A 60,948-nucleotide genomic window follows, 5' to 3' on the forward strand; every position below is an offset into this window, starting at 1 on the left:
CTTCAGCCCCAGTATCTTCCCACCCCCGTACCCCGGATACCGAGGTCACCATCACACCGGCGACTGTGGTTTCCCGCTTCCCACTTAAAAGCCAGCGTGCACATCGCGCGCCCCGCTCCCACCGCCACAAAGGAGCTCCGCGCAGCCGTGCCCACGGCACCTGGAGCCCTGGAGCCCGGGACCTCGGGGGCCGCTGCGGCGACGCGAGGGGGCCGAGGGCGCAGGGCTCGCCGCTCCGCTGACCGGTGCGTCCGGGCTCGCGCGGCGCCCAACCCCGGTGCGGGATGGCGAGCCCCAGGGGACTGCGGGCCGGGCGGGAGGAGGGTCGCGGGCAGCCGGGTAAGTAAGCGCCTGCTGCGCGCATTCTGGGGTCAGTGTGTCAGCGGGCGTTGTCCCGCCACGTCGCCGTCCTGCTGCCCCGCGGGACGACCTGGCTGCCCTGGCTTCGGGAGCGTGCCTGGGAACCGGCAGGGCGGGGGCCGCGCTCCAGCCTCACCTCCTCGCGCCTCGGCCTCGGCCGCCGCCATCTTGTGGAACATTCATTCAAACTGGCGCGGTCTGACGGAATAGCTCAGCTGGCCCGACGCCCCGCCCTCGCCCGGGACTCGGGGGCCGGGACTGGGGCCCTGGAACCCGCGAGGCGTCCTGACGTCACACAGGCCGACCCCGGCCGCCGCGGTCTGCGCGCCTGCGCCCCACGGCCCGGGTGAGGCGGGGCGGGGCGAACCCCGAGCCGGGTAGGCGCGGCCGAGCCCTACCTCTTAGACCCGATTAGTTCCTAGGTTGGGGAACACACCCGCCAGCCCTTCCCACGCCGCGCTTTTGAGGCACTTTATATAGGCACTGCGTGCACGGTACACGTCCGGAACGTGCAGCGCAACTTTACGGTGGGAAGAAGGCTCACGTCGGTACTTAACACATCTGAGCCCATTTCCTTCCTTCCTGCAGGAGCACGAGGTCTCAAAATTGGTCGCATGTTAGGATCATCAGGAGAGGTTTTGTCTGCTTAGTCCACTCGCAGAGATTCTGATTAATTAGTGTAGCACGAGGCCAGGGCAGTGTGCATCTATTTGAAAGTTCCCTAGATGATTCTAATGTGCAGCACATTTTGAACACCTGATTTGATCAGATCTGCTCACATATGAATCATCTGAGGAGGTTGGTTTTAATGCAAATTCAAATTCAGTAGGTCTGGAATGGGACCTGAGCTGCTGCATTTCTGTCAAGCTCTATCTGATGCTGCTGGGGGAGCCTGGGTGTGCCACACTATGGTAGCAAGACTGCAGGATGACTCCAGGAACTCCAAACTGGTCCCACACCCTCTACCCCATTCCTACCCTGATCCTATCCATTCTTCACACCGCACCCATAGTGATTATTCTAAATAAAGCAAAAATCTTAGAAGAGAAAAATTCGCAGACAGCCATCTGACAGCTACCAAGGATTTTTAAAGATCCATGTGAAAAATTAGTTTTCAAAACGTGATATTTAAAAAATGGAAATAAATGAAGAACACTAAAGACATGCTCATTCTATTATGAAATACTTCTCAGGTGCTTAGCCACCTGAGAAGATGTTTATTGTTTTTAATATTAATGTTTAAAATTTTTTTTTGTTCTAGTTATTCATGACAGATGCATTTTGATACAACATACATAAAGGGAATATAACTTCTCATTCTTCTGGTTGTACATGATGTAGAGTTACACGGGTCGTGTAATCATACATGCACATAGGATAATAATGTCCTATTTATTCTACTATTATACCTACCCCATATCCCCTTCCCTTCTTTCACTCCCCTCTGTCTAATCCAAAGTACCTTCACCACCACTACTTATTGTGAATTAGCATCCACATATCAGAGAAAACATTCAGCCTTTTCAACTTTGTACCAAAAAAGTGTAGGGAAAGATAACAAAATATAATATCCTGATGAATTGATTTGGTTTAATTGCTCATTTTTACAAATTTAACTGTTTTTCTTCTTCCTTTTCCTTTTTTTTTTTTTTTCGGTACCAGGGATTGAACTCAGGGGTACTTGACCACTGAGCCGCATTCCCAGCATTATTTTTTATTTTATGTAGAGACAAGTTGTCACTAAGTTGCTTAGCACCTTGCTGTTGCTGGGGCTGGCTCTGAACTCAGGATCCTCCTGCCTAAACTTCCAGAGCCCATGGGATTACAGACAAACAGCACCATGCCTGGCTATTTAACTGTTTTGTATGAGTATCTCATTACCTTGGTAAGAAGGAATAAAAGGCCCTATAAGCCCCATACAAGGACTTTTCTAGATACTTCTATAGACCCTCTAAGACTTGGATGAAGCCTCCTCTCCTTCCCAAGGCCTTCTTTCCCTCTGCCCTCCCCAGTTGTTCTCAGTGCCCCTCCTGTGATCTCATAGCAGACCATGAGTATGCATCACTATTCAACCTCTTTCTTAGTCCTCCTTTTTTCCACAGAATTCTCTGCTGTCCCCTTTTCAGCTAGCCTTCCTCTACCCAACCCAAACATTAGGCACTCCCAGGACTTGGCTGTGGGACCACATTTCTCTTAATGGTGACATAGAAATCTTACACTGGCTGGTTGAAACATCATTTTTATGCTTCAGATTCCCAACTTTTGGTCTCTAGCGCTGAGCTCTGCCCTCACTTCCAGACTTGAATATCCACAATGCTTAATGGTCATGTCCACTCAGGTGTGACATAAATTTCAAATTGAATACATTCCATTTGAAATTATTTTTACTGCCATAGCTCATTATTTTTACTCCAGGCTCCACAGGCTTTCTCATAGCAATTCATTGGCACCACTGTTATTCAGGTATTGTTAAGAGAATCTAGGTGTCATCTTGATTCACTCCCTCCTCACTCTCCAAATCACAGTTGTACCTTGACTTATGATCAGGTTATATAGCTCAATAAACCCATTTATATTGAAAACGTATTAAGTAAAAAATGCATTCAATACACTTAACCTACCAAACACCATGATTTAGCAACACAGTACACGGTAATTTACGCTCATGATCTTGTGGCTCACTGGGAGCTGTTAGGTCCCGCTGTTGCCAGAGTCCTGAAAAGTATTATATACCTATCACTAGCTTAGAAAAAGATCAAAATTCGAAATTTGAAGTAGGATAGGGTTTCTACTGAATAAGTATCACTTTCACACTATTGTAAAGGTGAAAACTTGTCATTAGAACCATCATAAGTCAGGAAGTGTCTATAATCCTATTAGCTGGTTGAGTCAATGCTATCTCCACAGAAGTCCTGAGCAGAAGTCCTCTAAAAGCCAAACTGGCTTCAGTTCCACTATGCTCCCCTCCCAATCCACTTTACATCCAGTGAAAGTGATCTGAAACAAAGTAGAACAGCCCTTTCTTACTTTACAGACTTCCCAATACAACTAGAATAAAACTCAAACCTACCGGTGGCCTCAGGGCTTCCTGTGATTGGAACTGGTTCTCTAACCTTACTTTGTTCCACTCTCCCCTTAGTTTCTCTGGGACACCCCTTTACACACATACACACTCATTCAGAAATCTTTGTGTGGGCTGGGGATGGGCTGGAGATGTGGCTCAAGTGGTAGCGCGCTTGTGCAGCCCGGGATTGATCCTCAGCACCACATACAAAACAAAGATATTGTGTCCGCCGAATACTAAAAAATAAATATTAAAAAAAATCCTCTCTCTCTCTTGAAATAAATAAATATTAAAAAATTCTCTCTCAAAAATCTTTCTTTGTGCATCTCCTGTTCTATGCACCTGCTTGGTTCTGGGAATGTAGCAGTGGACATAAAAGATAAACACTGGGGCTGGGGTTGTGACTCAGTGGTAGCATGCTTGCCTAGCATGCATGGGGCACTGGGTTCGATCCTCAGCACCACATAAATGTAAAATATTGTGTCTACCTAAAACTAAAAAATAAATATTAAAAAAAAAGGTAAACACGGTCTTTATGGAGCCTGTTTCCTAGTGGGAGGGGCAGATAATAAACAAGTAAATAAATAATTTAAGTCATCCCAAAATTACTTTCTAGTTTAAGGTATACTTTTCTCCCCTTCTTCACATGGCTATCTTATCACTTGGGTTTCAGTCACTTCTCCAGAAAGGCCTCCTATGTTCACCCTATTTGACATAGCATTTCATCTCTTCTTTAGATACTTAAGAGCACTTATCAAAATCTGTAATTATCTTGTCTGTATTTTTTATTTGTTCTTTATAAATTTTAGTAAAAATTTACAGAATTAGGTTGGGGGTGTACTCTAGAGGTACAACAAATTGCCTAGTAAGTGTGAAGCCCTTGTTCCATATCCAACACCAAAAAAAATACAGAATGAATATATTGTATTATTTTGTAAATCAAGTTTTGTTTCCCTAGTCCTGAATCTTCTTAATTCCAGGACAGAGTAGGTATTTTCTCTTTTAATATTCACCACTGTGTCTACTATCTAGTAAAACCATTTTTAAAGGTATGGTAGGAAGATCCAGGAGACTCAAGAGCTCAAAAATAATCACCGCCACATAACAATAAACCACAGACACAATGTTGGTTCTGTGTGATTTTTTTAATATATTTTTTTAGTTGTCAATGACCTTTGTTTACAAAATGCTGAGAATCTAATCCAGTGTGTCACACATGCTAGACAAGCACTCTATCACTAAGCCACAACCCCAGCCTGCCTGTGTGATTGTTTTAACTTATTGACATTGTAACCATCTTCATTTGTGTAAGTACTCTATGATGTTCACACAATGATAAAATTGCCAAAGAATTTCTGAGAATGTGACATTATGAAAACAGTCATGTGTCAGAGTGACACATGACTGTTTTCATAATAATACCAACATGTTATCTGACTTGTTTATTTTCCTTCTCTCATAAGTATACAGTGGAGTTTTCCAGAATTTACACAAATTGGAATTTGCAAAATACTGATGGAAGAAAGCAGATATCAGATTATAGCTATCTTCTATTAAACCAGACATTAAATAAAGAGATTTGAAAAAATATAGACCATCACTGTTGCCACTACTTTTTAGACAGGTATTTTTCATTAAACTATTATTCATGTTAGCAGTTAAGGAAGGCAGGGGCTACTATGAATCGAACCTAGGGGCTCTTTACTACATACAACCCCAGGGTCTAAGTTGCTGTGGCTGGCCATGAACTTGAGATCCTCTGGTCTCAGTCTCTTGAGTGGTAAGAATCACAGGTGTGCTGCCATCACCCAGGCAAGAGTTGACGTTTTTATTTAAACAATGGGTTTAAATTTCTATATGGCAGATAAGTGTATATAGTTATGTAACTATACATATGTATATGTTTATAAAATCTTTTTCCATATCTCTCGGTGTATTATAAATAAAAGTTAAAAAACTCAGAATCTCAGTAAATTTTATTTTTTTATTTATTTTTTTGAGATGAGGTCTTTCTATATTGCCCAGGCTGGTCCCAAACTCGGGGCCACAAGCGGTTCTCCCTCTCAGTCACCCAAGTAGCTGGGACTATATGTGCAAGCCACAATATGCCTGATCTCAAAAACATTTAAGTGTAAAAGTTCTGGGACCAAAATGTTTGAAACTCTTCGTAAATCCCAGCTATAAAGGAATAGAGAAGGAAATCAAAAGCAACTGAGAGTCACATACCGATGTCTTCAAGAGAAAAGTGCCAAATTACCTTGCTATCCCAATTTCTTTTTCATAAAAACCACTTTAAAACATGATTTCAGGTGATCCATACTCTTTCAAATTAGTAAATGATCTGAGATCAGATTAAAACAGTACAATGAACAATGGATTAAAAATGTGAATTTAAGCAAAGTAATGCATTTAATATACTTAAAATAGTAGTCAAGAAAAATTAAGTTTAAAATATCAGTGTGTGAATATTAATTCAAAATTCACCATTTATTTACTATGAGACATTGAATAATTCGTTAAATCGATACCAGATCTAGAAAACAAATAACATTCCCCATATTACTCTCTACATATTATGAAGCTATGGCAAGATCAAAATTTTAAATGAGATTATTAAAGCAAGTAAATCATAGTATATGCAGTGTGTAAATGTTACCATGGTAACTCATTGTCATTTTAGATGTCTGTAGAACTTGTTTTGTTCTCTGTTACTTTATTAGGAATTCTTACATATGTAAAAGCTGACAGCTCATAATGGAACATTTTGTGGCCTTCTTTTATGGAGTGAACATTTGTGTTCCCTATCTCAAAATCAAATGTTGAAATCCAGACCCATATGTGTTGGCATTAGGAAGCAGGCCTTTGAGAGGTGTTTTGGTCATGCTGACTAGAGTCCTCATGAATGGGGTTAGCATTATAAGAGACCGTGGGAATTCTCTTGCCTTCTGTCCTTCATGTTTGGGTATGAGATGTCAGTGGTTTGCAACCAAAAAAGAAACCTTCCCAGAACCCGAAGATGCCAGCACCCTAATCTCAGACTTCCATACTCCAGAATGTGAGAAATAATTTTCTGCTGTGCATAGGCCACCCAGTCTAGGGTTATGCTATGGATTATAGCAGCTCATATCACAACAGCTCCCAACAACTTCACCATTATAGTTAGTCATTTCATTTTTATAGTTGGTTCTCTCCTCCAGACATCAGACATGCAAACAGGTAACACTTTAATTAGACATAAACTTTTGCTGACAAGTATTCAAGTATTTAAATATACATGACAAAGCAGATATAAGTGGGAAATTCATGGGTGGTGGAATACAAGATGCTTTGCGTTCTAGTTTTTAATATTAATTTTGTAATAAATACATATCAATACATTTTTACAGAGAGAAAAGTTAAAGCTATTTTCACCTTAAATTTTTTTTTAAACCCATTAGAAAATTTAGTTGGCATATCTTTCACAAATTCAGAATAAAAAATTATCACCTGAGGTTCAAGGAAATTTGAAAGTATTTCATAATGCGTCAGAATACTTATTGATAACAATTAGAAAGTTGACATGTCTGGAGGGAAAATAAACCATGCAAAGTGACAAGTCAAGACAGAAGCAGTGGTATTCCTGTCCTTTTCTATTGTATGCCTAAGCCATAAAATATGCAAAAGATGCACTGACTGACTTGAAGGATATATTAAGATGAGATATCAAAAAGGTGATATTAATATTTTAATTTCAGAAGAAAAAGATGTTTGTTGGAGGGGGAAAAATTAACAAATTTTAACAAAGAAAGATAAAAAACCCTCCCCATATTTCTCTCTATCAAAGCTACAATATTTGGTCTTTAGCCTTCTAGACTTCTTTTCTATGTATGTACGCACATGTGGTATGCATGTACACACACACTGCACACTGATACACAACTGTTGAGTTTACTTTTTTAACAAAAGTGATGTCGTGCAAGGCCCTGGATTTGATATTCAGTACTGTTAAAAACAAAAAAACACCACCACAACAAAACAGCCTCAACTTTATTACTTATTGGTGCTGGAGACTGAACTCAAGATCTCATGAGCTGAACCAATGTACTATGTGCCCAGATTGGGATCTTAACTTTGCATGTTTCTTGAATTTTTTCAATTAATATAAAGGACTTTTAATTATTCTCTTAATTATCTATCAAAAATCAATAAAACCCTTTTAAATTTGGAAGTTATAGAAGTATAAAAATTTTTAAAACATCATGCAAATTTCCAATAAAATTTCCTTCAGCCAACTTAGTTTAATTATAAAAAGCATCATGATCAAAAATCCTCTATTTACCACTAATACTGGCTGATCTTACATGAAAAATAAAACAAAAAGACTGCAACATATTTTAATTTAATAAACACGACATATGTTTATTGGAAAAGTATTTTAATAAAAACATTGCTTATACACAAAACCAAGTAATATTGATATTCTAGTTCTAAAAAAGGCTTGGGTTATCTAAAACACTAAGATGCAACCTCAATAGTGATCGCTTCACATTTTCCAGTCTCTTGATCTGTGCATGTCACATGTAAAGATCCATCCCTAAACAAACAAAAAATGAATAACATTTTAAAAGCTCATTTAATAAAAACAGAAAGTCCTTAAGAAGTTACTTGAGGACTTGGAGTAAATAAGACTTAATTTAAATTTTTAAAAGAGGATTATTAAGAATAAACACAATTTTAGTGTCTTCAGCTAAATTTAATTAGTAATTTCTTTCCTAGAGCTTTACTATAGCAATAATGGAACATACTTATCCATTCATAGGGCAAAGAATGTCAAGATATAAACCTTAGAAAATTACATTGAAAATTGATAAAAAATTATATCTCCAATTACCACAGATTAAATATTTAGACTGACTACACTTAAAGAATTCATAAAATATTCATAATGCAGACCAATGTCTTGAGATAAGCTCTTCTCTGTAAAATACAGTAAGTTTTCAAGGTGAAAAATGTGATTAACTGACAAAAATCTTTCTAAGTTTTTAATAAATGATTTGCCTAGAATGACAATGGTTGAAAAAAATCAATAAACTCACAAAAGGGGTCAAGTTTCAAAATGAATTGTCTTAACATTAGAAGGAGTCTAATTTTGTACCTTTTCATAGTAAGAACAGCTAATATATCACGTAATCCATTCTCTTTTTTATCTAAATCCTGGAGTACAACCTGTTTATACAAAAATAAGACAAAGATGATTCAAAACTTTGACATGTTAATGAATTGATGCACCAATTATTACAAAGAACATATTTTATTTTTACTGAAACAAACCTTTTAAAATAGGGCAGTTTCCAATTCTCCTAACATTTAAACAGAATTCAAAGAATAATAGTTAAGCTTTATTACTGGAAGTGTATACTTAGGATGGAGAACATATAAAACACCTAATGTATTTGTCCCTCTTTAGTATCTAGATTAAAATGACTGCTTATAAGAAGTAGTTTATCTCAGAAAATACAGAGTACTATTTTTAAATTTTTTTTTAGTTGTAGATGGACACAATATCTTTATTTACTTTTTATGCGGTGCTGAGGATTGAACCCAGTGCCCCATGCTTGCAAGGCAAGTGCTCTGCCACTGAGCTACTTGTCAGACTTTGTCAAGATCAAGTATAATGACCAAAGTAAGTCACTACACCTTGTTTTACTCATTTGTAAAAAGAAAAGATTAGAACAGATGGAAATACTGAAAGATTATCTTCCAAGATCAGTGTTACTGACCAACACTTCTCCATCTAGCATCTTTAAGTTAGATAGTGACAGCAGCTGTGGAGTCTCCAGTTGGTTTTAAAGGAAAGGTTAGGAGTGAAAGAGGGCCCCTAAGGGGGATACTAAAAGTATCATCAGAGATTAGAGACCTAGTGCATAGGAAATTGCTTCTATCTACACAGCAGAATTATCAGAAGAGCTTTGAAAACTTTACCAGCAGATGTCAAATTGGTAAGTCTGAGGTGCAGCCCAGGTATGCTATACATACTTTTTCCATTATTTATTTAGTACCAGGAAGTGAACCCAGGAGGGCTTACCACTCAGAAACATCCCCAACTCTTTCATTTTAAGACAGGGTTTCACTAAGTTGCTGAGATTACAAGAGGGGTGCCCTTTGTAATCATAGGACGTAGGACACCTAACACTTGTTTATGAGCAAGCAAAAAAGTGTTCTTTTCCTCTTCTAGTACCTAATACCAAGGTGAGCCAAGAGCATGAACAAAGAAGCAGTAAAAATACAAACTGCATTTTGTTTTTATTTTTCCAAACTCTTTCAAATTAAAATCACTATTTCTTCCTTCATCTAAAAATGAATTAAGTACAAGTAACTCATTCATAAACAAGGGTTAGATATCCTATGTAATTTTTGTATTAATTGAGATATTAAACTGAATCTAATCCAGAAGGAAAAGCTGAACAGTTGCATGTGACTAAGTCACAGTCTAATTTTATGTATTCACCTGGGCAAACTTGAATTCCTCTTTTGCACAGTTCTTCCCCTCAGACTCATAGAGTTCAAGGCATACAGAAGATATATCTCCAGGGGCTTGTAATGTGTGTTGTCTTCGAGCTGGCAAAGGAGTCCCTGATGGAAAGAGTACCGTGAATCTGTTGGTTCCTGACTCATCCACTCCCTGTAAGCAGGAAAATAAGATTCATACCTTTTGATATTTAGATGACAAAAACTTCTATTATAAATAAAATACATATTCTTTGTTGAAAATGTGGAAACTAGGAAAAGATGAGAAAAATATAAATTAATTCCATCCCACTTTGTTTTAAAAATACATTGAAATATTAGACGCTTGGGGCTGGGGTTGTGGCTCAGCGGTAGAGAATGTGCCTAGCATGCCCTGGGTTCAATCCCCAGCACCACATAAAAATAAATAAATAAATAAGATAAAGGCATTATGTCCAACTACAATAGAAAAATAAATATTAAAAAAAGAAATATTAGAAGCTTATGATTTTTTCACTTTCCAAAGAAATCAACCTGCTAGATAAATATTAAACTAAAAGAATATAAGAAACTTATTAAAAATAAAACTATAAACTTAAAATCTTTACCAGAATAACAAAGTTTTATTGTAAAATCATGGTGTATATGAAAACTTATGTTGATTAATTTGTGTGAATGCACAGAAAAGCTACACATACCTTAACTAAAATATCTTTGGCCGAACACTCTATCATTAGAGAGTCCTCCATTAATACATTTTCTTTCCCAATAAGGATTCCTGCTTCTATAGCTGCACCAATAGGGATGACCTCATCAGGAGGGATAGAATTGAGAAGGTCAACAGCTGGGAAAAGATCTTTAATCAGTTGCTGTAGCCTTGGCATTCGAGAAGCCCCTCCACAAAGGACAATCTAGAAAAAGAAAATAATTTTTAATTCTTTACTTTTACAAGAATGATTGTTTCTCAAAATCAAATGTAATGGGCTGAGCCATCATAACCATACATAATTAAAAAACCATACATTTAACATATTGTCATGCTTAATATATAAATATCTAAATCTAACATTTCATATATAATTAACATATTCTTTACTCAAAAAAATTTTAAATGATGAAATCCAAATGCATAAAATACAGTTCAGCAATATATATGTGGTTCATGATTAATACTCTGCACTTGAGGCTTAACAACAAATAGTCACTTAAATAAGATATGTTAATATTTTGTACTGTTCCAACATCTTTTAAAGAAATGTATGAATAAATACGACATCATTCTTGTGACAAAATAGTGCCATGCTATCTGACTTCACCATGGAAAAATATTGTCTTAAGGAAAAAAAGAGATGTTTTGTATTTTTACAAAACTATATTTTAAGCTCTTAGTCCTATCTGATTAGATTTCTTATTTCTGAAGAACTTAATGTAAAACTGCTCCTTATAAATCACCTACATTCCCCACTCATTCAGCACTTATGACTCCATGGGATTCGGAATACTGAATGAATGAATGAATACCCAGGCAGGGAAATCATCAATAAACACTTCTTATTTTATAGTCTTAACGGTCTCAAAGTCCAATGCGTGGCAGAGAAGAACAACTAATGAGAACTAGGACTCAGTAATGTGTCATGTGAAATAAGGGTTACCACATTGATCTTCAGGTGAGGGATGAGTAACATCATCCGAAGCATTTAAAAAAAAAAAAAAAAAAGTATGTTTGCCTTGGCCAGAAATCACAAAAGGTCTATTTTGTAGGCTTAAAAAAAAAAAAAAAAAAAAGTCCTTTCTAAAATTTTAGGACCCCAGGTAAATACCATGAGAATAAAAAAATATGGCTTTGCAAATTTCTCAAATTCAACATCCAAAAGCTATATTAATAAAACGTTAGCTCTATAATTTTTTTTTTAAATAACCCAGGAAATTTTTGGGTTTTGGTTTTTTTTTTTGGGGGGGGATGAAAAGTGTGATACTCTTAATGTTAACAGTAACCAATACGTTTTAATTTAAATAAATTATTTAAGCATTTAGTCTACAATATGAGATTTCTGAAAATTTAAATTTTAATAGAAAAACATGAATTTCAAATATAGTTAACTATTCTTATCAAAGGCTTTTCAAATACAATTTCTGCAATATTTCATAAAATAAAACCAAGGTTTAAAAAAAAAACCCCAGGTATAGTGGCACATCCCTATACTCCCAGCGGCTTAGGAGACAGGAGGATCACAAGTTCAGAGTCAGCATCAGCAACTTAGCAAGGCTCTAAGCAACTGAGCAAGACCCTGTCTCAAAATAAAAAATAAGGGCTAGAGTTGCAGCTCAATGGTACAGTGCTTGCCTGACACACATGTGAGGCCCTGGGTTTGATACTCAGCACCACATAATAATAAATAAATAAAATAAAGGTGTCATATCCATCTACAACAACAAAAAATAAAATATAAAAAAATTAAAAGGGCTAGGGGTGTGGCTCAGTGGTTAAACACTCCTGGGTTCAATCCCCAGTACCAAAAAAAAAAAAAAAAAAAAAAAATTCAAACCACCTGTATTACTCTGCTCAAGCTGCCTTTAACAGCATACCATAGACTGGATGGCTTAAACAACAGACATTTCATAGTACAAGATCAAGGCAAGGTAGGTTTCATTTTGAGTATTTCACTTGGCTTGTTTGTGGCCACCATGACTTCTTTTTTGTTTCCCAAGGGAGAGAGGAAGGAAGAGAAAGAACCAGCTTTCTGGTTGTCCCTTCATATAAGGACAAAGAATTTTATTGGAATAGGGCCCTCACCATGACCACATATGACCTTAGCTACTTCTTTAAAGGTACCATCTCCAATAGGAGATGAGCTGAGGACTATGGCTTCAACATATGAGTTTTGGGGTGGGGTGGGCAGGACTTAACTAATTGGAAATTTTAAAACTGGAAGATAAAAAACAAGGAGATAAAAAACATAGTACTGCACATTTATAATTCCATGAACTTGGGAGGCTGAGGCAGTGGGATCACAAGTTTGAGGCCAGCTTCAGCAACTCAGTGAAGTCCTAAGCTACTTAGTGAAACCTATCTCAAAATAAAAAGAGATGGGGATGTAGCTCAGTGGTAAAACAGCCCTGGTTTTAAGCCCTGGTACCTAAAAAAAAAAAAAAAAAAAAAAAAAAAAAAAGGAAAATAACAATTATCAGGGGTTATTCTGGTTATTCTTAAAGAAAATGCACATGAAAGACATCACTAGCTCAAGTATTTTATAGGCCTCAGGCATGAAAGTGAATTCAGTTTTTGGGTGTAGGAAGAAAAAAACTGCCAGGAACTACCAACTCAACTGGGTATAAAAGGGTAAAAATATAATTCCCTGATAATGAAGGTCATGTTTTAAATTTCAAGTTAAAAAATGCAAAATGGGTCAAAAAAGAAAAGTAAAAGTGTGGATGTTTTGGCTTAGAGGTATTGAGTAAAAAAAAAAAAATCATATATTATAATATTTTGTCCTTCTGAGTAAGTTCAAGCACTTGAGTCAAAATGGATTAAACCCCCTATTTCTTTGAGGGTCTCATGACTTTTTTTCCAAAGACAGAGAGCAAAAAGAGGGAAGTACAGTCTCTGCATATAGTATCGTAACCTTAGAAGAGGCTGAACACTGATGCACACATCATAATACATGTGTAGAAGAAAGAGGGGGAGAGAAAACATTAGAAAAGGACCAAGCCCAGGTTACAGTCTCCTTGAAGCTCAGCCATATGTCTCTGACTGTCCATATATGTCAGACTTGGGATCAACTGTTGAGTAGATGGATCAAAAAAAGCCACTGATAGCTCTTCATCCAGGGGTGAGGCCATGCACAAGAGCTGAGCAATTCCAGCACTTTCTTAGAATAGAGCAATTAAAAAGCAGAGCCCCCCCCCCCCACACACACAGGACAACTATTCTTTGAACCATATGTTAAAAGGGGCCATTTTGTTCAGACAATAAGGATAAGATAGAGACTTCTGAAATGGGTTATCTAAATCTTTTTGCTAACTTAGCATAAATTTTGTGAAAATTAGAAATCATCACAGAAATTTAAATAACAAAATAATTCATCACATAGCTTTAAGACAAATGGGAAGAAAACCATGTATTATGGTGTCCAAAAATACATTTGTAAAAACTCTATACCTATTTCATATTAAAATTCTTTTAAAAATAGGAAAAAAGGAAATGTCCTTCCCACCCACCCTCCAGCCCCTACTGGGAATAGAACTCCAAGGTACTTTACCCCTAAGCTACTTCCCCACACCCTTTTATTTTTTTGAGACAGGTTCTCAATAAATTGTTGAGACTGGCCATGGACTTTTGATACTCCTCCCTTGGCCTGGCTGGCATTACAGGCATGTATCACCATGCTCACCAGGAAATTCTATCTTCATTAGATAAAGAAAATCTATTTCAAAGTAGTTACCAGGAATCATATTTGCTGGTAAAAGATTAATAACATGCCCCTAATAAAAAGAACAAAAGGAGTATGTCCAGTATCAACAAAAGTACTTACATTCTGATCAAAGTGATTAAATATAAAACAGAAATAAAGTCAACAAAATGAAGAGAGATTCAGCCTTTCCTGACACCCCTAGCCTACCACATGTTCCTGCTGCCCTTATAATGGCAGCTTCTCAAGAGAGACTCCAATACTCATTATCTCCACAGAATACCTTCTATTCTATAGTAAACTCACATTAGGAAGGCATTTATCTGCACAGCTCTACTACAACTGCTCTTATAGTCAGCCATCCCACATTACCAAGCCCAATAATCAACCACCAGGTCTCACCTGCCTGCACAGAACAGTTGCTCTTTCCCTCCCTTACTTGCTGATTTTCTTCTTCCCTAGCAGACTAGTCCTAAATCCCCTGTGCTGATCCTCTTCTGTCTATTAACTAATCTCAGGCCTGGGGCTCTGTCTTGGGGTCTCTCCTCTAATGTGGTTCTGCGTGCTCTGCAGGTGATATCATTCTGCTTGGTGGCTCTAAGTAGCATGTGCTGACGAACACATACCTCAAGCCCAGACCTCTTTCCCTAAAGGCAGACTACAATGTACTCTTCAAGCTATTGCCCAAGTTCTTCTGATGTTGTGCTCCCTACTTCCTTGCCAGGTTCAGCAATCCCCACTCTCCCTGTTCAGTTATTCTCTTCCACCCACACGACCTCCTGCTGCTCCTTAAACACACCACACATGCTCCCAACCTGTTGTTCCTCTGCCTGGGACACTGGCAGACATTCACATGGTTTGTTCTGGGAATCTGACCTGAAATAATACACTTTGTCACTAGGTAGAGCCTTATCCTGCTTTATCTTTTTTTGTAATACTTATCAAAACTGGAGGCATTATTTTCTCAGCTGTTTATTTATTAACTTTATATCCTAAGTAGAATATCAGTTCTAAAAGGGCAATGACTTTGTACATTTACTACTGTATCCCAGGTGTCCAGAACCTGTCTAGCATAAAATAAGTATGCTCAATAATTACTTGTGGGTTAATTAGTAAATAAATTTGAATGTATGCCCAGAAAATCCAGAAGGGTCCATTAAAAATCATCAATCCAAAGAGTTCACAAAATGGCAAAATGGAAGATAAAGAAAAATAGAGAATTTAAAAATGAAAATAATAATTAATAATGAAGGTTCACATCCACTCAAAAAGTAAACAGCTTTTTTGGTGAGCAATTTGATAACAAATATTAAAAGTCTTAACATCTGGAATTTTACGCTAAATTTTATTTCAAGGAAATTAGAATGATCACAAAGTCGCAAAGACTGCCATTTATAAAATATAAAACTAAAATAACCTACATAGCTAATATAAAGAATTAGTTTTTAAACTATGGTAACATCAATGCAACAAAATCCTATGGAGCTATTAAAATTGCAGTTGTAGAATCTGGGAGCTTTGTCATAAAATGCAGGGATTAACCATATCCATTTTTTTTTTTTTTTTTTGAGAGAGAGAGAGAGAGAGAGAGAGAGAGAGAGAGAGAGAGAATTTTATTTATTTATTTTTTTAGTTTTCGGCGGACACAACATCTTTGTTTGTATGTGGTGCTGAGGATCGAACCTGGGCTGCACGCATGCCAGGCGAGCGCGCTACCGCTTGAGCCACATCCCCAGCCCCTAACCACATCCATTTTTCTATGCACCCTTCAATAAGCCTACTAATCTGACAGTAAGAAGGTATAAAAGTAAGAAAGAGCTTGAGTTAGAGATTTCAACAAATTTTGGAAGCTGGAAGGGAAGAGGTAATTATTTTAAAGCAGATGAAGTTGAAAATAACCTGAGAGAAGCAGGGTGGTTCAACTCAGCATTCCAGAGTGGACTGGTGCTCAGAAGTATCCACCAAAACCAAGGGCAGAGCACAGAATCAAACACAGGGCTGGGGTTGTTTTCACATGGAGTGACTGGACCCCTAAGACCTCTCCCTTGACTCAGATAGGTGGCTACAGCACATTATTCCATAGTTATGGGAACTTAGAAACAAATGTAGAGCAGCTAGCAGGGGAGTCACAAGGTGCTGAAAACATGGGGAAGAAGGGAAAATGCATATTCAAGAGAATATTCAACCCTGATGCTCTCTGTCCTCAGGCCAGAAATCAAACCCATTCTTCTGAAGCAAGAGAACAGAGGATTCCTTCTGGAAAAAATAATTGTTCCTAAGACTACATCTATAAATACTAAAACTAGCCGGCAATAGGCACAAGCATTAAGAACACAACTTCTAGAGGCAGACTGCCTGAATTTCAGTCCTGACATGCTAGCCTTATAGCTGTGAGCTAACTGCTTAGCCTCTGGAGAAACCTTAGTTTCCTCATCTGAAAATGCAGATAACTAGTTCCTACATCCTGGTGCTTTTGTGAAGATTAAATGTTTTAGTGCATGTGAAGCCCAATCACTCATTACCCTTTGCTGTAAGAGGATTATCCATCCCTGCCTATTATCTGACTTTGTAGGTAGGGGATACTTCCCTGCCTGGCTGTCAGGCCTAGCCATGATATTGAATATGAACACACTGTCATCCATATCTAAAGAAAAGCTTTAAAAATAATGTGTGTTTTTAAGTGTTGTCCCTCCTGCCCTTTCCCATGAGAATTGCATGTCCCAGATAGCTGCTCCTATATCCTAGAGCTGAGATTGAGCAGCAAAGGGAACAGAACCATGGCAGCAGACTTCCAGCCACCTACCAAACGCAACCTAAGTGAGGAAAAAAAAAAAAAAAAAAAAGTTTGCTCTAGAAAACCACAAAAATTGAGGGCTGTTTAGTTATTATAGAAAAGTAAACAAACTAAAGGCACAATTTCATGTTTTTAAATTCTCAAAAGCCTGTTTTTAGAAATACCCAGAGAGGGAATCTTTAACAATGTTCTTAGTCCTAGGAAGACAACTGACACTAATTGATCAGTATGCCCCACACTGTACTATAAATGATATTGTTTATTACTTGTAATAATCTTATTTAATAAGTTATACTACTTACTTCTAAAGTATTACTACTCTCTTATAAGAAATAAAGGCCTCAGGAAATAAAGTGATTTGCCTAGTCCAGAACTATCAGAACTGGAGGACTCCGGTTCAGGCAGGTGATGTCTAAGGCCACATCTTCTCCACTGCTGTCTTATACTATTATTCTCATGCTTCTCTCCTGTCACCCATCATTAGCCTTTAAGCAACTAGTACAATACTTGGGATATTATAAGTGTCAAAACAGTCCCCAAAACTTATTGAACTGATTTGCAGAAACCAGTTAGAAATTTCCATCATATAGAATACACCAAAAAAGCTAAAAATATAAAAACTTTCAAACTATAGATAAGTTAAAATAGCATTATTGTTTATCATACAGTAAAACAAAGCAGCTGAAGAAATCAGAGTAATAGATCAATAGATTTAAAATGACAAATGAAATTTCTGTATTTCAAATATTCTTTTCCATAACAGTCAAAATTAAACAGTAAGGAACATGTCTCAAAAGAAAATTATAATAAATGATAGTTAAAACTCTTGACTATATAAAATATCCACCCAATGTTTTTAAAAGTATTATGATTTAAATTAAATTAGATTAAGATAAAATGAATTTTATACACAAGGAGATACAAAATCAAATAAACATTTAAAAACTAATCTAGCAATTAGCCGGGAGCAGTAGTGTACACCTGTAATCCCAGAGGCTCAGGAGGCTGAGGCAGGAGGATTTCAAGTTCAAAGCCAGCCTCAGCAAAAGTGAGGCACTAAGCAACTCAGTGAGACCCTGTCTCTAAATAAAATACAAAATGGGGCTGGGGATGTGGCTCAGTGGCCGAGAGCCCCTAAATTCAATACCTGGTACCCAAAATAATAATAATAATAATAATCTAGTAATTAACAAAATAGATACTTTTTTATTTCAACAAGCAACTGGAAATTTATCTTTAAATGATAAAGTTTAGTGTCAGCAAGGTTACAGAGTTGCATGAATAGTTAATTCAAGTCTCTTAGAAAGTAATTTGAGGTAAAAATGGTCTTAAACTATTTATACTTTTGACCCAGTAATTTTACTGTAAGAATCTACTGGAAGAGATAATATCAAATATGGTACAGGCCTATGTCCAAAGGCATCATTCTGTCACAGGGGAGGAAAAGTCACAACCTATGTGTCCACAAAACAACAGTAAGAAAATTCATGGTGCCTTTCCTTTCTTAGGATATTAACAAGTTATTTCAAAATGTGTTTATGAGAATTATACAGTCATATGGAGAAAGAAACTGACTGTATTATTGTACGTACAAAATTTGAACTATTATTATTAGAAAAAACAAAAAAAACCATGGCTAGCAAACAAACTTATGCATACAAATTCAAAATATTTTGTAATATAATATGGGTTGGATTTTGGTATTTTCTGAATTTTCTTATATGAATAATTGTTACTTTAATAATGAAATTATTAAAAAATATTTTAAGTTTATAAAAAATTATCAATGGAGAGAAATAATTTGGGGGAAAAAATAAAACTAAACAATCTGAACGCTTTTGAAAATATCAAAATTCTTTCCTAAGCAAATAAACAGATGTGGTATGGTGTATAATTTAAGGGCAGGCTCAGGAATGATAAATCTTAGCTCTACTACTTACTAACTGCATCAGCAAGTCACTCAATTTCTGTACTTCAGTGCCTCCACTTATAAAATGGGGATATATAACAGAGCCTTCCTCACAGAGTTGTTGATAAGTAGTCAACAAGTTAATGTATGTAAAGTACTTAAAAACAGTGCCAGGCACATAGCATGCTTTCAAAAAAAAGTATACTAGAAAGGAATTATTCCTTTCTGGGAAACTGGAAGGGGAAAAATATATACATATATACAGATAAATAGATATAGATATATATAATCTATCTCCACAATTAGAGATCACGAGTCATTAATCAAAGTTCAACAAAGCTTACTTATTCATTAATAAAAACTCTGAAAGTACAAGCATAAAAATACTTTTCTGTACCAAGAGCTATTTTCTAAATTTCAAATCTGAAACTATTCCTAAAATAAAAGAAAATATAAATGCATTACCTTGTTGATATCATCTGCTGTAAATCCACTTTGATCTAAGAGTTCTCGTATTGCTTCTATACATTTATTAAAAAGAGGAGAACAAAGAAGCTCAAATCTTGCTCTGTACATGAGTACATATGTGAACACACACATAGAGAAGAAAAACACAAAAAATAAAGGCTTAGTGTAATTAAACTTACTTTTTTGTGAAGAACAATGCCAAAATTTAATGTGATAGCTTTGGAATGATAGGTTTACAATCAGAGTAGGGTATTTATTAAACAGTGCAATGTCATGGGTGTGTGTGTATTTAAGTTATTCATCTAGATGTTTATAAAAATATTTAATGTCAAATCCAGGTGGGAAGCTCTCATGCCTATGGTCTATTTATAAGCTTTCAAAAAAAAAAAAAATCTAAGAATAAATACCCAAATTGGAGCATTCACAACAATAAGCCTATTGACCCTAATCAAATCATCATTAGGAAATTTTTGCTACTTTTGTATGTTAAAGCATTAAAATTATTTCTTATTATTTTTCATTATACTCTCAGTTGTACCTCAGTCCTTATGCACTAAGAAGTTTGAATACTAGTGTATAATAAAATTTTTAAAAAGATTCATGTTCATGAAAATATACTCCATAATCTCATACTGAACTTCTTAATTGTAGATGAATGATTTTAAAACTCATGTTATGTACAGATATTAAACATACTCTAAGAACTTAATTTACTTAATGAAAAGTTATAAATTCCCTCTTCTTAATTAATTGCTGATATTAATAAGCAAACACATACTGAGTACTTTGACAAACTTAATTTCAGGGCATCCTGAAAATAGATAATCTACCCACAAAGAAGTATCTATTCAATTTAATTAACATTGTCTCTGTATTTTGGGGCATGGCTTAAAATGTGTTTTTACCTTAGAACAGTGCTGCCCAACAGACATTCAGCTAATCACTAGCCACATAGCACTACTAAGTACTCGAACTGTAGCTAGTGGCACCAAAGAACTGCATTTTTAATGTTATTCTTTTCCTGATTAAATTAAATAGCCATGGGTGGTTAGTGGCTATTGTATTAGGCAGCACTAAAACTCAATTAGGAAAAAGAGATAGAAAAAGAAGGTAAACAGGGGCTGGGGATGTGGCTCAAGCAGTAGAGCGCTCGCCTGGCATGCGTGCGGCCCGGGTTCGATCCTCAGCACCACATACAAACAAAGATGTTGTGTCCGCCAAGAACTAAAAAATAAATAAATAAATAAACCTCTCTGTGTCTCTCTCTCTCTCTCTCTTTAAAAAAAAAAGAAAAAAGAAAAAAAGAAAAAGAAGGTAAACAAACATAGTGAGTAGAATCCTAAAAATTATACAATGCAGCAACACTTCAAGGCTTTACTGTTTGAAAGTCACCTGCCAAATTCTGGGGAGATTTCAATAGGCTAACTAAAGATGGTTATTATTACTATTAATAAACACTCAATATGAAAGACTGGGGCAATGTCCAAAGTACAATGCAATCACTTATAGGCAATGTCTTAGATTATGTAAAAGATATGGCTATTAAAAACTGTTTTATATACACTAAATCTATCTCACTAAGTATCATAAAAGCTATTAAAATGCAAAATACTAGGGCTAGGGGTGTAGTTTAGTGGTAGAGTTCTTGCCTAGGATGTGTGAGGCCCTAGGTTCAATCACCAGTACGGAGTGAAAAATAAAAGATGTAAAATACTAATGATGGGCAGAGTAAACAAAAACAAGAGAGACATCAATCTTTACTACTGTGTTAACAGTTGAAGAGCTAAATTTTAGACTCAAAGTGCCTGGATTGAATCCCAGGCCCATCACTTCCTAACTGTATCACCTTGGGCAAGTAATGAAACCTGTTTCTGCTTTCCCATGTGTAAAATGAGAAAGATAACAGTATCTATCTCTTAGGGCTGATATGAGGATTCAACTAGTTAATCCAAATATTTAAAATACAGCTTGCTATACAATGCTAACTATTAAGTAATATTGAAACAGGAGACGCTCCACATAGAGTTGGGATATGGCTCAGTGGTCAAGTGCCCCTGAGTTCAATCCTGAGTACCAAAAAAATAAAAAAATAAAAAGAAATTCAAATTTCAAATTCCACATTAACTTTCTTTAAAAGATCTAGGATTCCTTTTCTACACAGTGCTAATTGTAACTTAAAATAACTTGGCAAGCAATCAAAGCTGATGTAATTACATTGGGAACAGCTATTTAGTCTGACAAAAATTGAACCCCAAAAGTAAGGACAGTAAAGTTCCCCTCTCATAGATGGCTAATAAACCTCAACAAACAAAAAAGTTTAAGGTGAGAAAATCATACCCACATAAGATGCTCTTGGAATGATTTATTAAAGTTTTTTGAACTTCAGTTTTACCTAGACACATTGCAATCAAAATCTTGACCTTCATATAAGGAGTCAAGGAAACAATTGGCACTTCCTAAAGTTGACAAAGAATGTTTTGCGACTTCAGCGCTGTTCATCAGTTTCATCATGGTTCGGGCATTTCCCCTCACATCATGTTTGAAGGACCTAAATTAAAAACATAGCCTTTGAAATTTAAAATTACTGGGTCATTTAGAATTTAATGAAATTAAAACCTAATATTTGCTCTTAGAGCAATAATAAATTTATGAGTCAATATTACATACCAGATGTTAGTATTTGGCTTCTAATCCCTCTAAACTTTCCTAGGGATATTTTTTGCAATTAAGAGAAGGGTCCATTTGAGAAATAACCAATTTACTTAATATTTTGAATTAGTGTATTATGTAACCACAATAATAGACAGTAATTTGAAGAATGTAGAATAGATATCCTTTTGCAGGTGAGACAGATAGAGGTTGAAGATTTATGTAATTGGGTCTGCCTCCTATCTCACCCTTTACAATCACAACATAACCACTGTTTTAATTGCATATAACTATCTTTTAAGCATTTAAAGAACCCCAAAACTTAAATATGCTTCTTGAAAGAAATTTGACACAGAAAATATGTAAAATTAAAGTTCCCCTATCTCCAATGTTCATTAATTTTTAAAACTGTTTGATCAATTGCTTTGTTAAAATGATAAAGCAGTGTAGATCTTCATTAAACAAGTGAGAAATTACCTTTTTTTCAACCAATGAGTGTGGTGAACTAGTGAAAATGCTATTTCAACTATAGTTTTGTTTTTTCCTTAGATTGTCAATGTCTAATACAATATAATAAAAGTATAATACATAAACATATAATAAACATGTAATATATTTAACTTTTGATATGTCCAAATAGGATCAACACTTTAAATGGAGTTATTACATATAGTAATAAGACTCAAATATTCTTTGTGGTAGATTCGTTAAAATAAATACTCCAAAAGATATTAACTCACTGGGATATGATGATAACAACACAATAAAGTCATCACCAGACCCAAACATTTCAGTGGCTATTGGTTCCTTTGCACTGAGTGAGAAATTCCAGTACCCTACACTAGGCAGCTTGGCCTTTTCATCCCAGGACATTGTAACTTTTCACTACCAAAAGGATGGGAATCTTGGGGTTGGGGTTTTGTAGCTCAGTGGTAGAGTGCCTGCCTGGCATGTGTGAGGTGCTGGGTTCGATCCTCAGCACCACATAAAAATAAATAAATAAAATAAGGTATTCCATCTACAACTAAAAAAAAAAGAATGGGAATCTTCTTGAATCTTCAGGCTGGATCCTCCCTGACCCCACTATCTCCTGCCAAGTCAAATGTACATAAGTTAGTACCCATCTTTCCTATTGGTAGTACCCATGCACTGAAAAAACCCATCTTCATTTGCAGCATAGTAATTTAAAGCAAATTAAGGAAAAAATTTTTTATACTTGAATAGCAGCCTCAATCAAAATGTATTATCTAGACCATTAAAACTCACCTTTGGAACTCAGAAGCTAGATACTGTGCTAAGGTTTCTGTGAAATGTGCACCACCGATGTTATCATCAGTGTTTGTCGAAAGAACCCGATACATTCCACTGTTAACTTCCATGACACTGAGAGATAAGGATGTTCCTCCAAGCTTAAATACCAAAATATTGCTTCAAGAGAAAGATAAAGTGAGTAGGCTATCAGAGAATCACAACATTCTAAAGCCAGGTGGGATGGTAGAAGTCACTTAACTTAATCCCTCTAAATTGCAAATGAAGAAACTGAAAATCTCAGAGGGAATAAGTTGTCTACAGTCCCTTAGATATAATCCAACTTTAACTTAGTGCTTCTGAATTCAGGCCAATGTTTTATATAATCATGCTAGTAAAACTATATTTTTCTGAGTAATCATAGTCCAAAACACTACTTTTCAAAATAAATCAAGAATTATAATAAATTTTAAGAGAACTGAATATAGAAATTCTATGTATTATGCAAGTTACTACAACACAGTCTATACAGATTAAAACATATACAAAACCAGAAGTTAATTTCTTATGTATCAAAATTCACACTTATTGATATTTCTATCTTCATCTAGTTTGCCTAAAAATAATTTCCTAATGATTTATACATATTAGTTTCTTCAACATGAGAAACTGAATGAGGTGAAACCATTAAGGAAAGTTAACACAATATATTATATCAATTAATTTCTCTAAAGTTTTGTGATCATCACACCTATTAAGACAAATGTTGACAACTAAATTGTAGTAAGTATATATTTACTATTTCACCATCAAAAGAATGGCAAATCTTCTCAGATCTTCAGGCTAGATTTCTCCCTATCTCTTGCCAACACAACCATACATAAAATATAATCACTTCTTCTAAGCATGTCTAATAATTGGAATTCATAGTAAAATGAACAATGTCATAGCTTCCATTGGAACTGGGCTGGACCTGTAATTTTCCAATATTCCTCCAATAGAGAGAAGTGCAGAAAAGATCAATCTCCCCTCCTGTTATGTCCTTTCCCTGCTTTCCCAATTATCTCTTTCTCAATAACTTGAAAAACTCTAGGTGGGAGGTGTATTCTCTCTCTCCATAAAGGTGAGGAATCACTGCATTATATAACAATCCCTATTTACATTATTTCTATAATCTAAAAAATTCTCAAAACTGAGAAAACTTATTACTGCAAATATGGTCTTTACCTTTTTCCAGTAGGGGAGTCTTGTCCGATTCCATAAGCAAGAAGAGCTGCAGATGGCTCATGTATTAAACGCAAAACATTAAATCCAGCAGCTCCAGCTGCTTCTCTGTGAACAATTTGCTTTCAATGAGTTTAATATCACAATGTTTAATCCTACACCTTTAGAAAAGCTCTGATAAAAAAGTATGCAATAGGGGCTGGGGTTGTGGCTCAGTGGTAGAGTGCTCGCCTCGCACGTGTGAGACCCTGGGTTTGATCCTCAGCACCACATAAAATAAATAAACAAAGTAAAGATGTTGTGCCCATGTATAACTAAAAAAAAATTTTTTTTAAAAAGTATGCAATAGCAAGGAAGATTTCACAAGTAGACATGAAGCAGACATGAAGTGCAAGAAAAGTAGAACATCTGAAATGGAAAGGACTCTTTCAAGAGTTCACTTTCTATTCAAAGTTACAGTGACAGTGTTCACAGTTCATTTTCTTTTTTTTTTAATATTGAGATTGAGAAAGCTTTTTTTTTTTAAAGAGAGAAAGAGAGAGAGAATTTTTTAATATTTATTTTTTAGTTTTCGGCGGACACAACATCTTTGTTTGTATGTGGTGCTGAGGATCGAACCCGGGCCGCACGCATGCCAGGCGAGTACACTACCACTTGAGCCACATCCCCAGCCCCCAGAGTTCATTTTCTTGACAAAGAAAATATTATGGGTTTATACAAAGTAAGAAAAATAAAGAACTCAAAATGTCCATGCTGGGCTGTGGTTATAACTCAGTGGTAGAGCACTTGCCTATAAATCAAGAATTATAATAAATTTTAAGACAACTGAATATAGAAATTCTATGTATTATGCAAGTTACTACAACACAGTCTATATAGATTAAAGCACATACAAAACCAGAAGTTAATTTCTTATGTGTGAGACACTGGGTTTGATCCTCAGCACTAAATAAAAATAAATAAGTAAATTAAATAAAGGTATAAAAAAAACCATCAGAGTGGCAAAATTAGAAAAAAAAAAGTCTATGCTAAGAAGAAAAAAGTTCACTTTTTCTGTGAATTCTTTTTGGGCTCTCAGTGTTTAGAAGAGATGCCCTCCTATGTGTTATTCAGAACTTTCACAATTCAAAACACTGATCACACTCTTCCCTAATTGTCCTGCTAATTCTGTGAGGTCAGAACCATGTCTTATTTATCTCCATGTATTCAAACTTGAATACAATGTGAATTAAATAGTAATCAATAAACACTGAAAAAAAAATCTAAGCTTAAAATTATTATTTTTATTTTTTAATTATACATGGACACAATATCATTATTTTGTTTATTTATTTTTACATGGTACTGAGGATTGAATCCAGTGCCTCATATGTGTGAGGCAAGCACTCTGCTACTGAGCCACAACCCCAGCCCCACCCAAGCTTAAAAATGTTATAAAGACATTAATATAAATTCATAAAACAGTTTGGAATTTTCCAATTTTTTAAAATCTAGGGTCACAGTTTTTAAAGGTAAATGTTGCAATCCTCTGTCTCAGAAGCAACTTCCATGCTTGTCAAAGCCCCTGATAAATCTCTGATGAAAAAGCAAAGGCATGTTTCCCAAATATTCTCATGATCATCCATAAACACGAAATGTTAACTATTTTTGTTTAGATGTTATGACTTAAGATGATGAAATAATCAGAAAATTTTGCACAATTGAACAGTCTATGTAATTCCCACATAAACCTTAATTACATGAAATAGGCAAAGTGATCCATAAACATCAGTTTAACTCAGTAATTAAGAACATTTCCAATCAAAACAGCTAATAGGGTACCACACGTGTAACTTTTTTGTTCTCTTGATATTTTGTAAAAGGAAATATTATTGCCATACGATGGTACTTATAAACATTATTTATTAGGTAAGGTTTTTTTTTTTTTTTTTTAATATTTTTTTAGTTGGAGGTGGACAAAATGCCTTTATTTTTCTGTGGTGCTGAGGATAAAACTCAGTGCCTCACCTGCACTAGGTGAGCACTATACCACTGAGCCACAACCCCAGCTCCAGGTAAGTTATTTTGAAATACAATTTTACCTTTTACTCTATAGTGATACCAAGAAATTTGTATTTCTCCTAATTAAGCATATAAGATAAACTCTGTAGTATACTTACCCAAGAGCATTTTTTTGTTTTTCTCCAAAGTCAAAGGGAACAGTAATAACTACATCATTTGCATCTGAGCCCAAGACAGAATGAGCTGTTTCTGTACATTAAAAAAAAAAGAAAGAAAAATAAATTTTGATGAGAAGAAAAATATTAAGCAATATTTTGAGATTTTTAAATTTATGCCAAAGATCATCTCACTAAACAAATATTCCAATTCACTGGACTGCCTTACCCTGTCAATTTTATAAATCATAAAGTATAATTTTGGTGATAGCTTGTGGACACAGAACTAGCCACTTTTCAAAGAGCCTGACTCCCCTCCAAATTTCAACCATCTTCCAAATTAGATTAATTTCATAGAGAACGAGCTACTAATGAGTCAATGTGAAGATATACCATCATGTTATTTCAATACAAGGGCTGCCTTCCACCTCACAGACTCATAAATGACCCTTATAAATAATCTATTCCAGAATTTCCCAGCTTGTTCATACCTATTTGATCTGCCTACACTCCTGTTCAAAGTGTGCTGATAATCTTAAGAGATATAATATTCGTCATTCATGTTTATTTGACTGCTGACTATTAGGAAGTTCTGAAAATGCTCATCTAACCCAAACCATTTACATTACAGTGTGGACAGGCCTACTCTAAAAATATGAAATTCTCTAAGTCAATGCTCAAAAAGTTTTGGATTTTGGAACATTTCAGATTTCAGATGTTTGGATTGGGGATGTTCAACTCCAAGACCTCTGCACATATCCTCAAATCTGAGGAACTCTGAATTCTGAAGCAATCCTGGTTCCAAGCATTTCACATAAAGGATACTCAATGTGAACATAACAAGAAAATCAAAGTCACAGAAGATAAGTCATTTAAATATCAAGGTTACAAAGTGAGCTAGTGGCCAAAACCAGTTCTATAATATAAGTTGGGTTCTACAGTCAGCTGTATACTCAGCTTCTCCCAAAAGCCAAAAGTATGTCATCTTTTTCTTAAGGTCAACTTTTTAAAGATCATTTAAAGTTAATTGTTTTCTCTTTTTGTTCAATACCTTTCATTTTACTAAATATCAGTCTGACAACATCTTCTGGATTAACAAATTTTGTTTCTTCTCCGGTATCTATTTCATATCGTAATTTCCCATTTTTCTCAACAACCTAGAAAAGAAATTATAATTGTGCTGAGCAATAATTTTTTAATATAGTTTCATATCAATATTACATGATCTTTGGCAATTACTTTGTGTGACAGGAAAGCAATAAGAGAACCATACTCACTAAACATTTACTTTCCATGATGTATTTCTGAGCTTGTGGGTCATCAGAGCTGTCCATAAAGAGAAATATAAAGATAGCTAATTATTAAAATTAGTATTGTAGATACGTAAAATTTAAAGATCACTACATTTTTCAATATCACTGGACAAATATTAAAATATCAACAAAATTATTAAACTGCTTAATAAAAAATTTTTTCAATTACAGAAAACAGAATTAAATGGAGTATTTAAATTTTTATAGTAATTCCACTAAAGTACTAAGCTCCACATTTGAAAGTAAATAACTCTTATTCTGATCTTGCCAATATATTTTGAGGCAGTTTTTCATAATGTCAATGATTTTATATCTTACAATTCCATGCCTGTAATCCTGAAGACCCAGCCACTGAGATAAAAAGGACAAAGGAGATAACATTGTAAACTAAGGGCAAAGATCTAACATCACCTTTGTGGCTAGATTTCTGAACAAAAAAATCAATACCCCAAATCAAAAGACCAAGCAAAAGTATAAATGTTTGTATATGGAAAGATAGTACTGCTATATCCAGTACAGACAGTTCTATAATATCCCATTCAGACTACTAAATAAATGTATATGGCAAAGAAAACAGGAAAGCAAAGACTGTTTTGTTGCTCAAGATTATATCAATTTACAGAGTATTTTCACATTTATTACCTATTTGACCCAATAATTCATTTGATGGCCACTATTTTAGAGATAAACAGGTTCAGAAAGGGGCAGACTCATAATTCAAAAAGGTGCAAATCCCCTCGGCCTTTCACCACTAATATTGTAAATGACCACTATACTTCTACCCCTGCAGGGATGAGAATCTCTGATCCTTAGCTAAATTCATCTAGAAGTTAAGATGAAATCAATTAGCATCTCTACTAGTAGTCATCCAAGTAGATATGGCTATTATACACAGAAACAGTCTAAATTGTATATTAAGAGCTAAAAATTAATATTGACTCATTGTGGGTTACACAACATATAAAGACCTTTAACCAGGTAAATAAGAGGAAGGCAAAAGGGTTTAAAATGGACTAATTTGGCTTATAATTCTAGTATACTTGCAGATTACTCTTCCTTTTCTATTCCCTAAAAAAATCAACTAATGGGAGGAGAAACAGGTTAGGAGCCAGCCCAAAGTGACATAGTTAAGTAAAGGCTGGCATCCAGATATTCAATACAAAGTTTAGTATTCAATAAATCCTCTGCTCCTTTTTTCTAAACCAATATTAAGACAACATTCCAAATATTTTTAGGGAAAAAAAGATGAAGTGTGCCTAGTGGGATTTTACACCAATACTACAATTTCAGCATGACACTTTGACACTGGCTATTTTCTTTAGGACAGAATTAAAGTCAACCAAGATAATTTATTCAACTATGTGTAGGTTATCTACCACTTGGGATAATTTTCAAGGAAAGATATTTTTATTCAATTCACAGATCTCTTAGAAATAGAAAATGATTTCTTAATTGCCATGCAAAGAGGCCCTCTTTTATATGCAAACAGAAAGCACATGTTGCTCTTAAGGCCACATACAGGCAAGACACTAGAGACTCAAAAGCAGAGATATGGAAAGCAGAGAATGGAGGTGACACAGATGCACAGATATCTTCAGAAAGTAGCGGACTGACCCACAACTACACACAAGTAAAAACTTTATTTGTCCACACTCGGATTAAATTACTTAACAGAAAAACAAACGTGGTGGAAGCTGGTCTACATAGCACCTCATTCATATCATGGTCTTTAGGAGGCAGCATGAATCCTACCATTGCATCACAAACTTTACCAGTAATACCACTTTTTCCTCTTCCTCAAGTAACCCTTACAGTCATCAAGCCCCCAGGCATGGCACACACCAGCACTCAAGTGCTACAGGGTCTCCATCCCCACTCCTATTACATTTTAGTGCCTACATGTCTAACAGTGCTTTTACATTCATCTGTTCATTGGATCCTCACAACACCCCTGTGAGGTAGGTAGAACAATTGTTAGTTTCTCACTTTAGTAGTAATGGTTGGGCCTGGGGCTTAGGTAGGATTCCCAGCTTGCTTTCTTGCACATGGTCTCCCTTTATTACAAATTCTCTCCCTTTAATATTCTTAGCATATTTTCCTACTACTTCTTAAGGACCTTTCCCTTAACTTTTATTCCCACATTATGGTTATTTCACCTGTTAGATATTCACAATCTATCACCAAAGTTTAATTCCACTTATGTTCTTCAGCACTTTATTATCTCAAGTAAATCCCTGCCTATGTACTTTGCTACAATTAGTAGTTTTATATGGGACAGGTCCAACTCTCCTTCAAGTACTTCCCTGTTTTCCCATATAATCTATTTATCTACATTAGTGTTAGCCAGTTATAACTGACACATCTTTCCACATAACGGCCTAAAACAATTTAAACAATGGAGATATATATATATATATATATCCATTTCAATGCCTTAACACATGCTTCTTGAAAGTAAGGAATCTGTAGGCATGATGCAGTGCTTAGAAGTTCATGGGTACATTAATAAACATTAATACCATAGGGTGCTCCCTTAAAATACAATTGTTGCCAGTCTTTCAAACATACATTAATATGCTGCTGTGACTGAAAATGACAATTAAGGTTTCATTTTCATTTTTCTTTTATTATGCTATTAATTTTTAAGAACTGAATTTATTAAGAACTGAAAGTTACTAGGAAGAAAATCATCTAGTACAAATCTCTCAAGTAAGAAATAAACAAATAGTGGCACAAAAAGGGCAAGTGATTTGCCCCATGAAACAAACCATGACAGATAGTCTAGGAGTTCTAACTAGATTCCAGTGCATTCTACCACACCAGCTGGTTCACATATCTACCAGTCATTTATCAGAGCAGCTTGCTTGTTAGCTAGCTGTTCACAATTTCAGGTAGGTCCTACTTTTGTATTTCTTTATCTATTTGCACTTCTGGGATTTAGATATGAACCCAGACCTGCAGTGTACAAAACAAAACCTCTCCCTATGTACTTCCATCCCACCTCCCAGATTCTTGACTGCAGGAAACTTTTTAAATCCAAGACTCCTATTTGAATTTTCTGAAAGTACTAAGTAAACCACTGACGGTTTTAAGTAATGACTTTCCTTCTGAAGTAAACTGGAAGGGTTGCTTATCACACTAGACAATGTGTGTGCTTGGGTGAGGAAGTGTTTAATAAGGGCTGTGCGTAAAGGGAGTTATCTATTTGCAGGCTGTTCCTGTCCACAACACCCTCTAATGTTCTCAGAGCTAACAGGAAACAAAGCTGTTCTCTTCCACTAGATGCCACTAACTACTTGAACTTTTATTTATACCACTTTAGAAAAAGTGATTGACTATGGAAAGTTCCCTGAAAGGAAAGTTTGCTAGGACTTGCCCTTTATAACATGCTAGACAAAAAATAAATAAAATAAAAATAAACCAAAACCAAAACCAAAGCCAAAAAAGAACAAAATTAGCTAATAGTAAGTTGGAAATTGACATAATCCAAATTGTTTCCCAAATGTTCCAATGGCAACCAAAATTTAAAGATATAACCTGTGCACACAAAGGAATCCAAATGATATGAAATGCAAAGAATTTACTTACACTTACTATTTTATAAAACAGCCAATATTTCACCATATTAAAGATTATCAATATGAACCATAATGCACTATTTTGGTTCCTAGTCAGTTCTTAATTATATCCTTATCTTGAAAGAAGACTAAGAACTAGTAAAATGAAGGAGGGAAAGCTGGTTTGTCTACTAAAATAGGGCACCTACTAGTAGATATGTCAGAGACACGGCAGTGAAATTATAGAAGACAAATACATGTTGTGCCTATACTAGTCTAATGAGCCACAGAGGGATTTAATAATTAAGATCTCATACTCCATGAAGCAAATTAAACAAGTCAAGATTCAAGCAATGAGGTCATGGTACATGGCCATATTGTAAACTAATGTGCTCACCCTGGCCTTGCCAAAGCCAAGGTTATATGTGTAATAACTTACATGTGTATAGTGCTTTTAAACATTTAAACTTTTCACATCTATTAGCCATCTGATCCTCACAACAACCCTGTGAGGTAGGCAGGGCAGGAGTTATTATCTATCCACCATTTTACAGATGGGGAAACTGTTGCAGAGAGGTAAAGTAAATTGCCTCATATCTGTGACAAAGCCAGGACAAGTTAGCTCACTTGAACTTGGCTCCATCTATTTTCTACTAGGCCACCCCTCACACTTCTGAAAGGTCTTTCAATTAGTGGAGAATCCCAGGAAAAGGAATTTACAAGCTGACTCCCTACTACTATATTAATGGTTCGTCTACTCTTTTTTTCTGAGGATATAGAAAAGAAGTCAGAGTACCAGAAGACAGGTATTGGAAGTAGATTTCTACCGTTTAGGAAATATATCCTTTTTAAACCAGTTCCTAGCTTTTGGTATTTGAAATCAACCTTTGAAGCAACTTTTCGAGCCCTAGCTGAAAAGCACCAGTTGCCTCTTCCACTGCTGTCGCCAGGCGTCTGACTGCGATGACAGCATCCCTGCGCAGCTCATTGGCAGCGTCTTGCTGGGCACTGGCCTCCTCACCAATAGCAATCAACCTGTCCAGTTTTTCTTCCTCACGCTTTGAAAGTTCTCGTGCCAATCTCCTGTTTTCTGCCAACTCAGCTGCAATAGTTCTGGCCACTGACCGCCTTCTTCGCCTTGCCCACTTTGGAGGGGGCTCACTGGTCAAAGGCCTATCCTCGCCAGAGACAAAACCAACTCTGGAAGAGGAGACCGGAGGCCGCGGTGTGGAGGCTACACAAGGAGTGTTTCGGCTGGTGCTGGTGCAGGGACTGGGTTCACCCGACATACCCCGTCTGGTCATAGGGCTGCTCTGACAGAGAGCAGCTGCACCTCTGAAAAGGTTGTGGGAGCTGCTGTAGCTGGGGGTCCCTTGAGAGCACCCTGAAAAACAAAGCAACAACGTTGCAAAGAGGACACTCCTGGTAAGGGAAAGCTTGGAGCCAGCAGCAGAGTTACAGCAGAGTTTTGAGACATTTACAAAACTAGGATGATTCTTGGAAAGGCCTCTCTCCACAAGAGAATGGAAATCATTCTTCAGTCTGGACATTTTGGCCTATTGTTGTCTCAACTCCAAAAATTCCCCCCCTGCCTTGCCAAACCCCTTTCTACTAGCTATCCAACCCATTTGATTACCACAAATTCTGAACTCCCCATAAGAAATAATGGGGAAATGCTTTTTGGTTCTAAAAAGAATGTCTTCCATTTTCGTTCCAAGAATTAAGGAGTTCTAATTTCTTACATACCTAGGGTGGTGGCTTTTTAAAACCTTGAGCCCTTTATCTTATTATGAAGTTTTAAAAAAAGGGTGGGATTGGGGCAGGAATAAGGCCTATGCTAAAGAGGGCACTATCCAACTACTCATTGCTGTTTGGAACCAAGTGACTCCGAGACCCCAATTCTTCACATGCTTGGGAGTTACCTGCACCCGAGGATTCAGCCCAGGAGTCCTCGAGGTCACTGGATTCTTGCATCCGGTCACTGATTCTCAGCTGACAATCCTCATCTGATTCCTTAACTGTTTTCAAGATAGTCTGACGATCAGCTGTCTGATTCCTTTTTGCTTTCAGAATGCTGGTTCCCTCTTCCCCTGGGATGTCAGAGGCAACTAAGTTCTGATCACAGTGCTTGGCCCAAGCAGCAGCCTCCATTAAGTTGTCTGGGTCAGTCACTATCTGATTTCGGAGAAGCTGATCCAACGTATCATAAAATGGACAGTGAGGTGGATCACCCATACTTGTGGCATGGGCAACATAGGCCTTTAAATATAATGCCTTCAGAACTTTAAACTTGGAGCGGCACTGTCGTTCGGTGCGGCGGAAGCCTTCCTGCTGCATTCGCTTAGACACAGCCTGATAGACATCTGCATTATGATGCACAGTCTGGAGGCGTTGAATATATTCTGCCTCGCCTAGTATGGAGAGAAGAGTTCGTGTCTCCTGTCTGGACCACCGGATGCCCGCACTGCTATTAGAAGTGGCCATAGTGGGTTGGGAAGGAAGGAAGGAAGGCTACTGAAGCAAGCTCCTGGCAGCAAGGTGCAAATTTGAAGGTGTGGGGAAGCTCTGTGTACTCTCAGTACCTTTCCAGGAGCCAGCCGATTCTTCCCTCTCAGGGCTAATTGTTGAGATGCCAGGTCCAAGGACCGCATTTCTGGCTGGAAAGCCACAGGGGAATGAGAGTTACAGGGAGGGTGTAAGGATCATTTGGCAGCAAATTAAGTAATGCTACCTGTGAGTAGATCATAAATAGGCATGAGGCCAAGACTGAGAAAGCCCAACTTTGGGAGTTTGCCCAGGGTGGGTACTGGATCAGGGGCTTCACAAAAAAAAAACTGGCTTCCCCACAAAGAGCCAAATGCTTTCAAGGTTAACACCTAGTACAATTATGGATCTGTAAAAAATCCCCATCCTCTAGTAAGTAGACAGGCTAAAGAGAAAAATACCCTGGAACATGAGGTAACTAACTCTAGAGAAGTACTGGCAGGACCATGGTGTAAGCAAAATATATCTGAAGGATACTTGTCCTTTATTAACCTTAACCCAACTAGCATGCTGTGGCTATTTGTTATCCATCTGACTGCCACTATTGCACTTCTTTACTAAAAGGTTACTTTCAGGGCCAGAAAAGTGAGTTTAAGGTGTTCTGCTAATGTAACACTTTCCGCATAACATGGCAGAAGACAGCTACTTCATTACTCTAACCATCCACCCCCAAATAGCAGCATAAAAGAAACAAAACAAAATACACCTATATATTATTGGCTATCAGGCAACATCTATGCAAATATTCTGTATCTTGGCTATATCAGTATCTGTATCTTGATTGTGATATTGTCCTACAATTATGCAAGAAGTTACTATTGGTGGAACTGGTAAATTCAATAATATATTGGATGCTTCTGTTTATTTCTTACCACAGCATGTAAAATCACAATTATCTCAAGAAATCAAATTGTTGGCTTCTCAGCGATTCCGGCTTCAAGACCTATTATAATCACTTGCTTTTTTCCAGTTCATGATTTGAAAAATATTTGACACTAGCCAATTTGTTTCTAGCATGCTTTGAACTAAGTTTTACCAACAGGTAAAAGGATATGGGAATAAATTTTTCATCACAAATATCTGAATTCTCTCCAAAATGCTACAATTTTTGGCTTAGTCTCTGGACATCCTAAGGTAAAAATATCAAGTTGTATTTAATTAAACACAGGCAAGAGATAATTTTATAAAACCCTGCACATGTAATAGAAATAAACATCAATCTGTAATCTCTAAATCTTAAAATCAACACAAGGATATGTCCACTTAAATTTTCATTAGATAAAACAGAAAGTCAAGGGCTGCAGGTATAGCTCAATGGTAGAACAACTTGTGCATGTAGCTGGGTTCAATACCGGGCACTAGTAGGGAGGCAGGGAAAGGACAGAACCTGGGGCTGAGGATTAGGAAACCTGAACTGCAGTCTTACCTACTTCACCTTTCTAATTAATTTAAATATGCCACCACTTCCACGTACCATGATTTGTTCATCCACAAATGGGGAAGAACAGTACCTGCCCTACCAATTTCTATAGAGATGTTCAGAGGATGAAATAAAATAATAGATGTGAAAGCATCTGAAAATTTAAAAAACACTCTATCAGGTACTACTACTCTAGTGAAGGAAAACCATTAATTATTATGATAATCTATAATTTGAGGAGACAGAAGTCTGAGGAAGCAAGCCTCTTTAATCTTCTAATTAAAGTGAGAACAGATGATTAACCTGATTCTTACATAAGACATTAATTAAACTGTTTCTCTAATGATTAAATTTGAAAGCCAACTGGAAAAGTCAGTTCCCAGAAAGTGTCAGAGGGCCTTAAGAAAGAAAATCAATAGCATCTACATAAATTATGACCAATTATAATGGATCTTGAAAAATCCAAGCACCATGCAATGAAATCTTCAAGTTCCCACAAAATCTTTCAAGTTCCCTCAGTTAAAAAAAAAAGTAATTATATAAAAATGTGAAAAGTCCAAATTACCACCTCTGGCACTCAATACCAGCAGATCTGTCAGCAAGAAATCAAATATCTAAGTGAATTCCATCCTTGATAAGATCCAACAATAATAATCAAAAGGAATAGTCCTACTGGGGTAGTCTCAAAGGACTCAGTCATAAAAAGCAACAAAATAACAAACTGTGATGTTTCTAGTTCCATTTAATTTCATATTAAGCCTAGAATTTATAAACATGTTTTTGTTACCGTATTTAAAAATATCATTTTGTTCCATACCTTCTGCCAAGGATCTGCTTTACTTTCATTACTGTATTTGAAATATTTCTTATTCTACTTTGTTTTGCTGCCAATCCCACCACCTGAAAAAGAGCAACATATATAATGCATGTAATTTTTCATTATTTCTAAATACAAAAATGAGGAGAACTGTACCTCTTCGTTTTCTGAGTAAGCAACAACAGCTGGAGTAACTCTATCACCTGCATCATTTGCAACCACACCAGCCCGGCCATCCTAGAGAAAAACACAACAGTATTAGTTCTTTTAAAATAAATGTGGGCCAGTATTTGCCATCTAGATGGAAAGAAAAGTTACTATTATCAATATTTTAAAATGGTAGGTTTAATTACCACTACTAATTTCCTAGGTTTTATGGTAGGTTAACTTCCATAACAACTGCCTCCGTTTTTCAGTCTGCTCTGCAAAGTCAACTATTGAATCAAACATAATAACAACCTTGCTATACAAGATAATAGCAAGCATCTATTACATCAGGCTATCTATCTCCTACAAATACATCTTTCTTCCCTTTTCCACAAATTAAGTAGTACTAATCCCTGTGGACTTTTCTTAACAAAACATTTGACATTTAAATGCAGGACTAGGAACAAGGGAATTCGTTATGATTTTCCCTCTATCTTGTTATTGATGAGAAAGGCCACAACTCCTTGTTGAACTCTCAGAAAGTCCATGTCCGAGGAGCACTTCCGATCTAGTTGCTTCACAGCCACGCGCGCGGGGCTCACTTCCAGAGCTTCGCACCCCTTCCCTCTGGATCCCAGACACAAGGCGAAACTCAGAAAGTCCTGTGGCCCTGACGTCAAAAGGACTGCCCACCCCTAGGAATCCTGAGATCGTGACGTCACCGAGCCCCCTCTGAGCATCCGCAGCCCTGATATCACTAAGACCCCTCCGGAATCCTGTGGCCAGGACCTCACGGGGATCTCTCCTGGCATCCTGCGGTATTGATATATCCAAACATCTCTGCCTCGGGGATTCCTCTGGGTATTCTGAGGCACTGAGGTCTCCCGAAACCCTCTAGGCATCCTCTGACCACATCCCCGAGACCTCTCCAAGCAATCCCTACAGCTACGAAATCTCCAGGCCTCCTCCGGGCACCGTGTGACCCTGACATCCTTGGAACCCCTCTGGGCATCTGCGGCCCTGTACTCCCGGCTTCTTTTAGCTCCGACGTCCCCAGGATACCGTTGGGCATCCCCGAAACCTGAGCATCTGCGAAGACAGAAGCCTCAACCAGGTCGCAGCGGGCTTGCCAAATAAGCCGCGGGGGACGAGGCCGGGCCTTTTCGGCCCTTCGCCTCCAAGCGACGTTTGTAGGCCGTCAACTCGGCGTCTTTACCTGCATATAACTCGGTGCCGAGAACGGGGTACCTGACATGAAATCCAGAGCCCAGCATCCTCAGCGTCTCACCTTATAGACGGCCACACAGGCTGATGTGCAGCCCAGGTGGACTCCGATGGCCGCCATGAGGCGGCAAGGACAGCGGCGGCAGTAACTAAGGGACCCCCAGAGGCAACAGCTACCCGCCACAGAACAGCCCCATCAGGCACCGCGGAGACTTCACGTTCCCGCCCGCCCACTGCGTCCGGTCTGTCGAGCCAGCCTCCCGCGTTGCCACCAATCAGCGTGAAGGTCCCGCCTTCCTTTCCGAAAAGTCAGCGAATGGCTTTAGTGCGTCTCTCCGCGCTCCCCGCAGCTGCACAGCGCGTGCGATAGTGCGCACGCGTAAACTGGTGAGGGACAGGAAGAGGGTCCTCAGCTCCTCCCCCTTTCTTGAGCCTTTCACAAGAGCCAATAGAAACTCTCTATCGAGTTGCGTTATTTGTCCTAGCAACTCTGGGCAGATTCTTTCCAATCTCTTCGGGAGGTCCTGTAGAAACCTTCGGCTACGCGCGAGTGGTAGAGGCGATTAGAGCTGCCGGTTCAGCATGCGGTGCGCTAGCCCCGCTGCCATGATAGCATTTTGTGCTGGGCTTTGGGTCTCGAACCCGGTGCCGGCCCAGGGCCAGCAGCCTTGGGGACGGCCGGAGACTGACTGTGAAGGTGAGCGGTGTGTGACCTGCTTGCATGGCGGCGGCACCGCGCTGCAGCTCTGCTGTTGTCGGCTTTGACTTCCTCAGGCCCCGACTGTAAATAACATTTCCTCCCAGTAAATACAGGCCCTGTTCCTAATTTCAGAACTCCTTGGCCAAACTGTAGGCAAAAGCTTGAGCCAAGCCCAGTGACACCTTGCGGCCACGTTCTGGTTTTGCTGAGAATACCAAATAGCCGCAGTAAAGACTGGTGGGTTGGGATTTGGATTAGGTTTTATGCAAACGCTGCTAGATTCTGATGACCCTGGCGCCAAACCGATTCTCTTGCTTCTAACTGACATGCTTCTCCCTGCAACAGAAAACGTCTTTCAAGTTCAAACTAGTTTGTGACTCCCAAAAGAAAAATAAAACATGACATGAGTTGGAGTGGTGTAATTCAGAGGATATAACTAACATTATAAATAAACGTTGGTTTACAAAGGCATGCACAAAGGAGTGTATTAACTTATTGAGAAAGAGAAGATACACAGCAACAGCGAGATGCTAAGCAACTCAGTGAGACCCTTTCTTTAAATAAAATTCAAAATAGAGCTGGGGATGTGGCTCAGTGGTTTAGAGCCCCTGAATTAAATTCCTGGTACCCCCCCACCCCCACCAAAAAAAGAAGAAAAAGAAGGACTCCTTTTTTTGTTCTGTTTCTTAGTTATGGACTTGCAGCCCAAACACCTGGATCTATGTCCCACCAAGCTCTCTGGCTTTGAAGCTATCATATCTGGTTTTTGCAAAATCAGCATAGTCCACGTTAGAGGGCTGTTAATAAGAACAAAGATAATTAGCTATGCTAACCCCTTCCTCATGATTAACTTAGCACTTACCTCCAGGATTTATTGAGATTATTACTTTTAATGTAGGTCTTCTAAGCTTGAGACTATTCACTGACAGTAAGTTCACAATATATGAACATGGATGAGTATAGTCTATATTATAAGTAAATAAAATCTTAGTATCTTAATAATTGGAGTCTAGCTTTCTACCAGCAATAATTAAACTTTTCTCTAGAAATTTGCATATCTACATGATGTTATCTTAAAAACTTCATTCTAAAGATATTCGTTTCACTGAGTTATAATTTTGCTTAAAAACAGAATTGTGTCCTATACATTTAAAGCAACATTTGTTAGGCATGCACAATTGATTTGATAAATCATAATAATTTTCTGGAGCTTCTACCTAAAAACATTTCAGAAGAGACAGAGCATTTGAAGTAATTAAACATAAAGTTTAGGCCATCACTCCTAAATTTATCATAGCTTGTCATGATTATTAACTTGTATCTTCAGCTAGTCAATGTGTATATTTCATTTCTTAGATAAAGAGGTTATATAATTACAGAGGAAGGAAATATTTTGAAATGATTTAGATTCTAAATCTGGCTCTATTATTGCATATAAGCCTCTTATTATCTAATTAATTTCCCTTCAGTGTATAAGATTAAAATGCTGTATCATAGTATGTTTAATAGAGCAAATATAAAACCATCTTGGACCTATTGATGGATTTCTCTTATGTGACCTTAAAAGAAATTTTTACAGGATTCACAAAGAATCCTGTAAAAAACTTAATTTGCTACATTTTAAAATTGGTAGATTTTATATAAAATAATTTCAGGTTTCTGACTTTTCTTGAAAAACCAGATGACGTACCTGGGCATGGTGGCACACACTTGTGATCTCAGCTGCTCAGAAGGTTGAGGCAGGAGTAGTTCAAAGCCAGCCTCAGCAAAAGTGGCTTGCTAAGCAACTCAGTGAGACCCTGTCTCTAAATAAAATACAAACTAGGGCTGGGGATGTGGCTCAGTGGTCAAGTGCCCCTGAGTTTAATCCCCGGTACCCCCTGCAAAAAACCAGATGACCTGGAAAGATTGTCCCAAATGGCCAAGTATTGAGAACTGACTATGGCTGTTCTTTTTAGGAAGGACGTGTGTTCTACAGATTTTTGAAGGTTTTTTTTCCCCTGAATTCTTATTCTCTCTTTCATGTTTTCTTACCTGGTCCCTGAAGATATTTAAGTTTGTGATCCTACATTTAGGTAATGTGGGGCTTATTGGAAAACAAGTTTCCAGATCTCTTTTAAAAGATGGTTACTACTATAGGATTGTTTTAAAAACTTATTTTGAAATAATTATAGATTCACTTATGGGATTACTTTTAATAAACAAAAGAATGTGATTGTTTAAGGCTATTTTAGCAATATGCCATGAACTTTTAAGTTACTGACCTACTAGGTGATCATGGTGAGGATATTCTACTTAAGTCCAAGGAATGAACTTAGATTTCTCTGTGGCACGTGACACCATTGACTTCTTCCCCATTCAGAAAGTCTTTATGGTCTAGATTCTGCTTTTCCCCTTATCTTTACTTCTTATCTTTGTGTGCCTACTTGTTTAAAGTGTCTTTCTGGGCGCTTAATCTTCTAGAAATGGCTTAAACATTAAAATTGTCTAGAGTTCTGCTCTCTGCCCTTCTTCTCAGTCTACACACTCTTCAGTGTCATCAAAATCACAAAGGAAAGAAATATTTTGTAACAAGATCTAGATTCAAGATCTAGTTCTAGCTCTATTACTACTTATGAGTCTTTTTTTATTAGCCACTTAATTTCTCTTCAGTATATATGATTAAAATGCAAAATCACATGTTTGTGAACCACCTTGGACATAGAGTTCACAGTTGTTGTTCTTGTTTTTATTTGATTGGCTACATTTTAAAACTGGGAGATTTTCCATTTTAAAAATTCAGATTTCTGGCTTTCCTTGAGAAACCAGATGACTGGCTAAGACTGACCTTTCAGTATGATAAAGTGTAATCTCCCTCTCCAATCCACATTTTTTCCTAGAGTTCCGACCTTGCAGTCATTGGACTACTGAACAACTGCATACTTCAAAAGAACACTGTCAAAAGCTAAGGTGGTCATCTTGCCACCTTCTCCTCCCCCATCCCTGTTTTGCTTACAGTGTCAGCATGAGTCATGTCCCTGACTAATTGGTCTGAATTCTAGACTTCTCTTTTTCCCTTGTCCCTTGCAGCCCACCAGTCATTTTGTCCATGGGCTTGACCTTTTGATGGACGGCTCCATTCTCCTCCCTGGGTTCCAAAACAATCCCATCTGCTTTCCACCACCTTTTTCCTCTTGTCTAGTCCCCTGGCAGTGTCATCGTGTTCCTACTTGTTTAATGTCCTTTACTGGTTTCCCAGTTTCCACCAGGCATCTTCTTCTTTGTTTTCCATAGTATCTAGTAGCCTGCTCATGTGGTTTACTAATTGGGTTTCCTCCAAGTAACTGTGCCCTCTTAAAAAGTCAAGACTTGCCTCTCACCAGAGTATTTCCATCAGCTACTGTGGTGCATGGCATAGGGCCCACACTCAGTTTGTTAAACAACTGTACACATCTGTGCTGTGACAAACTTTGTTGTATCTTGGTTCGTTAAATGAAAAAAAAAAAAAAAAAGAGTACATGTATAATGGCATAATTTGCCATGAACATACTTTATGTACAGAGATACGAAAAATTGTGCTGTATATGTATAATAAGGATTGTAATGCATTCCACTATTGTGTGTATTTAAAAAAGCACATGTTAGAATTCCTGACAAAGAAATTTACTGCACTTACTGCATTGCCAGTCATATAAAAGTATAGCACATACAATTATGTACAGTTCATAATACTTGATGATAATAACACTGACCCTTTGGTTTTCATCCTGACTCACTACTTGGTCCTTTCAGTCTTTCTGGTGCTTTCCCATCTTCTCAATTTCTCTTTCTCTCTCTCTCTCTCTCTCTGTTTGATATTAGGAATTGAACCCAGGGGCATTTTACCATGAGCTGAATCCCAGTTCTTTTTATTTTTTTTATTTTGAGACAGGATTTCATAAAGTTGCTGAAACTGGCCTCAAATTTGCAATCCTCCTGCCTCAGCCTCTCAAATTGTGTCCCATTTTCTAAACATTGGAGTTTCATAAGAATGAGGCCTCAGACTATGTCTCTTGTCCATTTCCCCTTACTCTATAGTCTCAAGAATATTGTTTGAATGTTGGTAACATAAATTTACGTATCATCCTAAACTTTAACCCTGATCTCCAGATTTATAGTCATGTGCCACATCAGAATGTTTGAGTCAGCAACAAACTGCACATATGAGGATGGTTCCATAAAATTATAATGGAACTGGGAAATTCCTAGGTCCAGTGACATCATAGAACCTGACGTTACTCACAAGTCTGTGGTGATTCTGGGGTAAACAAACTTACTGCACTGACAGTCATATAAAAGTATAGCACATATAATTATGTACAATACATAATACTTGGTGATAATAAATGACTATGTTGCTGGTTTATGTATTTACTATATTTATTTTTTATCATTATTTTAGAGAGTACTTTTTCTACTTATGAAACAGCCTCAGGAGGTCTTTTAGGAGGGATTCCAAAAGTCACTGTTATCAAAGGAGGTGACAGCTCCATGTGTGTCATGGCCCCTGAAAACCTTCTTGTAGGAAAAGAAGTGAAGGTAGAAGACAATGATATTGATGACCCTGAGCCTGTGTAGACCTAGGCTTATGTGTGTATGTGTGTCTTAATTTTTAATGAAATAATTTTAAAAAGTAAAAAGAAAATTAACCAAATTAAAGCTTGTAGAATAAGGGATTTAAAGAAAGTATTTTTGTACGGCTGTACAACAATATGTATGTGTTTTACACTTAAGTGTAATTACAAAGAGTCAAATAGTTTTTAAAAAATCATAGTGAACTAAGGTTATTTTATTACTAAAGAAAGGAAATTTAATGTAGTCTAAATGTATGGTATTTACAAAGCTGACAGTAGGGTACAGTGATGTTTTAGGATGTCCTTCACTCACCTTTTACTCACTAACTCAGAGCAACTTCCAGTCCTGCAAACTTCTATGCAGGTGAACCATTTTTTCCCAAATCTTTCTTTATATTAAAAAAATATATATAGAACACAATACCCTTATTTATTATTATTATTATTATTATTATTATTATTATTATTATTATGTGATGCTGAAGATTGAACCCAGAACCTTGCATGTATTAGGTGAGTGCTCTACCACTGAGCCACAACCCCAGCCCTAAATCTTTTTGTTTTAAATATGTTTTTAGTTGTAGATGGACACCATATCTTTGTTTATTTATTTATTTTTATGTGGTCCTGAGGATTGAACTCAGTGCCTCATATGTGCAAGGCAAGCGCTCTACCACTGAGTTACAGCCTCAGCCCCAAAATCTTTTATACCACAATTTTACTTATACCTTTTCTATGCTTAAATACGTTCACACAAATACCCATGTTTGTTTTGGACTTTCTTAGTATTTAGTACCATAACAGAGCCTACTGGCTTGTAGCCTGGGCTATAACCAAATAGCTAGAGCAACTTCCAGTTTTGCAAACTATCAGGGTTTGGGTAAATACCCTCTGTGATGTTCCCACAACAATGAAATCACTGAAGAACTAATTTCTCAGAATGTATTCCTATCATTAAGTGATGGATGACTGTATATCCAGTTGCTTTTTCACTGTTTGCAGTTGGATGTTGTATTAGGGTTCTCCAGAGAAACAGGATCAATAGAAAATATGTATATGTGGGTAGAGCACTCCTTAACTTACAATGGGGTTACATCCCAAATAAGATCATTATGAGTTGATACTGTCATTAACTCAAAAATGTATTTAATACACCTTACCCACCAAACATAGTTGAGCAACGTAGCACACTGTGGAGCACTAGGGGTTTACCTTCATGATCCTGTGCTCATGGGATCTGTGATTGGCTTTTCCCAGCATCAGGCTCTCACTGAAGTCTCCTGCAGGGAGAAGGGCAGCACAAGTGATAGCCACTGAGACAAGAGATAGAAGAGCATTCTTGAGAGGTTTTTAGATATGGTAATTACCAGGTATGGAAGATAAGATTAGATTTTTATGTTTAAAGAAATAAAGAGATTGAAATATCAATAAAGGGTAGGAGGTGCTAAAAACATCCAATAATTTTGGAGGAAAACCAAATAGACCTCTATAAATAAAATTGATATGATTTAACAGCAGATTTATTACATGTGAGAGAATTACTGAATTAGAGAATTAGTGAATTATTATTAGATCTAAATAAATTATCAAGACTCAATCACTGAGAGGTGAAAAGATAAAAACAGGAAATAGGGATAAAAGTACAATAAAATAAAGAGAAAATTTCTAATATGTTAACTGGCTTTTTAGAAAACACAATAGAGGAGATGGAAGTTGAATATATTCAAACAGTATAAATAAAATAATTCCACATCTAATCACATCAAAAGGAAATTGTACAACACAAGAGAAAAGAAAAATCTTTAAAACCAGCTAGAGGAAAAAGACTGACTACCTTCAAAGTGGTCCTACCTCCAAGTGAGTGGGACTCACTGTACAGAAAGATTCTTGACTTAGCGCTGAAATCAATTTTGGAATGCATAGAAAGCAAAGCAGAAGCAAAAAATTTTTAGACAGCAAAGAAAAAATATGCACACCCTAAAGACAGGTTGTGGATTCCAGTCACCTCTCAGAGAAGAAGAGACAAGCAATGCACCCCGGGCTGAACTTTCTGAATATATATAGGATTTTCCTAGGAAGAAAAATGTAGATTTCTAAGAAAGCTTTCATAAAAATCAAATATTTGATATTTGGGGTTGACAATGTTTCTTTGTTAAGCATTCTATCCATAAATCAGATATGGGTGCATTGTATAGGGCTTTGAATCTGGTGACATTTAAATTTATTATGCTTTTGTTCTAGTTAATCTGATACAAGCATACACTGGAGGTTTTATTCATCTAACTAATGAGACAGGCATAGCTGATCACGCTTATACAGCCAAGACTCCACCTAGAAAGGATCTCTTCTCTCTCCTTGAGAGCCAACCTATCTCAAAACGGATGGCTAGTAGATTGATACATGAGATTTTTGTAATTTTTTCTTTCGGTCTCTCTCTCTCTCTCTCTCTCTCTCTCTCTCTTCCTTTTTGTTGCTGGGGAGCATCAAAGGCCTTGCACATATTATGCAAATACTCTACCACTGAGCTACGTTCAATAATGAAAAGTCAGAGTCACAGAGTTATAAAGTAGTAGAGCTAGGTTTTGAAGTTCAGGTACTGAATCATTAACATATTGCATTCTGAGTGCAATATTGGGCTCATTTATTTAGGAAAACATTACAAATAAAATTGGAACAAAGAAGCAGTATCCAAATCATTCAAGTTCTGAATGTTCTTGAAAAACCTTAACTCATTATTATAATATGTATCCTATTTTTAGGATGCAATGCCCCCTTAGTCCTGGTACCACCAAGACTAATCTGGTATTTTGTCCTCCTCCAAATCAAGCTGGAGTCAATAATGGGGAACTGGCTTTAGTTCTAGAAGTTAAGGATGGAACTAATTAAAATAATGAATAGCCCACTGATAGTTGTAATGATTCTATGAAGCTGATTTTAAGCATTTTGTCATAACTTTTGGACAAAATTGTAGCTCTTTTCCTGCAGGTGGCATTATTATATTTTCAAATACTGCTTTATCCTTTTGGGCTCTGGCTAACAATTACCAGACTGAACTGTGATTTCACTTTAAAACTTTCAATTCAAGTTTTTATTAATATTGTAAGCATGTTGGGGGTTTTTGCAGTAATCAAAGTTATGGTGAGTTTTCAAAATAAACTAGGAATTATTCCAAACACACTGAAAAATTTTACACAATTATACTAGCATCTAGATTAAATATTAATATTTTAATATTTGCTACCATTCTTTCTCTGAATTAAATAAATTGATTAAAAAATAAACTATTAGTTGCAAATAACTCCATTTTTTTCCCCCTTAACTTTCCTATCTTTCCCATTCATTTTTTTTTTTTTTTAGGACTTTTACTACAAATGTGTGTATCCATACATAATGGGCTCTGACTGCTTTTTGGTTCATTTGATCAGTTGAGGTTGCTCAACCATCCACCATGGCTATGACGCCTCTGATTTGTTCTTACAATTCTGCCAAGATTTTCCACATTGTCAAGCCATGCTATTGTCTATGTTCTACTTCAAAAATCCTTTTTATTGTGCCTAATAAAGCTTTATATAGTTTGGGGTTAGAATTTGTCTGGTATAACCTTTTATTTTTAAAGCTCTTATTTTATTTTTTGTTTTTAAGAAAGACTCTATCTTTATTATTTATTTATTTATTGGTAGTGGGGATTTAACCCAGGGGCTCTTAACCACTGAGCGACATCCCCATCCTTTTTTATATTTTATTGAGACACAGGGTCTTACTGAGTTGCTTAGGGCCTTGCTAAATTGCCAAGGCTGGCTTTGAACTTGCAATCCTCTTGCCTCAGGCTTTCTAGTCACTGGAATTACAGGCGTGTGCCACTGTCTCTGGTTCTTCACTTACTTTTATTGTGTTGTTGTTTTGACCCTTTTTGTAGCCTTATACTTAAAAAAAAAAAAAAACCACGTTTTTATTGTTGTAAAATATAAAATTTACTGCCTTATTTTTAAATCCCCAGTTTAGTGGTATTAAGTACTTTCATACTGTTGGGCAAACATCATTACCATCCAGCACCCTAACTCTTTTCATTTATAAAAATTGAAATTCTACACCCCCATCTCCACCCCTGCCAGCCACCATTCATTCTACTTCCTGTTTTCATTCATTTGACTTCTCTAGGTGTCTAAGATAAGTGGAATCATATGAATTTTGTCTTTCTGTGATTGGAAATTCAACAGCATTTAGTTGAATTTTAAAAGTTTCAACCTGAAAAACCCTGTTCTATAACTGCAAGTTTAGCATATTTACACATATTGTAATTAATGATACTTTTGGATTTATTTCTTTAATTTTGTGAGTTTTTAAAAATGTATTCTTTGCTTCTGTTTTGCTCTTTCCTGCCTCTAATAAACTGATAAAGTTTAAAAAAAATTTTAAGTCTTTTCTTCTAATTCTACTGCATTAGAAGTAATCTATATATTTTTTGTTATTACCCTTACACTTTTATCATACTTAGATGGCTAAAAATGAATATGATTTGGTAATATTTCTCTACACTCCTAGATAATAAAACTCCTTAGGAAGTTTATTTTATTTTTTTTTCAGATTTTTTTAAAAATTGATTTTTATTGACATCTTAATATATTTTCACTATTTTCCAATTATGTATAATAACCAGGCCTTAACAATCTAATTGGAAGAAGTCCAAACCAGAGATTTTGATGGGGGTGATTTTGCCCCAAACAATGTTTGGAAGCACCTAGAATACTTTGATTTTCATAGTTGGGGGTGGAAATATTTCTAGCAACTTCAGGATAGAGACCAAGGATGAACAGGAAAATCCCACAATAAAAATTTATCTGGCCCAAAAATGTCAATAGTGTTGAAGTTTAAAACTTCTAAATTTACCACACATAAGTATCATGTAAATATTTAGGCTCTGGTTAGTAGTTTTGTTCACTCCAATAAGAGGTTGGGGGAGGGCCTGGTCTCACACCTGAACAATGAACCGGTAAATCATGAGCAGGCTGACCAGCAGGTGATGTCGGCCAACAGGGAGAAGATGGACAGGATCTAGAGGTTCCTATGAAGACCAGCAGCACCACGAAGGGCAGGAAGTGAGCACGGAGAGTCTGGAGTCCATGGTGGGCATCAGAATCACCATCTCATTGTCATAGCAGTTGGTGGTGGTGCCCTTGTGTGCTTTTTCAAAGTTGTCAGGCAGAAACAAAATAGACACAGCAGAATCCCAGCTCAGTGACCAACAGGGAGAAGTCACAGTGTGCCCAAACAGATTGCTGGTGGAAGCACAGTTGTACAACAGCTAGTCACAACCTCCTTAAATTCTTTAGCCACATTCTTCAGGTCATCCAGGGACTCATTCCAGATCCTCCACGGTGATCTTGATTATCTCCTTCCTCTTGGTTTTGGAGACTCTCTGGGAATCTTTAATTCAGAGGACAAGGAGGAGCTCCCCCTTGGATGTGGCTGACATACTTTGGTGGCAAGCAGGCAGGTCAGAACAGGTGGGCAGAGGCTGCTGCGCATCCCAGTCCCTGGTGATGCTACAGTTGCTTCGACTTCAGAGTCCCCACATCTTGGGTGCTCTCAGGGCAGAAGCTTGTGGCTCAGCTGGCTACTTGCTCTGGCGTCCACAGTTTGCTGCATCAGATACCGCCTTTGGCTCAGGACTGTGGACTGGCCAGCAGGCACCACTGTACCTCCTGTAGCAGTTGGCAGCTTGCCTTCTTATGGGCCACCTCCTGGTAGTGGGGAGGGTCCAGGGTAGCTGACTCCAGTAGTTGTGGGTCTGAGGTGAGGCCAAAAACCACAGCAGAAGGACCTGGTGGAGGAGAGCCGCTAAGCTCATGGAAAGCTGGAAAGACAGAGATTCAGGAACCTGGGAAGAGACATAGTCCAAGGCCACACACCCACTGACCTGCCTCCTCCAGCCTCATCCCACCACCCACAGTTGGGACCCAGCTGAAGTTGCTAGAAATATTTCCACCCCCAACTATGAAAATCAAAGTATTCTAGGTGCTTCCAAACATTGTTTGGGGCAAAATTACCCCCATCAAAATCTTTGGTTTGGACTTCTTCCAATTAGATTGTTAAGGCCTGGTTATTATACATAATTGGAAAATAGTGAAAATATATTAAGATGTCAATAAAAATCAATTTTTAAAATCTGAAAAGGTCCTTAGGAAGTTTAAATTGAATTCTTTATTTCTCATCTTATGTTTTATGATTATACTGTATTTGGTTTTGCTTTATGTTTTCACTATTATAGGTTTATTATTTTTGTTTTATATACTTAATCCTTATTTACATCTTCACACATTTGCCATTTTCTCTTATCATTACAACACTATACTACAACTTGATCTTCCTTGTTGAATTCTATCTCCTTCTTCCTGAAGTTCATCCTTTACTAGCTCTCCCTCAGCACTTGAACTCAATACTGATTAAGTGAATAAATGAATTTAATCAAACAGCTTTCTTTAAACAAAATTAAACTACTTGAGGTGTCTAGTGTGTAATTTTAGAATGATAGATTCTTCCTTGTTTATTAGGTAGATACAGGTCTCAGTACAGGGATTCAAGAAGAATAAATAAGATACAAAATAGGGCTGGGGATGTGGCTTAGTGGCTGAGTGACTCTGAGTTCAATTCCTGGTATTCCCCTCGCTAAAGGAAGAGAGAGAGAGAGAGAGAGAGAGAGAGAGAGAGAGAGAGAGAGAACTAAAGCCCTCCATTTTCCCTTAATTTGTTCCCCTAGAATTCTCTAATATCAGGACCACCATTTACCAGGACGAGCTTCTGGCTTCTGTTTCATTCCTGGCTTGCTTGGCCCAGATGTCTGCTCACTTGGGAAAGCAACTTCCTCTCACAGTGGGGTAACCTGATGAGTAAGCATGTATACCCTGAGTCAGACCACCTGGGATCTAATGCCCTCTCCTCCCTTACTGGGCAAGTTAGGTAACCTCTCTTGGACTCAGTTTCTTTTATCTGTAAAAAGAGGATAATAACATATCTACATCATAACTTTGTTGTGACGCTTGAATGGGTTAAAATGCAATGCTTAGAAAAGGGCTGGCACCTACCAGCACCTGCCAGATGTTAACTGTGTTGGTTGTTAATGTCAGCTCCCCTCCTGAACTCTATCTCTTCCACTGGCTGTAGACAACTGAGACTGAATATGACTGTTCAATTGGGTTTTGACTTTAGCCCCTGTTGGTGGAATATACAGATTTATGCAGACTACCAAGGGGCTTCATTCAGTAGCCTTCAGAGGATTTTCTCTGCACTTAAAACTAAACTATCAGAAGATCATATTCTATGGAAAGCTGTTTTATTTTAGGATTAGTCAAAGTTTATAAAAAAATGTTCTCATTTTAGGTGGAATTTGATTTCAAAGATTGGTTGATAAATTAATTCACTCAGCTCATGTATCCACTGCAATTAAACTTTATAATAGGCCCCAAATCATTCTTAGAACTTAGAACATCGTCACAAGGCAATGAACCATACCTATTTTTTATTTGGTGCGTGGGTCAGGTACTTACTGGGAGTGGTTGTGGTAAGTCATGCATACAAACATATTTCTTCATTCCTTCTAGTGTGTAAAGAATTCTTGAACCGATTCTATAACTACTTGATAGCCAAAGGAGTTCATTTTTCACTGGACACTATAGAAAAGGAATTAATCAGCTTTTGCTTGGATACCAAAGGAAAAGAAAACCGCCTGGTATGTTAAATTTTCACCTTTAATTTTCCCCATGTGTTTAAAAGAAAGCTGTAACTAGTTTCATTGCTCACCTGGACTTGATGTTCTACTTGAAGCACATTCCTTGTGGACAGCAAGAGGAAATCAGTCTTCTAAAAAAATGATCCATGTATTTTCATCCAGAATACATTATTTTATTTGGCTTTCTGAGTAAACAATGGGTAAACAATTGTATATTTTCTTAAATGAAATTGTAAGAATGAGTTCCTAATAAGAACTTACTGTCCTGAGTTAAGAGTGGGTAGACTTTCCATTTCTTACCAAGACAACTACTCAAACCTATCAAAACATTTTATACTATTATCAATACATAATTAGTGAAATGTTTATATTTTCTTGTTATGGCATTTAGATGGTGTTTCCTGGGTTTACACATATAGCTTATTTCAATATAGTGTTCTACATAACTAAGGACAATTTTATACCAATTTATTCTTCCCTAAAATGTTCATGTTGAATTTGTCAGTTTAATCTGCATTTTTGACCACTTAACTACCAACACATCATGAAATTTTTGTCATTTATTTCTGCCAGTAAGTTTTATATTTTTACATGTAAATTTTTCTTTTTCCTTTTTTTTCCTGCAGTACTGGGGATTGAACCCAAGGTCTTGTGTATGCTAGGCCTCTGTATTACATTCTTAGCTCTGCACATAAAATTCTTAAGTCAGGTAGCTTGAAAGGAAGTATTGCATGATGACAGCCAGGGTGCTGGATTTTATAATTCTGACTCTTCTACTTGCTGGCTGTGCAGCCTTGGATTTTTTGGGTAAAATGTGGGGATAATAATAGTTCTTGCTTCACAGGATTGTTATGAAAGGTAAATAAGTTAAGCAGCCCTTGTACAGAGAAAACACTTAGAAAGTGTGAGCTTTTCTCACCAGTCTTTCCACATTGAGCGTGTAGTAAGGTGCTTCTAAGTAGGATGATCACGAGAGTGGAGTCACTTGTTTTCTTAGTAGGGGTTAAAATTTAATAGCTGGACCATGAAAACTAGGTTAGCCTTTTTCTCCCCTTTCTATACTGGATCACTTGCTTTTTTCATTGCCCAGGATGCTAAATTCTCTTCATTATCATCAGTGCTATTATCTAGGAGCCACAAAAGATGCTGCCACCAAAATCCTAAGTGAAGTGACACGCCCCATGAGTGTACATATGCCTGCAATGAAGATATGTCAGAAGCTGAAGAAAATGGACAGCCAGATCTGTGAGCTGAAATATGGTATCACAAGACAAGTGCTTTTTCCAATATGTCTGATTGTATTGCCAAACCTCAAAACACAGGGCCATGTTTTTTAAAAGTCAGAATTAGAAGCAAAGGAATTCTTCACTCACTGATAGGTTTCTGGGCTGATAAATGGTATCTTGTACCCTCTGAGCTCCTTTGAGGGAAGAGAAATAAATAGTCCTGGCATAATCAGTCTTAGGGTGAAACTGCCAATCCAATGAGCAATTAAATTCCTAATTTACCAAGGCAATATCAGCCATGTCTGTCAAGGAAAATTTCAAATTACAAGAGAGTAGCTACTTATGTTGATTTAGCTCATGGTAATATATTAAGACAAAGTTTGAATCTAGGGTTGGGGTGTGGCTCAGTGGTATGGCACTTGCCTAACATGCATAAGACCCTGGGTTTGATCTCCAGAACTGCACAATCAATAAATAAAACAAAACTTGCACCTATTCAGAGATGATAAAAGAATTTAATTTCTCCATATGACTCTATCTTTCCTACATTTGTCTGTCATTCTACCAGCTTTAAATTTTAGGAAATAGGTTATTCACATCAAATCAGGTTTGGCATGATGAAATAGCTTATCAGCGGTCCCAAAAATAAACAGCAAGGAAAGGAAGAAGATGCCCTATTTTAAACATTATCCTTGACCTTTTAAATTTCACATAGTTCGATCTATTTGTACACTGGGGATTTGAATCTGGGCCAGCCTTTTGGGTAAATTGAGTAAGTATAATAAAAGGCTGGAGAATTCTTCCCTCAACTGTCCTTAACACCTAAAATTCCACCAATCAAGACTCACTTCTTCAGCTTAAGTCATTGTTTTATGTTACTTACCCAATGTAGAACAATAGACTACCTAAGTAATTAGCATCCAACTCTCAATTATTTGTCTTATTTCCCAGAACAGCTGTGTAATATGCCTATGCACCAGAGCCACATAGCAAACTTGAAATAGGTTTAAGGCTGAAAGATACCACAGATAACTATTTCTCAATTTGCCAAACAGGCCATAACTTCCAGGGTACTTATTATGGGTAGGCAACCCTCTTTATTAGCTTCAAAGTAGTGAAGCGAAGGCAGGAGTCACGGAGTCCACATAAACAATATTCACAAAAGAGACAACCATGTGCTGATTCTTTAATTCAACAAGTTTTTTTCCCAAAATACTCTTATTTGCATGGGATCTTACAGGATCCTTAGAAAACAGAAAAAAATAATCAGATATTGAGACGAAATGAATATTTGCTAATATTTTGGTAACACTGGCCACTAGAGGCCCTTCAGGAGCCATGAACTATTTTTAACTTTGGTATTGACTTTTTCTTTGTAGTTTTAGGGTGTCACAAAGATGTTTCCCCTTTTAAAAATTAATACAGGTTGACAAATTCTGGAGAAAAAATATCAAAGAAGCTACTGACACTTTCAGGAAAGTATTTTTCTCCTTCAGCCATTTCTCTTGAATTAATCAATAGTACCAAATTATTCTTTATGTCAGGAAAGAAGAGACTGAGCAGGTAACTTTGTGCTGTGGAATATTAATAAGTTGGGTTATTTATGACAGTTTCTACTTCAAAGGTATTCTGTCAAAGCAGCCACAAATTAACAAGAGTGTTAATTGGATGTTTTCAAGGAAGGTGTCATTTGGTTTTTGAACTAAAAAAATGTTTGCCTTTGCATATTTTGTTTTTAATAGCACAAGGAATCATTCTAAGGATTCAAGAGTTCTCTGAAGCATAGAGTATAGATGACTATCCAAAAATTAAAAAAAAAATCTTTAAAATCCAATTTTTAAACTTGTATTCATTTATAGGACATTTTGTACAAACTGCTGAATGACTATTGGGTTTTTAATGTTTTAAAATGTGATATTCCATTATGCAGGCAGAAAAAGAAAAAACATTTTTAAAAAAGAAGTCAGGCTGAAAAAGTCGTGGGCTGGATCTAATTACTTAATAAGTAAATGTGAATGTTGTGTCCATGTTCAGGGCAAACACTTGGCAGTGGGGGAGAGGCAGAGGAGACTCCTTTTGAAAGAGGAAAATTACCCATTTCTGATAGGGAAATTACAATCATGAGTTTATTATAGATGAGCTTAAATTTTTCTTATTTTTGGACATGGCAATAGAGAGCTGAGTTCTTCTTTTTAGAGAGAGAGAGAGAGAGAGAAAGAAAGAATTTTTTTTTAAATAGTTTTTAGTTTTCGGTGGACCCAACTACTTTATTTTATCTTTATATGGTGCTGAGGAACAAACCCAGAGCCCCGCGCATGCCAGGTGAGTGCGTTACTGCTTGAGCCACATCCCCAGCCCTGAGAGTTGAGTTCTTAATGTTCTCTGCAGGTATTCTTTTTAAGCAGGGAGATGGTAGTCTTGGTAGAGGAGTTAGATGCTGGTGACAATAGTACTGGCAAGAATTTTAGGAGCCAGGTTGACTGATACCATAGCACTAGCATTGGAGAAGTAGGTATACCACAAAGGACCGCAAATGAATGCTGGGATAATTTACTAATCCTGTTAGGGTGGGGCATTAGGTGAGTTTAAGTAGAGATGCAAAATAATTAAGGATTAGTGAAAACGTTCCTAATTTTGTCCCTAGGTTTTGGTTTCTTTACATTTTTATTGAAAACTCTATAGTGCTCATCTGTTTTACTGAAGTTATGTATAAAAAGTGAACTGTGGACTGGGCCTGTAGCCAAATGGCAGAGAGCTTGCTTAACACTGTGAGGCACTGGGTTCCATCCTTAGCACCACATGAGAAAATAAACAAATAAAATAAAGGCATGCTGTCCATCTATAACTACAAAAAAATTAAAAAAAGAAAAGTGAACCATCACTGGCTGCTTAGCTGCTTTCGTTGGCTACAACCAAAGCCACCCAAGAGACACTGCCTTTATGGATCTCATCTTTTTTTAAAAATTATTTATTTATTTATTTTTAGTCATACATGACAGCAGAATGAATTTTGACATATAATACATACATGGAATATACATACATCAATCATATTGTCTATTCTATTCTGCTGCCCTTCCTATCCTCCTTACTCCTCCCCTCCTCTCCCATCGTTTCTCTCTATCCAATCTAATGTGACACACTTTTTTTTCTTTTTCTCATTACAACATCATGTATGTATTCTGTATAATAATGATGTTCTCTTTCCATCTTCCGTGCAACTCCCCTTCTCCCTCTTTTTCCCTCCCACCTCTCTTCCCTATTTAGTGGTAGTCTTCTTCTCATGCTCTTCTTCCCTATCCCATTTTGAGTCACCCCCCTTATATCAGAGAAGACATTCGGCATTTGTTTTTTAGGGATTGGCTAACTTCACTTAGCATAATCTGCTCTAATGCCATCCATACTTTAGGAACAGCAATTAGGATTTAGTGCTATTTGTTTTAGAAATGCTGATGTTGAGAACCTCACAGAACTACATAGGCTCATGTTTTGAGCTATTATAATCCCTGAGAGAGAAAGAAAATTAGATAAAGAACTGTACAGTTCTTTAGGCGCTTTGTACAATTCTTCCTTGGTATACTCAGGGATTGGTCTAGGACCTCTTGTGGACACTAAAATCCTTAGATGTTCAATTCTCTTTTATAAAATTGTGTAGTGTTTACATAGAACTTATTTACATCTCCTTTTTACTTACTTACTTGATTTTGTTATTTATTATGGTGCTGAGGATCAAGCCCAGGGCCACGTGTATGCTAGGATAGTGCTCTGCTACTGTATACCCCCCTCCCATACTTTAAGTTATCTAGATTGTATTAATTTCATTATTTTAATATAGAGATGATTTAAAGTATAACAGACCATACAGTGTAATGTAATGTTGTTATATTGTATTGTTTAGGGAATAATGATAGGGAAAACGTTGTATGTGGTCAGTGCACAGAAGCATTTATCCACTTCCCCTGTATCACCAAACATTTTCAGGTGAATCCAAAGATGCAGAACTTCTAGATAGAGAGGGCCTCCCGTATGTACTACATTTTCCTTAGGTGTGTCTTGGTTTCCATGGAAAGCAGAATTGTTACCATGTTGGATCACAGGGGACTCACCACTATGTGCCTTTGTGTTTTACAGGACTCTGGGGAGCTGTGTATTTTAACTGTGCTTTTCCTTTTTGGCATTTAGAAAAGAACTTGGACTTAGCATCTGTGGACCTGCAGAAAATGAGAGTGGCAGAACTGAAACAGATACTGCACAGCTGGGGTGAGGAGTGCAGGGCTTGTGCAGAGAAAACCGACTATGTGAATCTAATCAAAGAACTAGCACCCAAATACACAGCAGTGCACCCCAAACCTGAACTCTGATGGATACCCATACACTATGAATTGTATTTAGAGGGAAATGACTCTTGAGAACAAGGACATGTTTGTTAAAGATGACTAGGGATTGCATTGCATTGGGTCTCAGGCTTTTTGGTCCTAATATTATATATCAGAATTTTGTTACTTAGGCTTATAACTAAAATTACTAATATCATTGACATCTTACAAATGTACTAGAACCTAAAAGTGCCTTTCACATAATTTTCTTTGAAGAACTATGTAAGTTATCATTGCCTACCTCTAAAATTGGGGGAAATGAACTACCTAAAATTGATGAAGTAAATTGATCATAGGGTGAAGGGAGTGCTCACAAATTTCTCTTTGTACAAGATTTTTAAATTAAATACATTATACTAGAACAAAAGAAACAACAACTAGCTTATCTGACACACATCTTCAACCCCAAATAATTACTGAACATAATCAAAAGGGTTTGTGTGTGAGTGTGTGTGTGTGTGTGTGTGTGTGTGTATAAATATAAATGTATTTTATACACTCTGTTTTCAACTGCAAATCATGTACATTCTGGTTCTTAGATGTCAGAATGGTAGTGCAGTATGCTGGAAGTTAGTGTTTCCCATCTGAAGAAAACATACTTAAACCTACTTAAAAAAAAAAAATAGATCAAGACTCCACATAAGAATAGCCAATGTTTTGGCAAGTTGTAATTGTGCTTGAATTGCTAAGTGAAACAAGCTCAAAGTCTTATTCATTGTTTATTATTGCACATCAGACGGACTTTTGATAGAGGATTAAAGCATATTAAGAGCACTTGCAGACAGCATGGAACTTTATGGTTCTTAATGCTGTTTTATCAGCTTTAAATTACAAAGTTGTACTCAGTTCTATTTTCCCACCACAGAAGGAAAAGAAAGCCATGGTAGAAATGGTTGCTTTGCATGGGGGTGCAGGTGGGGGAAGACTCAAGAGCAGGGTTTCTTTGAAACTTTCTGTGGTGATGGGAATGTCCTACATCTAAATTGGGTGATCATGAATGTGATTGTCACACTCATCCAGTAGTACAATTAAGATCTAGGAAATTTGTATATGTAAAAAACTGCCTTAACCCTGATGTTCAGGAGGCTGAGGCAGGAGGATTGAGAGTTCAAGCTATTTTCAGCAATGGGGAGGTGCTAAGCAATTCAGTGAGACACCGTCTCTAATAAAATACAAAAAAGGGCTGGGGATGCAGCTCAATGGTTGAGTGCCCCTGAGTTCATTGCTAGTATCCGTCCCTCTCCCCCCAAAAACTGCCTTAAGTCAGGTACTGTGTGGCATACCTAAAATCCCAGCAACTTGGGAGGCTGAGACAGAAGATTACAAGTTCAAGACCAGCCTCAACAACTGAGCAAGGCCTTAAGCAATTTAGCAAGATCCTGACTCAAAGTTTAAAAAAATTAAAAGGGCTGGGGATGTAGCTTAGTGGTAAAGTACCTCTGGGTTCAATCTCCAGTACCAAAAAATTAAAAATTAAAAAACAAAGCTCTAAAATTATTTGAAAATTGTCTAAAATTAATCAATTCAAAACACGTTGTTTATTTAGAGAATTGCATTTCCTGACTGGGAGTCATTTTGGGGAGTGCAGGAGAAATTTTCCAGACTGAAAAGTATATATTGAAAATATAATGTTACCTTTTTTAAATGCTACAGAGGTAAATGAATTTTCAGCTGAGTGGTTAGAATATAACCAAACTTGTCACAAAATTAGTGGTTCCCAAGGAGACACATTTATTATGTAACTGAAAAATTAAAATAAAAAAGCTTGGGTGTAATGACAGGCCTGAAGTAGTTATTGTTTCTGGATTTCATCAGCTATTTTATCATCATGTGTAAAGAACCTACTTTATTTTGAATTATGTCTTTAAAAAGCTCAAAGTTAGGACTGAGGTTGTGGCTCAGTGGTAGAACGCTTGCCTAGCATGTGTCAGCACCACATTAAATAAATAAAGGTATTGCATCCATCTATAACTAAAAATATATTTTAAAAAAGCCCAAAGTTAGTTTTTAAAAACTTCTTTTTAAGTATTTATTTTTTGTTGTAGTTGGACACAATCCTTTTTTTTTTTTTTTACTTTATTTTTATGGGCCTCACACATGCTAGGTGAGCGCTCTACTACTGAGCCACAACCCTAACCCCTTTAAAATTTTTTTTAGACTTTTCATTTGTTTCTTGTTTGTTTTTTTGCATTTTGAGCTTTTAGTGAAACTTGTCTTGAAAATAATGTTTACTCTCTGACTTCAAAATCAGGTCATATTTCTGTGTCATTTTTTCAGGATATAAATCTAGGTAATAAGAACACCACTCAGCAGGTCATTCCAATCAACGATGGTTAGGCTAGTTTGTTTTTTTTAATAGAGAATTTTTAATATTTATTTTTTAGTTTTCAGCAGACACAACATCTTTGTTTGTATGTGGTGCTGAGGATCCAACCTGGGCTGAACTCATGACTGGCGAGCGCGCTACTGCTTGGCCACATCCCCAGCCCTCGGGTAGTTTTTAAAGAGAATTTATATCAGTGCTTCTCAAACTGCTTCAATTGCACATTCAGTGACTCTGGGATGGGACCTGAGCATTTTTAAGAAGCCCCCAAATGTCTTCGCTGCTCTTTCAAGGGCCACACATGAGTGGCAAGGGCCCAAGTCATGATCCTGTGATTGATATAATTTTTCTTTTTACCAGTCTGAATCAGTTAAATTTTTGATAGAGTTGAATATAACAACAACAACAACAAAATGTGCAAGAATTTCTTCTTTCATGTCAAAGAAGCACAGAGCTAGCTAGTCCAGAGTAAATCTGGCAGTTCCCCAAAGTTAGCAGGGACTCAGATCCAGTCATTTTGCTTCACATCCTAGTGGCAGGTGTCATTTTTAATACACAGTCCAGATTGGCTGCTGGAATTTCTTATTCCAAAAGGGAGAAGTCTGGAAAGGACTGGCCTCTCACCTGAGCCCCTGCCCCACCCGGGTCCTCATCCCACTTAACTCTGTTTCCACACCAGAAAGGAAGCACATGTCAATTTGGTTGTAAGGGAGTTTGGGATCATTGTTGCCCAGATAAAACCAGGATTTTTTTCTTTTCTTTTTTTTTTTTAACTGAGGAACAAGGGAAATAGTTTGTGACCACAAACCATCTCTGCCATATAGTGTCAATCTTTCCTTGCCATGAATCTAAGGCTATAATTCCTGATTATAATACCTTAAATAACTCTTCCTCCTCCTTTTAATTTGCATCTTTCATACATATAGGCTATGACATTTCTTTTTTTTAAGCTCTATAAGAACTAGCTATTTTTTTTGTTCTTATTTAAATCCCTTCTTCTGTCATTGTTGTGTATTTTATGCCCTTTTTTATGTGTTTTTACCCCAAATTCATAAGTACAGAAGATTTTGAAATGAGACTTTTTGACAAAAGTGAAAAAACTCTGGGCTAAATAGGTTCATGTGAATAGTTTTATTCTGGGAAGACATTATTCCGGATCTAGTCCAGATTTCAAAAATTCCAAGAAGGAGACCCTTTAATTTGGTCCTTAAATGAACATTGGTGTTCAGATATAACATTTAGAGCACAACTTAAAAGTTCTAGTTCTTCATTTGAACATGGATAATCTGTAATCTACATTCCACCAAAAAGGTTTAAACTTAGACTAAATAAGCTTGGCCTATTGGATAAGAAGATATTTAATTAGTAGACCTGAAAATCACAATGGAGCACTCTGTGATCCAAAGGTTCCATCTGTGGCTTTGAACAGCTCTTAATAAGAGTCTTTTCTAAGTAGGTAGCTATGAGCTTTCAGCCTGTGGATTTCATCCCAAAGAAGTAATTGGTGCCCATTTTTTCATATTACACTTGATATAAAACAATCCCACCCAAAGAGAAATCCTCTTGGGCATGCTAATGTACTGATTTCAGAAACTTTCTTTTAGTTTTTTTTCCCCTTTTGTTTTAGGGGAATCTTAAATTTGTAACACGAATAAAGGATTAAAGCTAGGAATTTAATTGCATCAAGTAATTATTCCTCTAATAACAATTATTATTATTATTATTTTTGGTAACACAAAACATGGATCAATATAAAAGGAAATGGATAGGGCTGGGAATGTGGCTCAAGGGCTGGAGATGTGGCTCAAGCGGTAGCGGGCTCGCCTGGCATGCGTGTGGCCCAGGTTCGACCCTCAGCACCACATACAAACAAAAGATGTTGTGTCCGCCAATAACTAAAAAATAAATATTGCTCTGTTGGAAGATGGCGGCGAATAGAGTGCATCACCCCTGTGTACCGCGTCACTACGCAGGTGAATAACGAGTTAGAACGGCCAAAAGCTATCTTGTTAGGAATTTCCAGCAAAATTGGGGTGCACCGAAACCTAGAGGAAGGATATCCATCACCCGAGGATCAATTACTGGGGCTCAATCATGAGTGAACCCGGAGATTCGGCTGATTAATCGGCGGCCCGCCCTGCAGCCAGAGACTGCGGCGCGTCAAGAAATGGCGTGCCAGCAACACAGAGAAACGGTGCTGCAGATTCTGTGGGGTC

At 37.0% G+C, this 60,948-nt stretch overlaps 4 protein-coding genes across 8 annotated transcripts in view; 1 reads left to right on the top strand and 3 right to left on the bottom strand.

The window, feature by feature from the left end:
• Suv39h2 (SUV39H2 histone lysine methyltransferase) overlaps positions 1 to 602 on the bottom strand; it is a 23,668-nt gene extending 23,066 nt beyond the window's left edge. For both annotated transcript variants that reach the window (XM_076872850.1, XM_076872849.1), the window contains exon 1: positions 497 to 602. In XM_076872850.1, coding sequence (XP_076728965.1) covers positions 497 to 539 — 43 coding nt within the window. In that variant the 5' untranslated portion in view covers positions 540 to 602. The remainder of the gene's footprint in view (positions 1 to 496) is intronic.
• A 7,230-nt stretch (positions 603 to 7,832) lies between these two features.
• Positions 7,833 to 38,002, bottom strand: Hspa14 (heat shock protein family A (Hsp70) member 14). Of its 3 annotated transcripts, XM_076873046.1 has the most exons (14): positions 37,854 to 38,002; positions 36,575 to 36,655; positions 36,419 to 36,501; positions 28,045 to 28,093; positions 27,819 to 27,924; positions 26,771 to 26,861; positions 24,615 to 24,719; positions 23,406 to 23,567; positions 21,883 to 22,038; positions 19,488 to 19,590; positions 10,609 to 10,821; positions 9,912 to 10,085; positions 8,559 to 8,629; positions 7,833 to 7,997 (listed from the first exon to the last, which is right to left on the bottom strand). In XM_076873046.1, exons 1-14 carry the CDS (start codon positions 37,908 to 37,910, stop codon positions 7,919 to 7,921), a joined length of 1,530 nt encoding a protein of 509 aa, XP_076729161.1. In that variant the 5' UTR covers positions 37,911 to 38,002; the 3' UTR covers positions 7,833 to 7,918. The 3 variants fall into 3 exon arrangements, with proteins under 3 accessions (XP_076729161.1, XP_076729162.1, XP_076729163.1); XM_076873047.1 differs by lacking the exon at positions 36,419 to 36,501; XM_076873048.1 differs by lacking the exons at positions 36,575 to 36,655; positions 37,854 to 38,002 and adding an exon at positions 34,220 to 34,294 and having other exon boundaries at positions 36,419 to 36,470.
• On the bottom strand, positions 31,816 to 36,431 carry Msantd7 (Myb/SANT DNA binding domain containing 7). 2 transcript variants are annotated; one of them, XM_076873050.1, is made up of 2 exons: positions 36,419 to 36,431; positions 31,816 to 33,021 (listed from the first exon to the last, which is right to left on the bottom strand). In XM_076873050.1, exon 2 carries the CDS (start codon positions 32,939 to 32,941, stop codon positions 32,498 to 32,500), a length of 444 nt encoding a protein of 147 aa, XP_076729165.1. In that variant the 5' UTR covers positions 32,942 to 33,021; positions 36,419 to 36,431; the 3' UTR covers positions 31,816 to 32,497. The 2 variants fall into 2 exon arrangements, with proteins under 2 accessions (XP_076729165.1, XP_076729164.1); XM_076873049.1 differs by lacking the exon at positions 36,419 to 36,431 and adding an exon at positions 33,560 to 34,208.
• Positions 38,003 to 38,295: 293 nt separating the features above from the next.
• Cdnf (cerebral dopamine neurotrophic factor) lies at positions 38,296 to 58,189 on the top strand. Its single transcript, XM_076831574.1, has 4 exons — positions 38,296 to 38,486; positions 50,680 to 50,807; positions 51,926 to 52,067; positions 56,216 to 58,189. The coding sequence occupies exons 1-4, from the start codon at positions 38,372 to 38,374 to the stop codon at positions 56,392 to 56,394; spliced, it is 564 nt and encodes a 187-aa protein (XP_076687689.1). The 5' UTR covers positions 38,296 to 38,371; the 3' UTR covers positions 56,395 to 58,189.
• The last annotated feature ends 2,759 nt before the right edge of the window (positions 58,190 to 60,948 follow it).

The sequence above is a fragment of the Callospermophilus lateralis genome, chromosome 13, assembly GCF_048772815.1.
Source record: "Callospermophilus lateralis isolate mCalLat2 chromosome 13, mCalLat2.hap1, whole genome shotgun sequence".
NCBI classification, from domain to species: Eukaryota; Metazoa; Chordata; class Mammalia; order Rodentia; family Sciuridae; genus Callospermophilus; species Callospermophilus lateralis.

Excerpts from the sequence above, each read along its gene's own strand:
- Msantd7 (XM_076873049.1), bottom strand. The coding sequence starts at position 34,121 with ATGGCCACTTCTAATAGCAGTGCGGGCATCCGGTGGTCCAGACAGGAG. Across the intron at positions 33,022-33,559 it reads GGCTGAATCCTCGGGTGCAG|GGTGCTCTCAAGGGACCCCC; the intron begins GTAACTCCCAAG and ends TTTGTTTTTCAG.
- Hspa14 (XM_076873046.1), bottom strand. The coding sequence starts at position 37,910 with ATGGCGGCCATCGGAGTCCACCTGGGCTGCACATCAGCCTGTGTGGCC. Across the intron at positions 22,039-23,405 it reads CTAGCTTCTGAGTTCCAAAG|GTCCTTCAAACATGATGTGA; the intron begins GTGAGTTTTAAT and ends TTTTTAATTTAG. Across the intron at positions 10,086-10,608 it reads CCAAAGATATTTTAGTTAAG|GGAGTGGATGAGTCAGGAAC; the intron begins GTATGTGTAGCT and ends TCCTGCTTACAG.
- Cdnf (XM_076831574.1), top strand. The coding sequence starts at position 38,372 with ATGCGGTGCGCTAGCCCCGCTGCCATGATAGCATTTTGTGCTGGGCTT. Across the intron at positions 38,487-50,679 it reads GCCGGAGACTGACTGTGAAG|TGTGTAAAGAATTCTTGAAC; the intron begins GTGAGCGGTGTG and ends CATTCCTTCTAG. Across the intron at positions 52,068-56,215 it reads GATCTGTGAGCTGAAATATG|AAAAGAACTTGGACTTAGCA; the intron begins GTATCACAAGAC and ends TTTGGCATTTAG.